The following is a 71,805-nucleotide window of genomic DNA, read 5'->3' as shown; positions in this document are numbered from 1 at the left end:
TTCTCTTTTTCTTTGCCTCCTGATTTCCATGTTGCCTTCCCCATTATTTGGGCCTTTTCATTTAAACAAGAGTATTTCCTTGGCCCATTGTAATCATGCTCTTCCCAGTGTTCCATATCACCCTAGTTTCGCTACTTCCTTCGTCTAAGAAAACCCATTTTAGGCCGGGCGGTGGTGGCACACGCCTTTAATCCTAGCACTTGGGAGGCAGAGGCAGGTGGATTTCTGAGTTTGAGGCCAGCCTGGTCTACAGAGTGAGTTCCAGGACAACAGCCAGGGCTACACAGAGAAACCCTGTCTCAGGGGAAAAAAGAAAGAAAGAAAGAAAGAAAGAAAGAAAGAGAGAGAGAGAGAGAGAGAGAGAGAGAGAGAGAGAGAGAGAGAGAGAGAGAGAGAAAACCTATTTCATTCATAATTTTAGCTGATAGAATCTCAACGCTAAGAATCTCAACGCTGTAAATGTTTCTAGAGGAAAGTTACTATTCAAGCTTACCACCATACTGTTCTGATTATCTTTATAAATAAGCTTCTATGCCCTCTTGAAGACTGCTGAGTTGCTAAGCCATACAAACTCAGCCCTTAGACAGCCAGACACTACAGTAAGCATAATAGTCATTTAATCACATAGCACCAAAGAATTCTTACTTCAGACTAGGATGCTTACTTGAAGGTCAACAACATGGATGAGTTATAATTGACCTATTATTCCAGTAAGTAAAATCCAAATATAAGCCTCCTATTTTCCAGGTTTAAACCACATTACTTAAAGGGGATTCCAAGAGCCTTTCTTCACTCTACCTTTATTCAAAAGAGAGGACTAGAGAACAATAGTAAATTGTTATTGGTGCCGTCTACAGCCCAGTCATCATGCTAAGCTTTCATACTCCATACAAAAGTGCACTCTCTAACGTTGGCATTTTATAGATGCAGAACACACAAAACTTCTAAGCTTCAGAAAATTATCCAAGGCTGAGGAGATAGTGCAGTCAAACTAGATCTTGCTCAAAAGCACGAGGACTCAAGTTTGATCCCAAGAACTCGAATAAGATGCTAAGTGCAGTGACACACTAGAAGGGCAGAAACAAGAATTTCTGAGGGTCACTAGACAGCCAATTGAGCTAACTGGTGAGTTTCAGGACTATGGGAGATGCTGTCTCACAGAAGGTAGTGTTCCTGAGGCTGACCTAGCCTTCACACACACACACACACACACACACACACACAAAGCTAGGAGTAAAACAGGATTATAAACTTAGCCGCGCCTCCAACCTCTGAAGGTGTAATTCCCTCAAGATCATTCCGTCCCTCCTCAGTTTTCCACACCTTCTCTTTCATCCCCCACCCCCCTGAAAAATTTAAAGTGAGCAAGAAATAAATTGAAGACATAAGAGGTAACTGAATGAGACAGTCACCCACACACTCATTTTAGGGAATGAGATGAGGCTACACAAGACTGGAGATGATGATTGCACTGTGGCAGAAGAAAGCTGGTGTGTGTTTTTGGTGGTGGTGATAATAATATAGTTTGTTTTCCCCAAGAGGTAAAGAAATGTGGTCTATTTGGGTTGTGAAAGACACTCTTCAAAGTGAGAATGCTCTGCTGGAGTCATCATGGGATTGGAATGCTGTTCCACAAGGACATGTATATTTAAGTGAATGAAACAGACAGAGATGACACTGGTTGCCAAGTGTTGCCTATAAACTGAAAACACCCCTCCAGGATTTGCAGCTTCCCAAGGAAGTTCTTCTTCAGAAGTCATTACCATAAGAAAATGACAAACCAACACGTTTATCCAGAAAAAAAAAAAATACATACTCTACTTGGCCGGGATCCAGACTTCTTGCCTTATTCTTTCTTGCTATTTTGTGGTATAGAGTATTTTGTCATCTCTCACTAATGTCACCTCCCATAGCTTCTTCAGTAGCAGAGGGTGAGGCAAGGATGATAGGTGCAGTGCACTATACATTTTTGAAAGATTTTCTAGAGTGCACAAAAAAGATAAATCAACTATGGTACTTAGATTCTTTTTTGATATATTTTTTATTTACATTTCAAGTGATTTCCCCTTTTCTGGCCCCCCCACTCCCCGAAAGTCACATAAGCCTCCTTCCCTCCCCCTGTTCTCCCACCCACCCCTTCCCACTTCCCTGTTCTGGTTTTGCCTTATACTGCTTCACTGAGTCTTTCCAGAACCAGGGACCACTCCTCCGCTCTTCTTGTACCTCATTTGATGTGTAATTATGTTTTGGGTATTCCAGTTTTCCAGGCTAATATCCACTTATTAGTGAGTGCATACCATGATTGATCTTTGAGACTGGGTTACCTCACTTAGTATAATGTTCTCCAGCTCCATCCATTTGCCTAAGAATTTCATGAATTCATTGTTTCTATTTGCTGAATAGTACTCCATTGTGTAAATATACCACATTTTTTGCATCCATTCTTCTGTTGAGGGATACCTGGGTTCTTTCCAGCTTCTGGCTATTATAAATAGGGTTGCTATGAACATAGTGGAGCATATATCCTTATTACATGCTGGGGAATCCTCTGGGTATATGCCCAGGAGTGGTATAGCAGGATCTTCCGGAAGTGAGGTGCCCAGTTTTCTGAGGAACCACCAGACTGATTTCCAGAGTGGTTGTACCAATTTGCAACCCCACCAGCAGTGGAGCAGTGTTCCTCTTTCTCCACATCCCTGCCAACACCTGAAGAAATTTGATATATTTTTTATTTACATTTCAAATGATTTCCCCTTTTCTGGTCCCCCACTCCCCGAAAGTCACATAAGCCCCCTTCCTTCCCCCTGTTCTCCCACCCACCCCTTCCTACTTCCCTGTTCTGGTTTTGCCTTATACTGCTACACTGAGTCTTTCCAGAACCAGGGGCCACTCCTCCATTCTTCTTGTACCTCATTTGATGTGTGGATTATGTTTTGGGTATTCCAGTTTTCCAGGCTAATATCCACTCATTAGTGAGTGCATACCATGATTGATCTTTTGAGACTGGGTTACCTCACTTAGTATGATGTTCTCCAGCTCCATCCATTTGTCTAAGAATTTCATAAATTCATTGTTTCTAATGGCTGAATAGTACTCCATTGTGTAGATATACCACATTTTTTTGCATCCACTCTTCTGTTGAGGGATACCTGGGTTCTTTCCAGCATCTGGCAATTATAAATAAGGCTGCTATGAACATAGAAGAGCATGTATCCTTATTACATGGTGGGGAATCCTCTGGGTATATGCCCAGGAGTGGTATAGCAGGATCTTCTGGAAGTGAGGTGCCCAGTTTTCTGAGGAACCGCCAGACTGATTTCCAGAGTTGTTGTACCAATTTGCAATCCCACCAGCAGTGGAGGAGTGTTCCTCTTTCTCCACATCCTCGCCAACACCTGCTGTCTCCTAAGTTTTTAATCTTAGCCATTCTGACTGGTGTAAGGTGAAATCTCAGGGTTGTTTTGATTTGCATTTCCCTGATGACTAATGAAGTTGAGCATTTTTTAAGATGCTTCTGCCATCCGAAGTTCTTCAGGTGAGAATTCTTTGTTTAACTCTGTACCCCATTTTTTAATAGGGTTATTTGGTTTTCTGGGGTCTAACTTCTTGAGTTCTTTGTATATATTGCATATTAGCCCTCTATCTGATGTAGGGTTGGTGAAGATCTTTTCCCAATTTGTTGGTTGCTGATTTGTCCTTTTGATGGTGTCCTTTGCCTTACAGAAACTTTGTAATTTTATGAGGTCCCATTTGTCAATTCTTGATCTTAGAGCATACGCTATTGGTGAGCTGTTCAGAAACTTTCCCCCTGTACCGATGTCCTCAAGGGTCTTCCCCAGTTTCTTTTCTATTAGCTTCAGGGTGTCTGGCTTTATGTGGAGGTCCTTGATCCATTTGGAGTTGAGCTTAGTACAAGGAGACAAGGATAGATCAATTCCCATTCTTCTGCATGTTGACCTCCAGTTGAACCAGAACCATTTGTTGAAAAGGCTATCTTTTTTTTCCATTGGATGTTTTCAGCCCCTTTGTCGAGGATCAAGTGGCCATAGGTGTGTGGGTCATTTCTGGATCTTCAATCCTGTTCCATTGATCCTCCTGCCTGTCACTGTACCAATACCATGCCGTTTTTAACACTATTGCTCTGTAGTATTGCTTGAGGTCAGGGATACTGATTCCCCCAGAATTTCTTTTGTTGTTGAGAATAATTCTTAATGTGTAACTTTCTCCTGGAGTACCCAGCTCTCATGCACTTTAACAATCCCTAGTTTACAAACTTGGTAAGTACAAATTGGTGAAATAAATGAGAATTTGGATAATAGCTGCAATTAGGAGGTATGAGAAATAGGATAGACACTAAGAAATGGGGTCATCCTGGAGCACAGAAGAAGAAGACTGGCAACTTTGTCTACTGAGCAGTCACTTGAATGCACTGAGGCTCCGTCTTGCATCTGCAAACCAGGAAGACTGACTTCTCAGAGCCACTTTCAGTATAATTAATTATGTTTCTAAGAATGTTTTATGAAGTGAAAATCAAAGTATGAAGTACCACCATGGTCTCTGCCTTTGCACTTTCCAGAAGTACACAGCTCCCATATGCAGTTCAAGGATAAAATGAGCTGTGCCATCACATAATGCCAGAGTCAAGGAGACCTGTACTCCACACAGGAGGAGAGAGTAGGGAGAATTCTAGATGGTGATGGAATAGTCAGCTTCTTTATGTGAATTGCGCCCTTACTGTTTACTCTCAGTTGCATGGTAAATATATCTAGCTCCTATTGAAATCTTCAGTTGCTGCCCAGTGAACTCTTCTTGTACGCTTCTCTTGCTTACTGAAGATTTCAGATAGGGATGAAGGAACAAGGACAGGGGCAGGCCAGGAGTAAAAATTCTCTGGAGACTGCTATCTGGACCAAATGGTAGAACAGTAAGAGAAATGGCATGGAAAGGAGCACTTTGTTTGGTTTCAGACAACCTTTTCCTGCAGATGTTTTGTCTTTTATAGTTGGAGTTTTTGAAAGGACTAGGTGGCTGGCATCTTAACTTTACCAGCCTGGCCTAGAGTTCACGGTGGCCTTTACTGATGAATAGGCCAGTCTCTATACACGCCTCTCAAATATCAGTATCTAACCACCCAACACATGGGCTTCTTTAGGGACACTATAACCAGTTTTTTTTTAATTATACATTTCAAAACACAGAGGATGCTTAAGGATGAAGTAATTAATTCAGATGATCCAGATAATAGGGGGCAGAGCCAAAACTCACATAAACACAACGTTCTTTCCCCTCTTTGCCATGCAATACTTATGTTATTAGTCAGGACATTGAATTCAGATACTGACGACAGCTAGCTTTTTACCTTCATTATGGCTGGTTCAGGAGCCATCATAGCCATCTTTGCCCAGTACCCTGCACTTGGTTGAGTTATCCTCTCCCTTCAAGGCCTCTACCATTGTCTGCTCTTCCCTTCGTTTGAATTTGCTTATATTTTGCCCCCTTTCCTATCAGCACCCAGTGTGAGTTTGAAATGACCCTTACTTTCTTTTCATTTCTTTATGTAGACTCCCAGGACTTGAAAGAGAAGTCCAAGTGCTCTCAAACAGGAGATGCTGAGTGGGCAGACTCAGGTGGTCTTTGTAGACAATTTGATAATTTTGGAGTCTGGTGTGTGCTAAACAAGCTCTCCACCACTGAAGCCCCAAGTAGTCCAGTCCCCAGAGTAGTCTTTTTGAAAATGTGATTTTTAGAGTTTTCCTAAAGGAAGGTGCACATGCTGTGCATCTTACTGTGTGATAGCACCTTCCTGGTCTTGCAAGGAAAACTAGCCATTTGTTGAGAATGCCTACAAATTTCTCAGTCTGAGCACAGAGATAGCCTCACAAACAGAACTCTATGCAGCTGCAAGATGTTCATCTGCTATCTGACACACTGACAATCACAGAAATGGTTCCTGAAACTGAAAATTATCATTGGCAACTATTGTCTCTATAAGCAAAAATCAAATCACCACGCCCCTCTCCTGTTTGAAGTAAGGCACACCATTCCTTGTCCTTCTTCTGAAAAACAGAAGGCAGAATGCGAAAGATCACATTTAGAGGTTCTTCACTGCCTGATTTCAGCAAATAATTGTATCCCCTAGCTCTGCAGCATAGAGTGGAAATGCCACGGTGCCGGTTTTCAGATGATGGGGAAGCACAATGAAACTGACTGGGGATGCCACAAAGGCTCAGAACATACCTGAGAACTGAGTCCAAGGAGACAGCAGAGTGGAGAACAGCGGAGTACAGACACAGGCTCAGAAAACAGGGTGTGCTTGATGCTGGTGAATGAAAATAGCAAGATGTCACTGTGTGGAAGGGATTTCAATAATTTCATGCCTCAAGCCTAAAATCTAAGGTCACTGAGCATGAGCTCTGGGTAACCTCCTCCAATCCCCTCCCTTCATGTTCCAGATCACAAGAGTATTGCAAACCACAGAAAGGGCATCAGCCTGATAGGGTAGGTAAGTCTGAGGGATTTTAAGTGAAATAATTTCTGCACTTTAGAAAGGTTCACCTGCTGCAGTGGAGAGAGAGAGAGAGAGAGAGAGAGAGAGAGAGAGAGAGAGAGAGAGAGAGAGAGAGAGAGAGAGAGAGAGAGAGAGAGAGAGAGAGAGAGGAGAGAGAGAGAGAGAGAGGAGAGAGAGAGAGAGGAGAGAGAGAGAGGGAGAGAGAGAGGAGAGAGAGGAGAGAGAGAAAGAGAGAGAGAGAGAGAGAGAGAGAGAGAGAGAGAGAGAGAGAGAGAGAGCTCAAAACAAAACAAAACAAAAGCAGCAGGATCAGTGTTGTAGAAGGGGTAAAGCCACTATGGGAATCTGGGGTCACTATAATAATATGTCTGCCTCAAGAATTATGCATTACATGCAAACTGCATTTGAATTTTTGTCTCAAAACACTGTCTAGCTTTCTCTTACATATAAAGCAAGCTATAGGCACCAAGCACAAGGCTCAATGTTAATCTGAATGCATGTTATCATTCTTGCTTGCGTGCTAATTCCGTTCACATGCTGTGGCTTCCATTAGTAAAGAATTCCCCCGAAATGACATCGACATGTGCTCCTCTGTGCAGACGGTTTTCCTCTTGGTTTTCTGTGCCTCCTACCACAATGCTATTTTTACCCTCCAGCCACACAGTGAAGGACCTCGAGAACTTGTTCATCCATATGCATGCTGCACACCGTAAGCACTTGGCAGATGTTGCAGAGGAAACTGAACTGATAGCAGTATTTGGACTTGTCATTTAGTATTTTTCCCCCTAAGACGGGGTTTCTCTGTGAAGCTTTGACTGTCCTGGAACTCGCTCTGTGGACCAGGCTGGCATCAAACTCACAGACATCTCCCTACCTCTGCCTTTGCCTTCTGAATGCTAGGATTAAAGATGTGCACTACCACTGCCTGGCAGTATTTTCAAACTTCAAAAATCGTAAGTAAAATGATCTATTTAATTACATGGCAACATAAAACACTGTACAGTAAATTATTTAAAATTCAAAAAACAAAAAGGTATACAAAATAATTATGATGAAGAGATAATTTCCTAAAGACAGCCAGAGATTTCTAATTCATTTTCAGTTAGGATCTTAAAAGAAAGGGACAAAAGAAACGTATTTATTTGTTCTGGGTTCACTCATATGATTGGCAAAGGTGAAAGAGTTTTAAAGTTGGGACTGAAGATGCCAGGAAAAGAAACAGTTTTGTTTTGTTTTTTATTTTAATATTATTTCTTTTTTTTTTAATTGAGTATCTTCTTCATTTACATTGCCAATGGTAAAACCTTTCCCAATTTCCCCCTCCCAAAAGCCCCCTCCCCAACGATTCCCTACCCCTCCTCCCTCCCCCTGCCTCCATGTATATGCCCCTCTACACAACACAGTCCCACCTTCCCCCAACTTCCCCTCCATCTGTTTCCCTTTGTTGTGGCCTCTATTGAGCCTTTACCTGAACAAAGACCACTCCTCCTACTGATGCCCAAAAAGGCATTCCTCTGCCACATTTTTGGCTGGAACCATGTATACCCCTTGGTTGATTTATTCAGTCCCTGGGAGTCTTGGGGTGTCTGGGTGTCCAAAGTCAGTTTTTCCCATGGGGCTATATACTCCTTCAGCTCCTTCAGACAACCCTTCAGATCCTCTGTTGGGGATCCCAAGCTCAGTCCAAGCTTGGTTGCTAGTTTCTGCTTCTGAATTCATAAGACTCTGGCGGGGCTCCTCTGGAGACAGCCATGGCATGCTCCTTTCGGTACATGCTTCTCATCGTAGTGTCCGGGTTTGCTGAATATTTATAGGAGGAATCCCCAGGTAGGGCACTTGCTGGGTGGCCTTTACTTCAGACTGTGCTCCACACATTGCCTCCCTTGTTGCTCCTGTGAGCATTTTGTTCCCTTTCTCAGAGGAACCATAGCTCCCTCACTTAAGTCATTCTTCTGCAGCTTCCTGTGCTGGGTGAATTGTAACTTGTTTATTTTGAGCTTTTGAACTAGCATCCGCTTATTAGTGAGTGCATACCATGTGCTTTCTTTTGTGACTGGGACACCTCGCTCAGGATGACACTTTCTAGTTCCATCCATTTGCCTAAGAATTTCATGAATTCATTGTTTTTAATAGCTGAATAGTACTCCATTGTGTATATACACCACATTTTCTGTATCCATTCCTCTGTTGAGAGACATCTAGAATCTTTCCAGCTTACGGCTATTATAAATAAGGCAGCTATGAAAATAGTGGAGCATGTGTCCTTATTACATGTAGGAGCACTTTCTGGGTATATGCCCAGGAGTGGTATAGCTGGGTCCACAGGTAGTACTATGTCTAATTTTCTGAGGAATCGCCAAACTGATTTCCAGAGTGGTTTTATAAGCTTGCAATCCCACCAACAATGGAGAAGTGTTCCTCTTTCCCCACATATTCTCCAGCATCTGCTGTCCCCTGAGTTTTTCATCTTAGCCATTCTGACAGGTGTAAGGTGGAATCTCAGTGTTGTTTTGATTTGCATTTCCCTGATAACTAAGGATGCTGAACATTTCTTTAGGTGCTTTAGAGCCATTTGAGTTTCCTCAGTTGAGAATTCCCTGTTTAAGGCAGTGGTGGCACATGTCTATAATCCCAGCACTTGGGAGGCAGAGGCAGGCGGATTTCTGAGTTCGAGGCCAGCCTAGTCTTTAGAGTGAGTTCCAGGACAGCCAAGGATACACAGAGAAACCCTGTCTCAAAACAAACAAACAAACAAAACAAAAAACAAAAAAAAATGAAAATAAAAAGAGAATTCCCTGTTTAGCTCTGTACCCCATTTTTAATAGGGTTATTTAATTCTCTAGACACCAACTTCTTGAGTTCTTTGTATACGTTGGATATTAGCCCTCTATTGGATGTAGGGTTAGTAAAGATCTTTTCCCAATTTGTTGGTTGCCATTTTGTCCTATTGACTATATCTTTTGCCTTACAGAAGCTTTGCAGTTTTATGAGGTCCCATTTGTCGATTCTTATTCTTAGAGCATAAGCCATTGGTGTTCTGTTCAGAAACTTTTCCCCTGTGCCCATGTGTTCAAGGTTTGTTCCCACTTTCTCCTCTATAAGCTTCAGAGTGTCTGATTTTATGTGTAAATCTTTGATCCACTTGGACTTGAGCTTTTACAAGGAGATAAGAATGGATCAATTTGCATTTTTCTGCATGCAGACCTCCAGTTGATCCAGCACCATTTGTTAAAAATGCTGTCTTTTTTTGCACTGGATTTTTTTTAGCTCCTTTGTCAAGTTACTGTACATGTGTGAGTTTTTTTCTGGGTCTTCAATTCTATTCCATTGATCTTCCTGCCTGTCTGCATACCAATACCAAACAGTTTTTATCACTATCGCTCTATAGTAGAGGTTTAGGTCAGGGATGGTAATTCCCCCAGAATATCTTTTGTTGTGGAGAATAGTTTTTGCTATCCTGGATTTTTTGTTATTCCAGATGAATTTGAGAATTGCTCTTTCTAGATCTATGAAGAATTGATTTGGGATTTTGATGGGGATTGCATTGAAGCTGTAGATTGCTTTCAGCAAGATGGCCATTTTTACTATATTGATCCTGCCAATCCATGAACATGGGTGATCTTTCCATCTTCCATCACTTCGATTTCTTTCTTCAGAGGCTTAAAGTTCATGTCATATAGACCCTTCACTTGCTTTGTCAGGGTCACGCCTAGGTATGAAATATTATTTGGGACTATTGTGAAGGGTGCCATTTCCCTAATTTCTTTCTCATTTTGTTTATCTTTTGAGTAGAGGAAGGCTACTGATTTGCTTGAGTTAATTTTATATCCAGCCACTTTGCTGAAGTTGTTTATCAGCTTTAGGAGTTATTTGGTGGAAGTCATGGGGTCGCTTAAGTATACTATCATAACATCTGCAAATAGTGATAGTTTGACTTCTTCCTTTCCAATTTTATACCTTTGACCTCTTTTTGCTGCCTGATTGCTCTGGCTAGGACTTCAAGTACTATATTGAATAGATAGGGAGAGAGTGGGCATCCTTGTCTGGTCCCCGATTTTAGTGGGAATGCCTCAAGTTTCTCTCCATTTAGTTTGATGTTGGCTACCAGTTTACAGTATATTGCTTTCACAATGTTTAGATATGGGCCTTGGATTCCCGATCTCTCCAAGACTTTTATCATGAAGGGATGCTGAATTTTGTCAAAAGCCTTTTCAGCATCTAATGAAATGACCATGTGTTTTTTTTCCTTTAGTTTATGTAGTGAATTACATTGACAATTTCCGTATGTTGAACCATCCCTACATCGCTGGGATGAAGCCTACCTGATCGTGGTGAATTATAGTTCTGATGCATTCTTGGATTCTGTTGGCCAGGATTTTGTTCAGTATTTTTGCATCAATGTTCATGAGGGAGATTGGTCTGAAGTTCTCCTTCCTTGTTTGGTCTTTGTTTGGTTTAGGTATAAGTGTGACTGTGGCTTCATAGAAGGAGTTGGGTAGTGTTCTTTGAGTTTCTATTTCATGGAAAAGTTTGAAGAGTATCGGTATTAACTCTTCTTTGAAGATCTGATAGAATTCCCCGCTAAACCCATCTGGTCCTGGGCTTTTTTTTTTTTGAAGGGAGACTATTAATGACTGCTTCTATTTCCTCGTGGCTTATGGGACTATTTAGATGGTTTATCTGATCATGTTTTAACATTGGCACCTGGTATGTATCTAGAAAGTTGTCCATTTCATCCAGGTTTTCCAACTTTGTTGAGTATAAACTCTTGTAGTAGGAACTGATGATTTTTGAATTTCCACAGTTTCTGTTGTCATGTCTCCCTTTTCATTTCTGATTTTATTAATTTGGATACTGTCTCTTTGCCCTCTGGTTAGTCTGGCTAAGGGTTTATCTGTCTTGTTGAGTTTTTCAAAGAACCAGCTCCTTGTTTTGTTGATTCTTTGCATAGCTCTTTTTGTTTCTGCTTGGTTGATTTCGGATCTAAGTTTGATTATTTCCTGCCATCTACTCCTCTTGGGGTTATTGGCTTCCTTTTGTTCTAGGGCCTTCAAGGGCACTGTCAAGCTGTTGGTGTAAGCTCTATCCATTCTCTTTTTGGAGGCACACAGACCTATGAGTGTTTCCTCTTAGCACTGCTTTCATTGTGTCCCATAAATTTTGGTATGATGTGTTTTCATTTTCATTGAATTCTAAAAAGTCTTTAATCTCTTTCTTTATTTCTTCCTTGACCAAGCTATCGTTGAGAAGAGCATTGTTCAAAGTCCATGTGTATGTGTGTTTTCCATTGCTTTTGTTTGAGCTTAAGACCAGCCTTAGGCTGTGGTGATCTGATAAGATACATGGAATAATTTCAATATTTTTATATCTGTTGAGGCCTGTCTTGTGACCTGTCAGTTTTGGAGAAGGTACCATGAGGTGCTGAGAAGAAGGTATATTCTCTTGTTTTAGGGTAGAATGTTCTATAAATATCTGTTAGATCCAGTTGGTCCATAACTTCAGTTAGTTTCACTCTATCACTGTTTAGTTTCTTGTTCCATGACTTGTCCATTTTTGACCGTGGGGTATTGAAGTCTCCCACTATTATTGTGTGGGGTGCAATGTGTGCTTTGAGCTTTAGTAAAGTTTCTTTTATGAATGTGGGTACCCTTGCGTTAGGAACATAGATGTTTAGAATTGAGAGTTCCTCTTGGTAGACTTTTCCTTTGACCAGTATGAAGTATCCCTCTTTATCCTTTTTGACAACTTTTGGTTGAAAGTCGATTTTATTCGATATAAGAATGGCCACTCCAGCTTGTTTCTTGGGACCATTTGCTTGGAAAATGGTTTTCCATCCTTTGACTCTTAAATAGTGCCCGTCTTTGTCACTAAGGTGGGTTTCTTGTATGCAGCAAAATGTTGGGTCCTGTTTACATATCCAGTCCATTAGTCTATGTCTCTTTATAGGGGAGTTGAGATCATTGATATTAAGAGATATTAAGGAAAAGTGATTGTTGCTTACTGTTATCTTCTTAGATAAAGTTGACATTCTGGTTGTGTAGCTATCTTCTATTGGGTTTGATGAAAGATTACCTTATTGATTTTTCTACAGTGTGGTTTGCTGTCTTGTTTTGGTATTTTCCACCCACTATCCTTTGCAGAGCTGGATTTGTGGAAAGATACTGTGTAAATTTACTTTTGTCATAGAATGTCTTGTTTTCACCATCTATAGTAACTGAAAGTTTTGCTGGGTATAGTAATCTGGGCTGACATTTATGTTCTCTTAGGGTCCATATGATATATGCCCAGGCTCTTCTGGCTTTCATAGTTTCTGGTGAGAAGTCTGGTGTAATTCTGATAGGTCTGCCTTTATATGTTACTTGATCTTTTTCTCTCACTGCTTTCAATATTCTTTCTTTGTTTAGTGCATTTGGTGTTTTGATTATTATGTGACGGGAGGAGTTTCTGCTCTGGTCCAATCTGTTTGGAGTTCTGTAGGCTTCCTGTATGGTCATGGGCATCTCTTTCTTTAGGTTAGGGAAGTTTTCTTCTATAATTTTGTTGAAGATATTTATTGGGCCTTTAAGATGTAAATCCTTGCTTTCTTCTATTCCTATAATCCTTAGGTTTGGTCTTCTCATTGTGTCCTGGAGTTCTTGGATGTTTTGGGTTACAAGCTTTTTGCATTTTGCATTTTCTTTGACTGTTGAGTCGATGATTTCTATGGAATCTTTAGCATCCGAGATTCTTTCTTCTATCTCTTGTATTCTGTTGTTGATGCTTGCATCTATGACTCCTGAATTCTTCCCAAGGTTTTCTATTTTTCAGAGATGACTCACTTTGTGATTTCTTTGTTGATTCTATTTCCAGATTTAGATCCTGGATATTTTTACTCAGTTCCTTCACTTGTTTGTTTGTTTTTTCCTGAAATTCTTTAAGGAATTTTTGTGTTACCTCTTTAAGGACTTCTACCTGTTGATCCATGTTCTCCTGTGTTTCTTTTAGGGTTTTTTATGATTCCTCTTTATGGGTTTCTGCATGTTGACCCATGTTCTCCCTTAATTCCTTGTGGGATTTTTGTATTGCCTCTTTAAGGGCTTCAACCTGTTGACCCATATTCTCCCATATTTCTTTAAGAACTTTTTGTGTTTCCTCTTTAAGGCCTTCTACCTTTTGATCAATATTCTCTTGTCTTTCTTTAAGGGATTTTTGTGCTTCTGCCTGTTGACCCATGTTCTCTTGTATTTCTTTAAGGGACTTATTTATGTCCTTCTTGAAGTCCTCCATCAGCGATATGAGATGTGATTTCAAATCTGGTTCCTGCTTTTCTGATGTTTTGGGGTATACAGGATTTGCTGTTGTGGGAGAGCTGGGTTCTGACGGTGCCATGTTGCCTTGGTTTCTGGTGGTAATGATCTTGCGTTTGCCTTTGGCCAGCTCGTTATTTCTAGTGTTAGCTGGTCTTGCTGACACTATCTTCTCTATCCTGTGGGTCTGTGTTTCTGTGCTCCTAGGATTCTCTTTCTTTCCAATGCCCCTGCTCCTGTCGGTTCTCTAGAGGGCCTTAGGAAGCAGTGCCCTCTCCGTGCCAGACATGGTGCAGGGCTCCCACATCCAATACCCTGCTCCTGTTGGTACTCTAGAGAGCCTCAGGAAGTGGTGTCCTCTCTGTACCAGATGTGGAGCAGGTCTCCCACTCCCGAAGGCAAGGGGCGGCAACAGGGGAGGAGGGAGGGGTAGCAGGGGCAGAAGGGGATAGGCGAACTAATACCCTACTCCTGTAGGTTCTCAAGAGGGCCTCAGGAAGCAGTGTCTTCTCCTTGCCAGACGTGGTACAGGGCTCCCACTTCCGATGGCAAGGGGCGTCGACAGGGGGAGGAGGGAGGGGTAGAAGGAACGGAAGGGGTTAGGTGAACTGTTGGTTGCTGGGTAATGAGTCCCTGAGCACAGGGGCTCCTTGACTCTCTGTGTTGGGCACTGATGCTTACCTAATACCCTGCTCCTGTCGGTTCTCTGGAGAGCCTCAGGAAGTGGTGTCCTCTCTGTACCAGATGTGGCATAGGTCTCCCACTCCTGAAGGCAAGGGGCAGCAACAGGGGAGGAAAGAGGGGTAGCAGGGGCAGATGGGGATAGGGGAACTAATACCCTGCTCCTGTTGGTACTCTAGAGGGCCTCAGGAAGCGATGTCCTCTTCTTGCCAGAGGTGGTGCAGGGCCAAGAAACAGTTTTTATTGTTAGAAGTAAATTGTTGTGCTTCTTTTCAGAAGGTAATCGAGTTATCAGTATCTACAAAATTTAGAATACAGAAACCTTCAATCTAAAAATTTAACTCTTAGGAATTATCTTACAAACAAAATATAACAAGCCCCAAAATGATTGCTATCACGTTATTTCAAATGATTCCAAACTATGCTTGTTGAAAGCAAAAACCAAACTACATATATACTATGATGGCCCTTTAGTGCAAAGAAAACATATTGATAATGCTTGTGTGTGAATAAGAAATCTTGACAAATCTTGACATTGGCTATTTCTGGAATGATATTGCATCGAGTTGTCAGCCCTTTGACATTGTTTGAATATGTACATTTCTCAATTCTAGAAACTAAAACCAACCCCAAACAGAAACATTTGCCAGTCATTTATTATACACTAGAAAATTATTAGACATTTGTGGCTTCCAGGATTTTGCCAACATGGTGGTTTTGCAAAAGAATTCTTATATAATACAGACACAGAATCTCATCCTTCCCACCCTACTGAGAACCTATAATATGATGCTGCTTTAGCAAATGAACTGGAATGTGATAAAATTACACACATACACACACACACACACATGCTCACACATAATCATACATACATACATCTTAATATATATTGCTTTGAACATTTGATAGCTTATATAAAACTTTCCTGAAGTACTAACATTCTGACACATTTATTTTTTTCTTTTTTTTTATTCGATATAATTTATTTACATTTCAAATGATTTCCCCTTTTCTAGCCCCCCACTCCCCGAAAGTCCCGTAAGCCCCCTTCTCTTCCCCTGTCCTCCCACCCACCCCTTCCCACTTCCCCATTCTGGTTTTGCCGAATACTGCTTCACTGAGGTTCTGACACATTTAAATTACCAACTGAACCAGTCCCATTTCTCACAAAGCGGAATCTTGGAGAAATGTAATAGTGGCAAACTCAATAGTGGTGATGGCACTCTTTCCCCATGTTTGTGAAACAGCATGAGGGGTGATGGCCTCTGCTCCTCTTGAGAAGTTTGGTACAACTTGATACAGTGTTATATGTGTCAGTTCTGGGCTGTTCTGCAATGAACCTTTTAAAGCACTGCTTTGCCCTCAGTCCTGGCTGTGGCTCTATTTAACCTGTTTATGTCTTTCTAAGTTTGATAGTCCCTATGTGTTTAGGAATATATTCATTTCTTCTAGACTTTCCAGCTAATTGGAAAAAGTTGTCCAAGGATTCCTAGTAGTTCTCCAGAATTTATTGGACTCTGATATATCATCTCTCATTTTATTTACTGAGGTCTTTTCTTAAATTTAGTAGAGGCTTGTCAATCTTGGTTGTCTTTCCAAAGACCCAACTGTTTGAGTGTATACATTGTTCTTCCAGTCTGTCATTAATCTTTGCCCTGACCTTTGTTGTTTCTTTCTGCCAACTGCTTTGGGTTTGAATCGTTGTTGTTTTTCTAAGACTTTGAGATGTAGCATCAGGTTATTCATGAGATGACTTTATTATCTTTTTAAAATGTAAGCACTCAGAGTTAGAAATTTTCCTCTTCCAACTAGCTTAGCTGTGGCACAAAGTTTCTGGTATGTCTTACTTTGACCTTCATTTGTCTAGGAATTCTAAATTCCTGTGTTCTGGCTATGATATCTCTCTGAATCTTATTTGGGGACTTTCTAATTGAGCATGTCAATATCTTGAGAGGTCAGTTCCTAGTTCCACTTACAAACAAGGGAAAAGCTGTAATAGCTGCAAGATGAAATTTTGCAAGCTATAATGACATTTAATCAATTAAAGCCCTCCAATATATAAACAATGAGCATGAAACTGGAAATGGCAAAAACTATTGCAGAATAAATTTAAAAGTTATATAGAACTAATATAAAAGTAGTAAATTAATAAAATTAAGGAATAAAAGAAAGGGAATAAATTAGAGGAAACAAGGCTAAGTAAGAGAAAGGAAAAATAAGAGGATAGAAGAACAGAAAAGATCAAGAAATTAGAAAAGAAAAAGAAAAACAACAATGAAAATATCTAATAATAAGAAAGTTTAAGATGCATAGTTAAATAAAGGAGGCTAAAAATGGAAGTATTAAAACAACTCCTAATTTTTCTTTATTGCTATCCACATAGGTCAGATCATCTCTTAACCATTATCAAGAACAGCTTCCATCTTCAAAATTTTAACCCAGAATTGTTCCTGTCTAAAGGAAATACAGGGAGAAAGTATGGAGCAGAGACTGAAGGAAAGGCCATCCAGAGACTGCCCCACCTGGGGATCCATTCCACATACAGCCATCAAACACAGACACTATTGCTGATGCCAAGAAGTGCTTGCTGACAGGAGCCTGATACAGCTGTCTCCTGAGAGGCCCTACCAGATCCTGACCAATACAGATGTGGATGCTCGCAGCCAACCATCTGACTGAGCACAGGGACCCCAATGGAGGAGTTGCAGGAAGGACGGAGGAGATGGAGATGAAGGGGCCTTATCTGGCATCAATGGGAGGTGAGGTGCTTGGTGCGTGGAGGCTTGATGCCCCAGTGTAGAGGAATACTAGGGCAGGGAGGCAGGAGTGGTAGGGTGGGGAAGCACACTCATAGAATCAGGATAAGAGGGAATGGGATAGGGAGTTTGCAGATGGGAATCTGGGAAAGGGGATACCATTTTAACATTTAAAATATAAATAAATAAAATATCCAATTAAAAAAAAAAAGAACAGCTTCCTTTGCAGAGATGTCAATTAACACAGAAACCCTAACCTGGGCAATGATAGTTGAGTACTTAGCCCCAAATTAGCCACCCATACCTCATCCCTAGGCTCAGGGATCTTTCTAGAAAAGAAGGCAAAAAGACTGTAAGAACTAGAGGTAGTAGATAACGCTAAGGAAAACTGTTTTTCAGACACAAACGGCAGACACACATATGAACTCACAGCAATTGGGCCCACATGCACAAAGCCTGCAGAAACTCAACCAGATATAGACCAAGTATTAAAAAGAAAGGTGGATATGTAATCCCATCACTAACTGAGAAATGTATTAGCAATGATGGTTTCTGGGAAATAGGAAGTCACTTCTTTTAAATGATGCTACCTATTAGTGGACTGATAACCCACCAGAGCAGGCCAAGACTGTGCAACAAAAACTAGACTACCCAATCTACTAGACTATTGAAAGATTTCAATAAATCTAAAAGTTGGGTAGGAAGAAGAGATGGGATGGCTGAAAGGGTGGTAAGAATGTTAAGGGCAGAGAGAATGTGTTCAAAATACATGGTATGAAATCCTCAAAGGATTAAGAAAAAGTATTTTAAGAATGAAAACATGAGATTTAAAAGAAAATAATATAAAGTTAATATGCTACCAAAAATAGAGAAAAGAAGGACAAATATGAGAGGAAGAGGGGGCAATAATAAAATAAATACGTAAAATATTTCCCAGTTACAATAAAATAAAACTATTACAAACAGTGGTGACAAAATATTCTAGAAAGCCTATAATACTCAGTTGGTTCTGGGAAGCCTGATAGGGTTGTACATGTCTGTGATCCGAGCGCTCAAGATGCTGAGGTAGAAGAATCAGTTCAAGGCCAGCTGGAGCTGTCACAACCTGTCTCAATGTAAAATTAATAAGCAGTACAATATGAACTTGAACAACTCTACTTCAATTATCAGTTCATTTATAGAACAGCAAGGAAGGAAGTAGGGAATTACTGAAGACAAATGTTGAATTGAACAGTTTTGCCTGGGTGTAACCACTTGGTTCAAATATATATACATACATACATATATACATACATATTCACACACATAAACATATATATGTGTGTGTGTGTGTGTGTGTGTGTGTGTGTGTGTGTGTATTTGGTGCTCCAAACATACAAATAGAGGATCTAAGGAGATGTTTGAATTGGTAACATGTTTATCATACAAGGGGTTATCCCCCCAGTACTTTTGCTTAAGAAAATCAGGTATATCACTTGCTTTTCTGTTGCTGTCATGAAATACCATGACCAAAAGTGACTTATGGAAAGGTTGATTGGGGCTTATGGTTCCAGGAGAGTCCACAGTGATGAGGGAGGACATGACTGTGGGCAGTTGGAATAAGAAACTGAGAGATCACATATTCAAAATGAAACAAAGAGAAAACTGAAAGTAGAGTGAAGCTATATATTCTCAAAGCCCTTCCCCAAAGATGTACTTCTTCATCTGCCTCTGCATTTACAGGTTTTATAATCTCCCATCAACCAGGGACCAAGTGTTCATATACATGAGCCCTTTTTGACACATTCCTCACTCAAACCACTATAGCAGGCTGTGATGGCACGTACGTGTAACACCAGCACTGAAGATACAGAAACTGGGATCCCTGGAGCCCACTGTGCAGCAAGCTTAGTCTAAATAAGAAATCCCAGATCCCAGTGAAATATCCTGTCTCAGCAAGGTGGAGAACAACTGAAGAAGATGTCATTTTAGACCTCTGGCCTGCACATACATACACAAGTATACACATGTATTCACAACGCCCATGTAAGTTTGTCATCAAAGTGCTTCATAGAAAATACACTTAACAGACACAAGTCATCACAGAATAATGCCACTGATACAAAACTAAAATAACCAAGATAAATGTGTTGGCCCAAGGATAGATGTATATGCCTTCCCCAGGATAGATTGCATACTATGACCACTTACACACATGTATAATCAATGATTCGCAACTAAGATGCTAAATCAATGGGACAAAGAATAGTCTTTTTCAATAGTTTGAGAAAACCAGATAGCCACAGGCAAAAGATAAAAGTAGACACTTCCCTGAGACCTTACATCAAAGGTAATTCAAAGCAGAATGATGCTTTAATGTTACAGCCCTAGAACTCTTAGAAGAAAACATGTGTACATTACATGTAAGTCTTCATGACCTTCCATTTGGCAATGCTTTCTTAGATAAGGTACCAAAAGGGGGAAAGGCACTTTATAGATTAATATTCTAACATAAAGTTAATATTGTTTAGCTTACACTCACCAAAAACAAAACTGAAAAAGTATGATTCATAATGATACCTTAAGTGGAAATCAACCCACAGATGAGGAAAGTATTCAAACCCTTTTATCTAGTAGCTTACATCTAATGTATGTAAAGAACTCTGACAAGAGTACCCTGGGCTCTTGTGGAACTGTATCTTGCCTTGATAACATTTCTTTGAGGCAATCTTTAGGACTCCTTACTCTAACTTCTAATCTCCCTCCAGCAATAACCTCTGGGACCTTTCCCTAGCAGCTTTGATTTCCAGAACCAGCCAATACTGGTTTGTTGTTGTTGGGTTGGGTTGCATTTTGGTTTTTTGTCTTGTGGGTTGTTTTGCAATTAGGTCCATACTAATCAGCCATAATTTGTCAAAATTCTTTCACCAACATAGAGCTCTCTGGTCAATTTGTACTTAGAAGCATCCTACCACTTTTCCCTGGACTGTGCCAAGAAGAACTGGACAATGTGGTTCATTAAGTTGTGGACGACATCTGCGAGTTGACTGAGTGATGCCCGAGTGCCATGCTCAGGAAGATGCAATGGCAGCTGTCATGGTCATAGCTCATGCCTGAAATACCACTTGGGAAGTAGAGGCAAGAGAATCAGAGGCTCAAGATCATGCTTGGATACATCAGTTCAAGGCCAGCCTAGCTTCATGAGACCTGTGAGAGCTGCGGGGAGGCAGGGCACAAAGCAGGAACCACGCCCTCTCCCAAGTCAAGAAGTCTTTCAAGATGACAAGGCAAATAGGATAAAGTTCTGGAGGCCATAGGCACGATCAAGGCTCTGGAAAACTCAACAGCTGTGACGAGATCCTTTCTGATCTTCATGGTGGTTCTGCTTGCACAGCCTTCTATCTCTGTGCGCTCATAAAGCACTACTTTCCAGATGAGGTGAAGCTCATCAAGATGTGTCATCACCTGACCTCACGGGCTGGTGAGCTCCTAGGCTACATGGGGCATGTATCTCTTCCAACAAGAGCTCATCACCCTTTAGCACCACTAGAGGCCCCAGAGCCCAGCAGCCTATCTGCGTCTGGACCCTCCTCTGAGACTCTTGCATCAGACACCAGACAGTCTTGTACCTACACTGGAGCTCCTCCAAAGTCTTGGGTATAGTCAGTTTCTGTAGGAGAAGGCATGTAAGAAGTGTTTACCATCAAAGAAATGCAAACCACTCACAGCCATTAGGATGGTTGCCATCAAAGTCAAAGATGTTGAAGATGTGACTGATGCTCAGACTGAAAAGCCCATCAGAGACTTTAAAAGTTAACAGCCACAGCATAACTCAGCTTGGTACCAGGGAGAAACTCAGATGGGGGCACTGGTGGTTAAGAGGTAATAAAGGTAGTTATAAAGCAGAAATTGTAAACATAAATGAGAAACCATAAAGGATTATATCGACAAATAGCAACTAAAATGATTACACTAGTATTCAATGAAAAAAAGAAATAAAAAGGAAAGGCAAGAGGACTCCTGGGTATGGTGGAGGAGAGAGTTTATTGGAGATAAAAGGGAGAGCACTGCCTGAGGCAGACATGTGAGAGAGTACAGAGTGAACATGACTAGACTGGGCCAGGCCCTGTGAGGAGAGGTGGGGGTGGGGGAGGAGCCAGACCCAGGGGGTAGGGCCAGGTAACCAAAAAATGATAGGAAGAGCAGCTGGGGTGAGGAAATGCCAGGCCCTTACCGTATCAAAGCTGGAGAAGTTTGAAGTAGTGGGCAGGATAGGGAGTGAGGGATACTAGAAGAAGCCGGCAGCCAGGTCTGCTTTGACAATGTAGACACCATGGCTGACTTTGTCCCTGTTTTAAGACCTATCAAATATGTAAACTTGGGTTTCCCAGATTCAAAAGAAGGAAGCCAATGAAGAACTTCAATTTAGATTCTCTCCACAAGTCTGGCTGTGCGTCTCTGTACCTGCTCCCTTCTGCTTTCATCCCAGGAAGCCTCTATGAGGACGACCGGACAAGGCACCAATTCTAGGTCTCAAATCTATCCAGTCTCTGGTTCTCCGTCATCCAGACAATGTAGGGTAGGTCTTCCTTTCCGAGCCTCAATTAAACAAAACTTGGCCACTCCCACAAGTTCCAAACCAAAAAATATTCTCAATCCATTTTTTACTCAGAATCACATCCAACAATCAAGGTCAAGCCAGACGTGGTGGCTCACATGTTATCCCGGTATTAGGGAGGCTGAGGCGTGAAGGAGCACTAAGGTCCGGGCCACGATGGACTCCATAGAAAGACTTTGTCTCAAAAATAAAATATCATCTGGTTTTAGAACTTCTGAGCTAGGTTTCACACTGGACAGTTGATTGTTAACATCTATTAATATGATGTCCTAATTCAGTCCCAAGTGATGGAAAGAGACACAATCATTTGCTCTTTCTAGAATAAAATGCTTTTTTTTTTTTTGGATTTGCTTTTTTTGAGACAGGGTTTCTCTGTGTAGCCCTGGCTGTCCAAGAACTCACTCTGTAGACCAGGCTGGCCTCAAACTCAGAAATCCACCTGCCTCTGCCTCTGCCTCTGCCTCCCAAGTGCAGGGATTACAGGCGTGTGCCACCACCACCTGGCTTGGAATATTATTAAATACACAAGAATCTATGAAAAAGCAGTGGGAATAAAGAGAGCTCCTGTGCTATCCAATCAACACAGGGCACACTCATTGTTATCATTAACTGAAGGTAAACTCTAATCTCACCCACACTGATTCATGCAATAAACTCCATGCCTCCTGTGCTCTCCTTCTGAAACTAGAAATCCTACTACTAGGAGTCTGTTTCTTTTTATCTTTTTTATTTCTGCTTATGACTGCTGTCCATGAACTGCTGCTGTGGCCTTAGGTGATCCAAACATTTATGGAGTTTAAGCCAGAATTCTGGAACCAACCCTGTCCTCCTTAAAGTAGTAACATTGTCTTGTGTGGTCATTCACTCGGCAGCCTTCCTTCGCCCATGTACGTCCTAGTGAATATACTAACCTTAAAGGTGGTGGATGATCCCCAGGCCTGTGGCCCACCATGCATCTACCTACAACCCACCCTGCCAATCACCTCTCTACCTCATCACTCATTTTAAACACGGGATATTCTTTCCTCCCATCATTGTGTTGCTTGCAATCATTTCCTTTCCTGAGGGCCACCACCTTTGTAACAGCCCCAGAAGCCTGTTCTCATGCTGAATCTCTTTCCAGGCCTAAGAGAGCCTAAATCCTACAGCCCTTCCTCATGGTCCTGTCCTTCTATGAGTGACAGTGTGGCAATAATATATTCTTGTCACAGCACTGAAAGCAAACACCAAAGACTTCAGACTAACTGAACTCTTGTCTCACCATGTACAACTCAAAATTGCCTGGGAAGAAACCAGTAAGTCTTAAGATTTCAGCAATCATTGATTTAAAAAACAAAAAAACAAAAACACATCTGCTTCAAGTTATAGAAACAGTTTTAATGCAAATATTCAGTAGGGCATCTTTTGCATTCCTCCCAAAATCTCATCTCTTTCTGCTGCTGTAGGCATAGATGGCTGCACTCCATTTTGTCTTCTTTGGATCATGACAGAATTCTATACATAGGCATAAAAGAAAACACCAAAATCAGTCACATATTAAATGGCAATAATCTGATGGTAATTTTCAGTTGCTTCCTCAAAAAGAAAATACTAACACCTAAGTTTTAAAAGTCCAAAACCTACATTAGAAACTCCAGATGTTTCAATCTATTAACATTTACACTGAAGTGATTATCCACCCAGAAAGCATTGCTAGTGAGAGTTAGGTTAGGAAAATGCCATAAAGTATATATATATGAGTATATACAGCCCACTTACAAAAGCTATGCATAATTATTAAATGAAACTATCAGAAAAGAAAAAGGAAGAACCTGGATTCAGTAATCAGGGATATTTTATAACTAAAGATACTTTACTGAGTAAGACTTATTTACATTAAAGCTTGAGTCTTTTTTTTTTTGTTTTGGTATTTTTCGAGACAGGGTTTCTCTGTGTAGCCCTGGCTGTCCTGGAACTCACTCTGTAGACCAGGCTGGCCTTGAACTCAAAAATCCGCCTGCCTCTGCCTCCCAAGTGCTGGGATTAAAGGCATGCACCACCACCGCCCGGCTAAAGCTTGAGTCTTAAACCTTGTAAAAGAATGAAACAAGCTCTCAAGGATGCCATAGAGCTAATATACCACTCAGAAGATAAGGTCAGTGGTTAAGTGTACCTACAGCCATCACTGGGAAGACTGTGGATTATTGATTATTATCAGCTAAGCCTGAGAGCAGAATTTTACAAGAAGCTTGAGAAGCCGGCCTTACCCAGAATCGCCGGCAGTTTTTGTATTTCAAGAAGTAACTGGAACACCGTTCCCTGTCATAGTTATTTTCATCCATACATCTGGTAGAAGCATCAGATTCCTTAAATATGTAAGAGAGTCATCGTTTAACATGTAGAATGTGATCTACCCAAGCACAAAGACTTCTGAAGCAGTTTCCCCCGAGCAGATTACCAAATGGCTCATTTTTGATCACTGTAGTGGGTAGACTTACAAAATCCAAATAATAGCCAGAAATCACTCGACTTGAAAAGACATCTTTTTTTCCTAGCCTGGGCCTGTTTTCTAAGCACCTGAGCACCTGATCACATGAGTTTGAGTCAAAGCACTGATCGTGGTCATTTGTCCCAGGAGCTGAAGCTCTGAGCACTGCTACAGATGCAGCAGAAGCCAGCCTCCCACCACTCAGTGTAGCTCTCCTGGCTTTCCCCAGGTCTCGGTTTGACTTGATGTTTTGATCTTAAGGCTTGGTTTGAGATTCCAAGTAAATTACACAAGCAAATGATCTACATCAAGGCAACCTAAATTAACAGCACCCATCTTGATGCACTTTTGGCTATCATTCACTCCGTTATGCAAGCACACTATTACATAGGCAGCTTTAATAGTTATCATTAATGTGACTTCAAAAAGAAAGCAACACAGGCCTAATGGGCCATGAGTTTAAAATGAAGTAGGTACTAACAGTAATTAAGCTTAAGCTGCCTGAACTAGAAGCAGATTGGACAACAAGCTTCAAAGTGAAAGGTAGGACTATGAGAAGTTATCTAAAATAAAGTTCCGAATAGGCAGGGAATCTGCTTCACAGAGCTATTAAAAAAAAAAAAAAAAAAAAAAAAACAAAACTTGTCTAAACAATACTGAAATACTGAATACTGTTGGAAACAGACTATATAGACCAATGGATGCATAGTGTATAATGTGCATTTTTGAAAACCCCATAAAGGATGGTGGATTAGTGTTCCTCATAGCAACAATACAGCATTTACATTATATTTCTCAGGAATGGCAAGGCCACAACAAAGTGTTGCAAGCTATACCCAATTAATGTCAATAAAAACTTATTTTTGCAACACAATGATGTTTATAAGATCCCTTTGTGAAAACCATTAAGCTTAAAATAAGCTAATCCTACTGTGAACCCATGACTAAAGCCAGGTTGTCTCAAAGGCAGATTAAATAATTGCTGTGATTAAAACCATTGGTTTTAAATTTGCTGTACTGCCCCATGTTTAGACTAAAGACTTTCCTTAATGTTACATGTGCTTGTCAAATTTTACAGGACAACTAAACACTGTATATTTCACAATTAAGCAAAATTGAAGAAAGGAGTCTTTGTTAGCCACATTTTGGTCATTTTTAAATGTTATAGTGAAATAAAATACACTGGTCAGGAATATCTTTTTCACAGAAAAATATTTTATTCAATAACTGCGTAAGACAGATACCCACACAATTAAGATTGGTTTTCCCAAGTTAACACTCACAACAATGAAAAGCAAACCACCCTACCGACAAGCAAGGATTTATGTCAGGATCTCTCAGCCGCCGTGTGACCACAGGCATCTTGTCTTCTTACCTAAGGTAGGAGGGAGAAAAACATGTCAGAAGGAAACGACCAGAAAATGTCATCAGCCCAAGTACTTTTAATTTAATTTATCCACAAAATTTAATTCTCAAAGTAGAAGGTTCTCTGTAGGAAATAATAAAACACAATGGGTATATCAAAAAGCCAAGTCACCGCTTACTTAACATTCTAAAAAGCCATAGCTTAAAAAACAATTAGTAAATTATTTTAGTTCCAGGACTACCTTCTATTAAAATTAATACTTTCCATGGGTTGAAGGAGATCAGGGAATGCTACTGTGGCTCAGTAATTTTCCAATTTGGGTCTAAAAAATACATCTTTGGAAAGGTTTTATCCATTAAAGACATCACATTACAGCCAGTTAGCTATTCCAAGTCAAGTCATACACTTCATGAAGTCAACCAGTCAGTCATGGTCAAGGACAACTAACTGCTCATCAAACTCCAGTTCCTGTGAGACTGTACAATTCTCTTGCAGGGGAAGGGGTAAAAAACAAGTCACAATTATTTGAGAATGGGCTTCATTTGTCTCAATATATTGATATGGCATTGATGAGCCACCCACCATCTTTGAAAAATTCCTCTGCTAAGTTTATGGGGCTGATCTGGCTTACACAGCCAAATGCTGCTCTAGTTTAATCATTTTTCTACCAAAAAAGTGGAAAGTGGATTCCAGAGAAATAAGATAGTATAAAGTACACAACTCTACCGAATTTAAAAAAAAAAAAAAAAGGCATGGGCCTTTTCAGAAGTCCAAATTTTTGTATAAAATATCACAAAATATGTTTAACGAAATAATGTATATTCTGGAAAATTAATTCAAGCCCACAAACTCCCAATAAGTGAATGTATTCAGAACTAATGGCCATCCAGTCCAATTTCTTCTATTCTTATAAAGATCTGGATGTTTAAACTAAAAGAGCCCAACTTTTCCATGGGATAGAAAGGGTCTGATTATTCTGCAGTCCTTTAACTTAGCAATCACCAAATCATCACTTATTTCATGAGCTTCATTGAAAATATCCAACCAACAGAAGCATCTCGACAGGAAGGACACTCAGTAGAGTCCAAGTACATCTAGAAGCCTTTCCTCTTCCGAAGATAGGTGTTTACAAGACTGCCTCTTCCTGAGAGAATACTAGAACTAAGAAAATCTACAATCTTCTCCTTCTTATCTGTCCTGTCATGTCTCCACAGAGCTCCACTTGATTGTTCATACACCATGCATATAATAATCTCAACAATCTGATACAAACTGAAGTCACGATGCGTTCTGATCATGAAATTCTGTTCTGTTTCATTATCAGCAGCCAGAAATTCTTTAAAAAGTATCTACACAACACGGGCATCAAATTTGCTGCTTCAGCAAATTTCCCATTTCACTTCTTTTATTGTGGATCCTAAATACACTCTATACATGGATTTCTGAATGTCACCTCCTTCGTATGAATTCCTGTGTTAACAGTACAGGAAGAGGAAATGTCAATTTATATGGAGGAGTGTGGCTGAAGTGCAAGATGGAGTGCCCTGCTAAAGAGGCCTTATCTGCTTTCTTTTTGAAGGTGCAGGAATGAACAAGTGTTACAAGGCTCTACTCCTTCCAAGATGACATTCAGAAAGAAAACCAGTGTGAGGGAAGGCTGCAAACCCACAGCACATCCGAGAAGTAGTACTAACAGCTACTCTAAAGGGTAAACTGCTTACCAAAGAAGTTCCTGATTTCCCTCTCTCCTCGTAGTTTTGATCCGTAGTGGGGGAAGGGCACGATACTGAACAAGTCCAGGCCCCCAGGCTTCTCGGAGTCTGGCCTGTGAGTGGTTAAATCCGGAAACAGAAATACACAGCCGTAAACCTGGGTACAGAGAACCAGAGGCAAAAAGTCAAAGTACACACCACAGGGATCTGAGAGGTCGCAAAGGATGCGACTCCGGGACCGCACCGCCTTCCGAGGTGACGCTCCGCAGAACTGGACGGTGGAGAGCGGGCCCAGGTAAACAGCACAAAGGGGCTGGAAAGGAAGGGGGCAGCGGAGAGCGAGGACCTGGGGAGGGCGGGAGGGGAGTGACACCATCCGGGCTGCCCAGACCTGCATGGGGTCACCTTTCGCTGCCCGGGCCGGACGAATCGCGTGGTGTGAGCAGCCGCAGGAGCATGCCGCGGAGGGTTTGGCGCCACGAACTAGGGTCTGCCCTCGGCGGAGTGCTGTCGCGGGCCTGCCGTTCAGGGAGGGAGGGGCCGGAGACCACTCACCACAGGCCACCACACGGCCAGCACCCGAGCCGGCTGCAGCTCCAAACACGTCAGTGGCTCACGCAGCAGGACCTTAAGTAGCGCGCACCCCAACGTGCTGCCCCCGCGCCCCCCGTTTCAGCCTGTCCAATCCGCGCGCGCTGCTGCCGGATTGACAGGCGCGCGGAACTCTGCGAGGTTGGGGCGGGCTCAGTTCGCTCCGCCCCCGGGCAGCGGGAGGAGGGCTCAGGCAGGAGGAGAGGGTGGGGCGGCGTGAGACCCCGCCCTCTCCCCGCCCCGCCGCGCCCCCCTCCCTGCCGCCTCGCTCTTAACACTTTGGCCTGACGGGCAGCCTTATCAACCAATGAGCTCGTCGGAACCGGCGGCGGCCGCTCGGACTGGCCGGGCCCTGAGCAGAGCGTGAGGAGGGCGGGCACCTCGGCGGGCGGGGGCCAGGGCGGGCCGGCGGGCGGGCGCGGGGCGGGGGCGGCGGCCGAGCGGGCGGGGGGGAGGCGGCGGTGGGCGCGACGTCGGCGGCTGCGGCGGCGGCGGCGGCGGCAGCTGCAAGTTGAGCTGCAGGGGCAGCGCATACACTACAATGGCTGCTGGAAAGAGGCGTAAGGAAACAATTTCCAGGCCCGCCGCGTCCAGCCCGAAATATGAGAAAAAAATTATTAGAAATTCCGCGGGCGGTGTAAAGGCGGCGGACGGGCCGGAGGGAGGATGTTAAAGCCCCGCGGTGAGTTCTCCCGGGGTCCGGGGCGGCGGGGAGGCGTTTAGCGGGAGGAATATCAGGGTTATTTAAATTATGGGACTAGCCGAGGGGGCAGAGGAGCCGCGGCGGCGGCAGGAGGAGGAAAAGTTTGTGCTACTCCCAGCCCCTGCTCAGGACCCCAGAGAGAAAAATAATAATAAAAAATCAAATAAAATCGTGCGGCGGGGCTGCGAGGACTCCCGAGGTCGCTGCTGACAGGGCAGGGGGCGACGCGGCTGGGGACCCGAAGGTGAGGTCGGTGGGAAAAAAAAAAACCTTTTATTCGGGGTCTGGAAAGTTTGAAAAGTTTTCCTCCTCCTCCTCCTCCTCCTCTCTGGTGCTGTGAATATTGTGACAGCGGCAGCGGCAGCAGCGAGAGCGGAAGACATTAGAGACCCGAAAAATAAGGGAAAAATTAATATAAATTCAGTTTTGAGAGGAAACTCTCCGCGTTTTCCACCAAAACGTCCCGGGGGAAGGTCGCTTCCCAAAGGGCCTGGCGGAGACCCGCGGTCGGCAATATTTGGGGGGCACTGGGAGTGACTTGGGGTAACTTTGCCCCCTTTTCCGAAGAGGTTTTTCTTTTCGGGAGAAATGCATTTGTTTTTGCCCTCCTGCCCAGGTGGGAGAGCCGAGTCGGGGTGCGGGGTCCGCGGGGCGCCGGACCCAGCCGGGTGGCGGCGGGGGCGTAGGGGGAGGGGGTGCTAAATGAAAGCAGGAGATCGGGACGGAGCAGGGACAGCTTGTTGTCAGTATCATAAACAACCAAAATGGAGGGAGAACTCAGGCATATAACCAAATAAAAATTGTTAAAAAATCGCAAAAAATCCCTAAAAATCCGGGATGCTCCCCCCTTTCTCGCCAAAGGTAAAAGTGTGAACCGCCTTTCCCCTGAAGTCCATTTGGACTTTGCAGGGACCAAGGAGTTAATATTTATTTATTTTTTTAAAACTTTCGAAGGGCAAAAGCCTTTTATAACTCCACCGACAATGAGAAAACGTGAAAATCCAATGCAAGAGAAGCAGGGGGGAGGGAGGGGGAGGTGGTAGTTCAGAAACTACTAAACTTATTGGTAATGTGGACTGATCTGAGATAAGATAAACACTATATTTGCTATTTTATAACTCCCTTTTAATGATCTTTGAGGGGTTTGCTTTTTGGGGTAGGGAAAAAAAGTGATGCCATTTTCTTAATAGAGTTAATATGTGTGATTGGAAGAATAAACCTTTCCGGCTTTAGATTGCATTTTCGTCGCATTTATGCCTCGGGTTTTGTTAGTGGCTCCCTCCTTTCTTAACCGGGCTCTCCAGAGGAGGGGTAGAAAGGTGCTGTTGCCCAGAGAGACTGGAGGGCAAGACTGGCAAACCTTCTGGGGAGGGGTGGGGAGTTGTTTGGTTTCTCCCTTCCTGACACGTTTACTTCACCTGTTCGCCCTCACTAAGGAATGCTGGACTGAAGTTTTCTGGTTTTATGTATATAAAAGGATGGTGCCTCTTGCATCACATTGATGTTAGTGGGAAAGTGCTGCTGATGTTGGTTCCACGTGGGATCTGGGACAGAGCAGGGCATTTTAAAGGGACAGCTTCTCTTTTCTTAGGGTTTTCATCACCTATGCAGACTTACTGTCTGAGGACCAAAGGCAGAGGTGCTGGAAATGTGTGGTGATGGAAGAGCCTTCTCTTTCCATTACTCAAGTGCACCCACGTTTAGGAGTGATGGAGGGAGAGGAGGGATAAACAAGGCAGCAGAAGATGGAGATGTGTGTGGCTTAGTATTCATCCACGCTGTTCTTTTATGTAACAAGCCCTCCCAGAAACTTTTCATGTTACATTGCTTTGCTCTGGAAGCTGATTTTGGAAGGAATTGTGGAAAAATGGAAAAAGTTGAAGGTGTGTGGTGTAATGGTATAGCATTATTGAACACTTAAGAATTCTGTGCAGTGAGATCAAAGAGCCATGTAGCCTATAATGGGGGTTTACAGCCATTTTGTAAAATACCTAATATTCAGTTTGGCTTCAGGTATACTGGGGACTTCTGGTTAAAAGTTACAGGCAAAGTGGTGAAGATTCCTTAACCTTGTAAGCAGTAGACATTTCTGGGGAGGCGGGAGTGGCTGTCATGAAGACCATGGAAAAGTTTACATATACATTCAATCTTAAAGTCCATCCTATGCATATGTTATAACTTTGCACTTGGAAAATGAAAATGCTTGGATATCCTGAAACCTATGGATTTTCATCTTTTCAGCTGAAATGATTGTGTTTAACAGGAAATGTTTACTAATCATTAGCTCCTATCTGCTCTTGTGTCTTAGATGTCCACAGTATTTTCAAAAGGTAAAATGTGTACATTGTTAACTGTGTACTATTTAAGATTATGACTAATCTGGAATGGAAACTACTTATATTCAGTTTCCACAGGCATATGGAGTTTGGGAAATAAATCTCTATTTTGCTTTGTTTTTACAATTTATAGAAATGGACCGAAGTTAGAACTGAGTTTTTAGGCTTCTTAGGCAGTGTTCTCTTTTGCCATACTGCATAAAAATTATTTTGTGAAAGTCCATTGTGTGTTAGTTCCTGTTTCCAACTGAACCTTTCTCAGCACCTCTCTGTAAATATCTCCATGAAAACACTACCAGTGACCAGTGAGCACACCAACTTGTGGTTTCCCACTTTGGAAACAACTACATCTTTCTAAGAAGTCACTAAAGAAAGCACAGTGTCACAGATCACTGTTAAATCAGAATGACTTGGAAAGAGATTAAAAGAGTATCAGTGAAGAAGATAGCCCCTCCCCACTATAATCTTGCGTCCAAAGATTTCAGAATTCCACCATTACTTATAAAACCCTCTGAAGTTTATTTTGCATATTCATTTTGTTGCTGGCTCAAGATAGTTACTTTGACTATAAGTAGTCAGGATAATGCTTTGAGCTTAAAATACATAAGACTTTCAGATACTGAGCAGTTGCCACTTTGACAAACCAAATACTATTACTAATAAATTCAGTGACAGTAAAAGTCAAGGCGAATTTTGCTTTTGGTTCTGTGAGCTCATTGAGCTGTTTAAGGTGTTTGGGCACTTAAAAATAGAATCCCATTCTTGATTGTGAACCTCAACAGAAGTTCGCCCATTAAAATAGAGGTTATTCTTTCTCATATAGAGTGATATACACTTTGTTAGGGTTTGGTAAAACCAGCTCCTTTTTGAAATAAATTAAAAATATATATATACTCATAATGTCCAGATGAAAACCTGTAACTCTTAGAGTCGTGCTTAGGTAGGGAATGCCACAAACGCTGATTTGAATTGATTGTATTAAGGCTTTTTTGATGCCTTAGAAACCCTGCCTGTTCAACTTGCTTTGCTGGAAGTCCTATTAAGTTATACCAATTTGCAGAAATAATATAAGGATATCTCATGCTCCACATTCTTACTTCACTTAAAGGTAGAGAAACCCCACAGAGTAAGATTCTTATCTGAGACTTAGATGCCCAGTGTCACTACTCAAAATTCTGAAAAGAATATTTCTGCTGGGGTGGATGATTTAGTGGGTGTGGGCTAATACTGATAAAACCTCATATCTGTGTATTTATTTATGATAATCAAAATAGTTCAATAAGCAGACATTTTGTAGTTAAAGTAGGTAAATTTGCCTTTATCAATATAATTTGAAATTTTAAGAATGCTTTTTTCTGTTTTAGTATCAATTCAAAACTGGGAGATTTCCTTCATTATTATAATACTCCTGGTTGTTATTATGTAGATTTTCATATGATAGTCTAGAAATTTACCTAGTTAACTATTGTTTTCTAAATTAAGTGTGATGTTCCTATCGTAACTGGGATTTTAAAAACATGCAGCTGAAGCATGTGCCATGCCTGCCTTTGAAGTTTACTTCAGTAATCATGTTCCTCAAGTTGTAGAATCAAAATGTTCATCCTTCTAGGAATGCTTTAATATCATTTATTTGTAATTTTGTTCTTTCAGAATTTAAAATGTAAAAAAATTAGCTTGTTACTCATGAGATCACAGTTTCAGAAGGAGGAAAGTGTGTTGTCAAGCAAAAGCTAAGCAAGTAGATCTGTTCAGGGTTATAGGGGAAAACTGTCCCTTAAGCCATCATTTAAAGTGTTTTAAGAACCTGATAAACATTTTTTTTTTCTGAAACACAGACTATGTTGAAAGCATGTCAGTCATTGCTTGAAAACAAAGGTGGACCTTTATTTCTTTAGTTTGAACAGGAATTAATGTAAGCATATTTAAGCAATTAGTAAGTGTTTAGGTACCCTTAGAACAGTATTTACAAATAAGTTTGATTCGAGGGCAAGGTACATTGGATTGATGAACTGTAAGATTCACTATGGTTTCAGAGCTCATGAAGAAGAGCTCTTTTCCATCCTAACACAAGGACACAGTAGAAGTGCTGTTTTGTGGGTTTTTTGTAATCACTTCACTGCTAACCTTTTTAGAAACTCTCAAATCTGAAATCCACTGGTTTACTCCTTTTCCTTCACATCAAGGCAACTTTTATATCTCATGTGTAAATTTAATTTCAGGCTTAATTTGAGAAAGTAAATGAGTATTTCTAGGTTAAAATTTTTATGAAAAATTAGTGTGTAATTATTAAAATTTGACATTGTAAGAAATATATCTGTATAAAAGCTTAATAGAAATTATTACAGAGGCATAGTTTGATTTTTACTTTTAAATTCATTGACCTATCTATCTCCCTGAGGTTTGCATTCTATCTAGTGTGCCCCTCCTGTCTGTCTACTCCTTACAGGGGAGAGTTGACCAGGATATGATGTTCACATATCAAAGATATTTGAATGTTTTTGTATTCTGATTTTGTATATACATATATATATATATATATATATGTATTGGTGTTTGTCATTGATGGTGTCTTAAGGATTTTACTTTTTTAAAATGTACATCAAGTACAACAAATGTTACAAAACAAATAGTATCTCATTTTAAAGAAGTGAAGTAGTATGATATTGCACTAAAATTGTAAGTATTTAAAAGTCCCTGAATGTCTTGTAAACAGAGTTACTACAGGATCTTGATATTAAAACTAACCCCAGTATGTGCTGGGGATTTGAGATGACTGCCTATGAAAGTGTGCATGTGAGTGAGCTTCTGCACTTACGTCCTAGGTTCATAGGGAACGCAGTCTGCTAAAAATAGTCCTTTGACTTGTTTTTAAGTGCAATCTTTTCCTAATTTAAAATCATAGAAAACCTAGAAATGTGAAGATACCAAAGAACAAAAATATGGTTTTGATGCCTTTTAAATGTTAATACTTTTGAACAATGGAAATAGTTTACAACATCAGTGTAAACTAAAATGTTCAAAAATAATGCTGAGAAACCAGAAAACTAAGAATTTCAGACTAAAATAGTAATTATGGTAAATTTAAAATTCAACTTAGGTGAATAAAGAACAACCAACTACAACGCAAACCCACAAGTTTGCGAAAGAAAGAAAGAAAGAAAGAAAGAAAGAAAGAAAGAAAGAAAGAAAGAAAGAAAGAGAAAAGAAAGAAAGAAAAGAAAAGAAAAAGAGAAAAGGAAAGAAAAGAATCAGAGTGGTAATTTAGGGAATTTTATCAAAGAATATTTTTAGTACAAATTGCTGGATCTGTAATCACCTTTTGAAACAAGATTTCCAAAGCCTTTGCTCCTTCTCCTGTGGATGTGGATTAAACTGAATCCTAATAATGATTTCTAGTGATGATTTTAAATTCATTTTTAACAAAACAAAAAGGAAAAAGTCATTTTCTGCTGTTTTAAAAGAGATTTTAAAGAGCTATTAAATATGTAGCAATGTGAAATGGTCTGAGAGCCTTAGGAATCATTGAAAAGTACTTTCCTTGTTATTATCAGAAAGCTTAAAACTTTTTTAGGTTAGTAAAATAAATTTTAAAGCCTCAGTCTAAGAATAGTTTTGCTCTGTGGATTTTTTAAGGGCAATTTGAATAATTTCTTACAGCCTTAATACCACTTTAAAAACTTTGACAAGATAAAGAGAAGAGTATTTCATCAAAAAGATTGTTAATTTTTAGAATATTTTAAGGTGTAAGCTGCTGATTAAATGCATTTCTCTTTCTCATTCACTAGTTAGCAATTGGTTTTCTAAAGGAGAATTGAAACCTATTGTGATATCTGAAGTAGAATTTACCTCTAGCTCTGGAAACTGCTCAGAGAATGCAGGAGCTCTTTGCAGTGGTGGGCGAGAGAGAATTGTGGGGACTTGAAATCTATCTTTGAGCAGGAGGGTCTCATTTTAAGGTTTTTCAGTTGTTAATACTTAAATTATGGTCTCATACTAGTGTTGGTGTATTGCATGTAAGCTGTTTACAATCTTCTATGATATAGTTTCTGAGTATGAAAATATTAATTCTCAGAGTATATGCTACAATTAAAAGGCTGCCATCTGACTTTTGAAAAATATTCCATGTCTGATCAGTAGGCATTAGACTCTTTAAGAGACATTTTTTTTCAAACTAAAAATCAGTTTTTAAGTGAGTACTATAAATCTCTTGTGTAAAAGGCAGAATCAGATAATGTTCCAATCAGTTGTTTCTCTGAAGACACATCAGTCGATTGTTCTTAAGAAAGAGAATTTTAAAAAAAAACCAAAGCTGGAAGCTTAAGGTTGTTTGACTTTGCAGGTTCAAAACATCACCAATTGATTTTACTCTGCTAAGTTTTCTCAGTAAATCAGTTTTATTTCCTTGTATTGTCTTAATGCTATAATTACAGAACCCAAATTAATTCCGATCATGCCCAAAGAAGTTATAATAAAAATGTTCTAGTGTCTTGTCTTAAGGCAGTAAAATAGAACAGCACTTATATAAGAATGTGTTCTCTTTCTTAGGTTGCCTTTTGCATTTTTTACATATAATTTCTAGGAGTGTACCTTCTGAAGAAGAGAGATTAGCTGTATTACTTTGACATGAAATTTGTCATAATTTTTTTAAGTTCATGGAAAAAATGTTACTTTACATATTTGGGGAAGACATATCATATCTTTAAATCAGCACTGGTGCATCCAGTGTACCCGATTGCAAGCTCAGCCTTAAATATAAATTTGCTCTCCTAGTGCCTTTAAAATTGCTTAAGTAAATGTTAGAAAACATTCTTCCTGTGTTTTGGTGATTTGTTATTGTCTGGGATAATTTAATTTAGTAAATTTCTATCTCGGTTGTCTTTCTCTTCTAATATTAGTATTTTATTTGAAAATTGTTGGTAAATACGTGTGATTTCAGCATTAAGATAGAATCGGACGTACAGTAAAATAGGCTATCCCACGAGTGGTGAAAACAGCCTGCTGCTCCTTACTTGGAAGTCCCGGTGAGTACAGTGTGCATCTGTAGGACCGAGTGACAGTGGGTGCTCTGCTTCCTCTTAAAGCCTCTGCATCCGCAGACCTGATGCTGTGCAGATAGCTGATTTTATTCTCTCGCGCATTACAGCACTGTATGTGAAGATGTGTTGGCCATAATTGTTTACCCAAACTGAGATGAAAACAAACTATCAAATAATAAACTTAATTGGACAAAGAAGAGATTTAAATATTTATCTGAATAAATTGGTTTACTGGTGAAATGACAGAATTTTAATCAAAAGAATTGAGTTTTGTTCTTGAATCTGTTTTTCAGTCCCACAAGTTGTAAATAAAGTAATTGTTAAAAGTAATAATAATAATAACAATAATAAATCAAAAAGTATGGAAGTCTGCAAAAGGTCTTAAACATTTGTCCTTTGATAGTAAACATATTTTAAATGGCCAAAATGACGTCAAAGAACTTAGTATCTTCAATCATTTTGGTTATTTTTCTAAGAAAAGTAGTAATAGCCTAGTACCAAACTACACATGTGTTGTATTTAGGAGCTTTAATTATTACGTTTTTACTAGGACAGTGCTATTTCATTGTTTTTTAAAAGTACTATTATCAGTGTTTTCCTCAAAAGTCCTCTCTGTGGATATTAAGACTTAATTCAGTTTTATTAAAGCTTTTCGTACTACTTTTATTTCTTAAGAATGCCCTGTTCTCATAGCATGCTGTTCTTAAAAGAAAGTGCTGTCCTGAAGCACTTTAAACCATAGCTCAGGTTAGCTCAACATAGGCACTGCAGGTTTAGCTGTTCTGCTCAACATTGGCCCAGCGTCATACTTCAATGAAATTATACTCAGTTCACCCATTATGGTCACTGCGTGAATAGAAGGAAAAAGCAGCTGAGAAGAGAAGAAAGAATCCCGTTCCGAGGCTGACTCATGATAGCCTTCCTGCAGTCCATGAGTCCCTTGCCAGAATTAAAAGGAACTTGTTAATTAGAACCAAAATGCCCATGTGTCTCCGAACTTTCTTCTCCTCAGGATTCAGACACACTGGTGTGTTCCTTCCATTGGCATCCAAGTGTGCCTGCTGCTTGGCTCTGCTCTCTTCTCAGTGCTGCCACCCTGTGTATGGCAGTGCCGCTGCGGCAGGCACACATTGGCTGTGTTATCTATCCAGTGGAGAAGAAGCATGCAGGCTGAGCTGAGCGCAGACCCTGCTGTGTGCGCTCTGCCTCTGTGTGTGCTGCTGTACTCCAGCTAGGTTTTTAAAAGTTGTGCAGCTCAGAAGTACGGTACTCAGCTGCCAAAAAAGGGAGACTTTGGAAAAGCCTTAAAGGTAAATGCTGTTGTTTGTCTAATCTGCCGTTTCCCTAAAATAAAGCAGAGTTAGACTCGTGCTTCAAATGTGGCTTAGAACTAGTCAAGTGAGAACGCAGAGGTTCAGAGTGTAAAGATGAGAAACGTCATGAGATTTCTAATGTTGGCCAAGTTATAATTACAAGTTCTTCCTAGTAAAAGCAAAACCAAAACAAAACAAAAAAACAACAAAAAAAAAAGGTCTCGGTCTCTCTCTCTCTCTCTCTCTCTCTCTCTCTCACACACACACACACACACACACACACACACACACACACACACAGGATGGGGGACTGTTTCTGCTTGAAAGGAAACCTAACTTGATTGGTTACATTATTCTCTAAATCACTGACCAGCATGGCTTAAATGACGTCACCATCATTTTTAAGCGTCTATGCTGCGCTGCAGCCGTACAGCACTAGGGCTGGCTCACAGGGTTATTCACTTGCGTTTACCTGTCTCAGCTCATTTCGCTTTCAAAGCAGTCTGTGAGTACACAAGTGTGTGAACTGCAAGCACTAAGCAAGCCTCATAGACAGATTGCAGACGCTAATTATAAAGTGATTTCTTAGTGTAACCCTAAGTTATGTCAATACCAAGATCAGCATATGTACAGTTGTAAATAAGTTTCAAAAATTAAAATTTTAGACTTAAAGTTTGCAGAGTAGCTCAAGTTAGGAAGTGTTGTAAGAATACTTATTAAGAAATAAGGGATCGGTGAAAAAATGTATCTGTTTTGTAAGTTAAAGGAGATTTTAAAATGTTCTAAATCTAAGCTTTGTTTTACAGTATGGATGTCAGACACAGTTTCTTTCAGACAGATTTATGGCCAAACCACCTGATTTCAGAATGGTCACTGTTTCTTTCAGAAATTTTGAATGGTTTTGCTCTAGTAAACAATGTAATTCTGTATGGAAGCAGAAGAAAGTATTGGTTAGGTTGGATAATTTTAGATATTATGCTCCTAAAACCAAAATATATGGATAGGCTTAAAAGGAATCATTACAGTGTGTGTGCTGTCCCCTGACTAAAAGACCAAGTTCAAGTGCTTCAATTTGTCCTATTCCTCCTATTTAAGGGTTGGAAATCTCTTTCATCTCCATAAATACCATCTTATATTTTTAAAAAAATATTGCCATGAAAATGTGATTAGATTTTAAATCCGTACTAAAGTGTTACCACTTTAAAAGAAACTTAAAAAAAAAAAAAAACTATTTGCTTCATCTTGTTCCTCTTCATAGAAATCTCAGATAAGACTGGATCAGCTGGCCTTGTTTTAACTGCAATGTAAACAGTTGTGCAGATTTATCTAAAATCACACGATTTTACAGTGTTTTAAATGCAGAGTGTAACTTTCTCACCTTCACTCAGCTGCAGAGCACACTGCCACTGCTTAGAAAGATAATAGGTAGCTGACAGTGATCCCTTCTGTTGTGAGACAGAGTTAGCACTGCTTTTATTCTGCATGCTGAGGTTATACACTTTACTCTTGTGCTAAGGGGGAGACAAGGTAGGAAGGGTACCAAGGCCACTCTTTTGGGGTACCTGTATTATTGCGTACTTTTTTTGCTTGCTTTTAAAATTGCCATTTAGATGGTGGATAGAGATACCAAAAGAACACAAAGTTCGTGCGTGTTTAAATGTCCAGTGAATAATAGAGTTATCAAACACTATAGTGTTCTTGGGAGGGAGAAGGGAAACTCGAGATGGGCCTTGGGAAAGGCACGAGTTAGAAATAGGCAGAGAGAGAGAGAGAGAGAGAGAGAGAGAGAGAGAGAGAGAGAGAGAATGACATCTAGGTGAAAGAAATGGTTTCAACGGGAGCAGGAGGCAGAAAGATGTGCTGTTTGGCTGGCACCCCAAGACAGTCGGACCAAAGAGGGTGTTTCTGAGGTGATGCGTGTGCTGAGGTCTGACCAGAGCAAGCCCTCACAGCCAGCCTCTGAGTTTGCTCTGTGTACAGCAGAAAACTTTGAGCTGTTGGAGCAGAGGATTTGGGGTTAGGAAGTTTAAGGTGCCTCTTAATGCAGGAAGATGTGAGACGTATCTCCCACTTTGACATAGGAGCCTCTGCTCTGATATTTCCCATTAGGTCCATGCTCACCAGAAAGATCTGAACATTTATTTTCTTTCTTTTTTTTTTTTTTTTTTTTTTTTGGTTTTGGTTTTGGTTTTGGTTTTGGTTTGGTTTGGTTTTTGGTTTTGCTTTTGGTTTTTCGAGACAGGGTTTCTCTGTGTAGCCCTGGCTGTCCAGGAGCTCACTATGTAGACCAGGCTGGCCTTGAACTCAGAAATCCGCCTGCCTCTGCCTCCCAAGTGCTGGGATTAAAGGCGTGTGCCACCACCGCCCGGCTGAACATTTATTTTCAATAATGCCTGGCTCTCAGCACCCCTACAGCTTGCAGCTTAGACATCAGTAATGACCCTAGGACTCATGCTTCTGATCATAAAACTACCCATGATCACTCACTTGGGACTGGAGTTGCACTTCTCTTATAGGGGAATAATCACAGTAGACAGGTGGGGGAAGAACAGCAGAGCCAGGCTCACAGCGGAGTAGCCCCGGTACACAGGTACACAGCTCCATGGAACTCTGTCCTGTGGCTAAGTATCCGGAAGACAGTGGGCAGACACTTAGCAAGGGAGGCTAGCCATTGAGACCAGGTCTGAGCTCTATCAGGTCTTCAGCAGCACCTTGTGGGTTTTTATCCTGATTGGGAAAGAGACTCACTGAGTTTCAAGCCGGGCCTCTGGTAATGCAGTGATACTCAGTACTGTGCTCAGTCCTCTCCCTGCAGTCTCCACCCTTAATTTCTGCTGACCACTTCTCCAGAGTCCTGCCTCCACTCCAAAGCAGACTGCCTTCTACATAGTCTCTACTTGGCAGTTCTTTGCTTCTGGATTTCTGTAGTGTTGCCTAACACTTCTTCAGAGCCCCAGGGAGAAGATATGTAGCTGTCTAGCTATCTGGCTGTGGTGGCTGTACCCTATGCTATGCATGGCATGTAGGGGCTGTCGCAGACAACCTGTTATGCCAGCCCAACTTAGGCTGCTCTTCCCGGGCTGGAATTTCCTACTTGTCCTCTCTCCCTACATCCCAACCCCGGTATCTTTTTCCTCAACAGAGCCAACCTCATGAGAAAAGTTTGTGTTTTGTATGTGGTCTCTTTCCTTTATCTCCCCATTTTTGCCATCCAGCCTACCATGAAAGAAACAGTACACCCCCAAGCCCCAGGAGTCAAATCCAGGGACATCTTTATGATCCCTGTGGGTCTGGTTTGTAGTATCATCACTATGCACATTCTAGCCTCTTGCTTTCCTGACTCCGTCTGTCACCCCCTTTGTACTTGGGTGGCACATTCTTCCACCTGTCCTAGCTCACTAGCATGTGGGCATTTCCTGGGACTTGCCAGGCTCCTTGACCATCTCCCTGTCTGTGCATGCTATCCCTGGGCACTGGTTCCCTTCCATGGTCCTGTTTATGTAATGCTTTATGCTACTGAAGCCACTAGCTCTCATTCTTTTGTGGGCCTCCATACTTCTTTCTATATAAGTCAACTCCCTACATCTCAGGGTTTTCCTCCTGTGTTTTATGCATACTGCAGACCGTGCAGTACCTCCTTTGAGTTAGATTCTAAGATGTATCCTATCAGATTATAAACAGGGCTTCCTCAGACTGGCAGGGGATAGGAAGGCAGTAAGAAGGAATCCAAGGATGAGTAGTTCTGACGGGCTAGATGAACAAGGACCACTGGAGACAGCAGCAAAAACAAAAGAACATTTGTATAGGAGCCTTAACAATGAGAAACAGCCTGGAAAAACCTGGGTCAGATAACCAGACACTTCCCCCCTGCTCTAGTTAGGGGGAACTTTACACACTGGACACAAAGGGAACAAGTTAGAAGACCAGCCTGAGAGCTACCTTCACATATGCCTTGGGGACTATTTCAGATGTCTTTGAGGACTACTAGCCCAAAGGTGAGTAGACCTCCTGAACCATTTGGAGATTGCCCTTTGTAAGGTGACTGTGACTACTGTCCTCTTACTTGTCTTGTGATCATCTTCTGCTCTGTGGCTAGAGGTCAGGGGCACTTGTAGGTATAACACCCTGAAAGCACAACTCCTTCAAACAAGAGAGCCCTCTCCTCTGTATCCCCCATCTGCATTTTGAGATGTAGTGATACTTCCTCATATACAGCCACCTTGTTAACCTGCTAGGAGCTCAGTCCCATCCTGTGTGTATCTAGTCTTCCTACTGAACTGGCATTGGGGGGCAAGGACCATAGACCACCAGCTTTGTCTTTACTCTAAGGATAAGGCATATAGTAAATGGCTGGTACAGCCTATAAGATCAGTTGTGGTGAAGTGTCTGAACAAACATTGTACAGCAGTTATGAGTTATTGTGATAAAACATCATCTTCCTGGAAAGCTTCCTAAGAGTAACTACTCCACCCATCCCCTTACCACCACCACCTCGACCTCCAACCCCTGCAAAAGCTACATTTGGAGGAAGGCTGTGACTACTGAAATTGTGTATTACATGTTACTTGTATATCCATCTCATGCTAAGAAATTAAGTATTTAATTTCTTAGCCTCAGTAATACCAGCCTCAGTAATACCAGCATCATAATAGAATAACAGGTGACTAGTCTGAGATCTTCACAGCAGAGTCAACATCTCAAAACCAGTTGTGTGCATTTCTTAGTTCCTGAGAGCTTTGAGAACCATACATTATACATAAGGTGTTTGTCTTTGACATGATCCATTATCTTTCGTGACAGAACGAAATGTTTTTAGCATGCAGACAACACTAAAGGGAGTGCTGCCTTTACAGGTCATTTGAACTCTTTATTGTTGGCCAATACAAGATAGACAACAGCTGACAGAGGAGTAGAATTAATTCATGTATCATAACCAGTTCTGACAACAGCAGAGCTGTGAGACTTCAGCCACTGCCCCCCATCCAAATACAGCCTCTCCTGGAGACTGTTTGATACAAAACTGATTCATGTTATGTGTATATTGTTTTAGGTCTTTCCAAAAAGTACAGACTCTAAAAGTGTGATAACAATGTACCTATTACATCCTGGAAAAACAAGTTTCTAAGTCTTACCGGATACCTTGGTGTTCTCATGTTCGCGGCTATCCCTTAATCCTTTTAGCAATTGCATGGCCCGTATCTCATAAGGCCTGTGTCTCCATGCCTGCAGTTAGCTGCTGCCGGGTTTGGCCCACATTCCTCCTTCCCCATTTTTACCCTTAAAAATCATTGACATTATGTTTCTGTTTTTGCCCTGAGGCATTGCCAACACTTAGGGATTTTATGGTGTTTTTGGTTTTTTTTTTTTTTTCTTGACACATTGTAATGGTTCCCTCTATGTTAGGAAAACTCAGAGTTTGCTTTGTGCTTCCCAGTAATCTTTTACAGGGAGGGAGTTTAAAAGAATAAATTGAGAGAGGTAACATTTAATTAAATGTGATAGACATCAGGATATCTTAAATATGAACAGAGAACGATACCTTATTCCTCGTACAACATTAGGGGTCCCACCACTGCATAGAAGATATGAATGGATTTTTCCTTTGCATTTTTTAGAAGTTTATAATAGTTAATAAAACTGAATTGGGTCCTCCTGTTATAAAATACACTTTAAATAAACAAAAACAAAGCTCACATTGAATAGTTAGCTTCCTGTGTTCTCCTGTGCTGCTTCTTTTGTTTCTAAAAAGCTGGGTCTTTATGAAAAAACATCAGACTTTGTGAACAAGCATCAGACTGTAGAGCTTTCTCGCAGTTGGCCAAGTAGGGTTATAGTTTTAAGTGGCCTTTTGCAGATAGCATTGTTTACCTCCCTAGTAATTCTCTTTAACTTCATTCTTAGGTATAAAATGAGTCCACAGAATAATGCCTGTTTTTTTTCCCTGGCATGTCAGTCACATGGTCATTTGGACATCTAGGAAATATCCACGGTAACCAGGTAGTCCAGGAGAACATCTACATCTGAACTCTAACGTGATCCCATTGTTCACGCCTTTGCTTGCTTGCCTGTATCTGGCACTGCTTCCCTTTAGCAGTCACCTGGGTGTCATCCTTACATTTGCCATTGATCTAGGATTGCTAATCGTCCCTGTACTCCAAATCCCATCATCCAACCTACTAGTGTACCCAAAAGACTGATTCAGAACCCACGTTTCTCCACCATATTCAGAATCATCACCATCATTGTTTTATATTGAAATTACAGGTTCATGTTAAGGTAGAAAGGGACTCCTGTCAAACAATTAGAATTCACAAAGCAGGTAAACTGAAGTGAGATTGTGCACATTACCAACAACAACAAAAAAAATCATTTAAAAATAATCATTCGAATTAGAACTTTAGCTTTCTGAAAGATTTCAGTTGAGGAATCTGAAGTATCAGGACTATTTACAAGTCATGATCATGGTTTTTTTGTTTGTTTGTTTCTTTTATTTTTTTTGAGACGGGGTTTCTCTGTGTAGCCCTGGCTGTCCTGGAACTCACTCTGTAGACTAGGCTGGCCTCGAACTCAAAAATCTGCCTGCCTCTGCCTTCCAAGTGCTGGGATTAAAGGTGTGCACCAACTGCCGGATCATGGTCCTTTTAAGTTAAAGTCCTGCAAACATTCCACACCGCCCAGGATGCTCTGCAGCCCTCACCGGGTGCCACCTGGAAGCCTGCCCCCTGCTTTGCTCTCTTGGCCACCATGATGACTACGGGCAGTGACATTACCAGGTGACATGGAAGCAGCAAGTGCAAAGGGACAGGGAGTTCCGCGCCTGTCGGGATCTGAGCACCTCCCCGTCCTGGGTCACCTCCCCATCCTGCCCCCAAATATTCCCCCCCTTTCCTCAACTGTGGACGCTGCTGTTCCCTAAAGACAACTCTTTCCGGATTGCTCAGAGCTCGGGAGAGACAAGAGCAGCAAGGCGGGAGAGAGGAGTCCTCTGAGTAGGGAGAGGTAAGGAAGGCTGCTTCCAGAAAGGAGCATCTCTGGAAGAGTAGCCAGAGCCAGCTTGGTGGCAAGGAGGGGACGAGCACTGAGGGGTGAGGGGGAGCACCTTGGACGGTTTCTTCCTGGCAGGGCCCCGCCCCGTTTTCCTCAGGCCATTCAGCTTCTTGAATTTTCACCCTGCGTAGCAAGCGTCCTTACAGCTCCTTGCTTGTCTGTCCTAGCATCGGGTTCCTTCCCACAAAATGTCACCGTGCTCCTCTCTCCTCACGTGTGCTGAGCTTTGTTTAGTTGGATTATTTGATGTGTATTTTTGCAGCGCCGGCTATTGAGTACTGGCCATCCATGCAAGGCGAGCATCCCACCACTAAGCCGCATCCCAGTCCTCACCCAGCTCTTTGCATCTCTGATGACAGTATGGCCTCAGCCTCGGACCCAGCCTCCACACATGCCATCCGGCTACCCCAAGCCCTCTGCTGGGACAGGGCCTAGGCCAGGGCTGCCTCCCTCTCATGGGGCTTTACCTCTTCTGAGGTCCCAAGAAGAGGAGCCTCCCTCATAGCCCCCCAAGAGGAGGAAGAAGAGACAACCCCCTATACCTTGTTGGCTATGATCACTTTGGAAATGCAGGCTGTAGCCTTCCTTCTTCTGGCTGAAGCTGGCCCAGATCATCCATCAGGTCCAGGTGGTGGTCCCCTTCAGGGACAGCTGTGAGAGCTGGAAGGACTTCATGCACCGCAACCTTTCCTCTGTCCCTATTTCTTAAGGTGCCCGAGGAGCGTGTGAAGCCCCAAGCCACGGGCAACTTCTGGGCAAGGGTCTGAGTCTGATCCCCGCATAGCTATCTTGCCTTCAGGACACTGCCCTGTGCCAGTGATGGCAGACCTGGGGCATGTATACAGCTTTTGCCGAGGACCTGAGCCCCTTTGTGCTCCATGGCCTTCCCGACAAACCACCCAGGATCCCACAACCGTCCAGGGAAGGTTTCCGCATCAGATCTCTGCTCCGGGACCCTGGGAAAAGATCAACATTCCTCACCAGCCTGCACATGCAGACAGAGCAGCCCAGCTGAGGCCTTCTCCCCTACCCCAGAGCAAAGCCCCAGGTCCCTTCACTTACTTAGGAGGTCCCCAGATGCCGTGGCAGTGTCCAACAGTGAGTGCAGGGCCTCCCTGTGGGGGCAGCTACTTCCCTCTTACTTATCTACATTCTCCTTGTAGTAATGCCCTCGGCCGCACTACTTCCTACCTCTTGTCCCTACTGCTAGACTTCGTCTTCAAGCACTCCGGCCTACTAGACTGGAGGCACTGAATTCTAAGGGTTCCAGGGTCCCTCTGCCATCTCGAATCTTTCTTTAAGGGAATACCATCCAATAAGAGTATCTGTGATGTGTGGGTCAATCACCGTTGGGTCCTGGCTGCCCTGGTTCAGGCTGGCTGCTCTCCTCAAATAGCCTGGCACAGGCTGCGTATTCCTCCCACCATGGATACAAACTTGATGGAGAACCAGACCTAGGAGCACGTCTGCAGCAACAGCTTTAAAACACCAGGCACAGCCAGGCTAAAAGTCCACAACTTTAATCTGTCTACTCCAGAAAGGGTTGTGGCCCTGCTAGGTATTACAGGTCTGGCCAATCATGCCTTCACCTTTCCCACACACAGGGACCAGGTCTGGAGAAGCAGGGCCAAGCCTAGAGCAGTGCTTCTTTTCTTGATCTTCTCCTTCTCTAGCGCTCATGCTGGCCATCTGCCCATCCCTCTATGTCCATACCTTCCTGGTTCTACTTAGAGAGGGAGAGCCAAAAAGTGACCCTAGCCTGAAGTCTTGTGCTCACTCAACTGCCTAGGAAGGCACAGCACTGTTTTGGAAAGGGTTAAGAGATGAAAGACTGGATTTTGAGGTTGATACAGGTTAGGGGGAAATAACAGTAAAGGAATTGACATTAATACAACAAAATAACTGCTCATTGTCCAGGAGCTATTGAATAAGCTGCAATTCAGTGATTTCACTTTTGCTCAACTTATATAACGTTCTACTGACTGCTACACATTATAGAGTGTGTCCTACTCCCTGTGCTTACTTATTGCCCACAGCAGACCAGTAGGGTTTGCTCTCTCTCGCTTTATAGCTGAGGAGCCTGAAGCTGCAAAAAGCTGAGTCCTCTGCAGACTACATTGTCCTGCTTCCCCAGATGAGATTACTTACACTCACACACTCACACACTCCACACTCCACACTCTAGCTGCTGCTCTTGCTTTGGTCTTTACAGCCTCCTTTGACACTCCTTTCCTAAGACCCCTTGGCTCCCGTCAAAGGAAACCTAGTTCCTTCATGCTTTGCCTACCCCAGCTCCAGTCCTGTCCTCTGTACCTCCACTCTGAAACACGCCCTTCCCCAGATCTGCTCGCTCTCTGGATTTTCTTTGCACCTAACCTGTATTTATTTTGTGGAGTTTCTACTTTCTGTTTTTGTTTGTCAGTAATGACAAAGTTTCCACACTCCTTTGGCACACATCCCACTATAGACCATGGATCTTTGTGTTTCCAGTGACACTTCACGTGGGATGATTGACATTTGCTTGTCTAAGTGTCTTCTAATGCATTCCTGGGGCCTTTGTGCAGGTGAGGGGGAGGGGACTATCTGTTCCATTAAGGAAAATGAACTTTCTAGTCATGACCACAAGGTGGCACAAGGACTACAGCTTCCTGGTATCCATTGTGAATGGGCCAAGTCAAGAAAAGGGCCTTAGCTCCTTAAATGCTAAATATGCAGAGGAATATGCAGAGAGTTTTCAAATCTGTCCAGCCTCACTCATTTGTGGAGACAACTCTCTTCATCATCCGTTGGCCAACAGAGGGGAAAGGGCCCTCTTCTTCCCCTTCCTTCCTCTTCCTCTTTTCTATTCAGCAAATACACGATCACATTCCTCCTATGAGTTCCAGATTCTAAATGCTGAGATGAAGACATGGGTAGTAGAAGCAAGACCATGGCTCTTGTGCAGTCTAAATCCTGTGCTTGGGAGCATCTCTGCTGTTCCTTGTCACCTCTGAAGCCATCATTAACTGTCTTCCCCAAGCTGAATCAAACCATAGGTTTATATCATATGAATCCATTTTTGTTCAGCATGCAAAAGAACTACCAATCAGCATCTAACAGTGATTAATTTTGGTTTATTTGTGATTATCTGTGACTTTTTCTACTTCCCATTTACTCATTTAGTTAAGAATTGGTAGCATGTTCCTTGCAACATGCAAAGTTACATTCAGCATTGCACAGATATAAATATATGTAAATGTACACATTGAAGTCCACATGTCATTGAAGGTCAGAGGACAGTTTAGTGGAATTGATTCTCTGCTTTTAGCTTTTACTTAGGTTCCAGGGACTGATCACAGGTCACTAAGCTTTCTCCGCAAGCATCTTTTCCCACTGAGCATCTTCCCAGCCCTAGTCCTATACATTGTAGAGCAGCCCTCTGCTGACTAGCCCACTGCATGCAAGAGATGAGTGTATTAAGCCCTTAGGACTATACTAAAGACTATATGTGTTACTCTGTTTAGCCAACACAACATCGTAGATTTAAGTATTCACTCCCATCCTTCTAAGGAAAATGTTGAAGAAAAATAAGCTTCCCATGGCTACCACCAGTCCTATTGGCCTGAGTCAATCTCCAGGACCCACATGGTGAAAGGGTGGAACCAATTCCCACAAGTTGTCCCCTGACTTCTATAAGTGCCACATGCATACATACATATATACATTACATACATGCATGCATACAATTTTTAAGAGAGAATAAACTCTACAAAGTTATTTGTCAGTTCGGTCAGGCAGTTAAGGTCAGGCAGGATTTGGACCAGCCCTTATGCTCAGAAGTAGTACATCTTTGTGGTTGTCTCCTGCAGTGCTTTAGCCTGAGTCAGATTGAGAATTTTTGTTTTCCAAGAAAACTTTTAAAGGAACAGTGTGCAAGGGTAAATGCCAGAAGATTGCTGTCCTCTAGTCACACTGTCTAAGAGTGTGAAATGACTCTTCAGCGTGTCAGAGTAGGAAAAGGGCCCAGAGGTGTGGAGCAATCGGAAGAGTTGGGGTGGCAGGAAGGAGCTGCCACCGCTGCTGGGCCCTACACTGCTTCCTGGAGAATTTTTGTTATCCCTCTTGGTTATCACCTGTTAGCAAGCACAACAAAGTGAGTTTACAGTTTTATAATTGAAGAAGTTCTTTGTTTTTTTTTTAATGCTAAGCTAGCTATAAACCAGAAGGTAATGACCACTCCAATCTGTTTTGGAAAGCAGGGGCACATATAGGTTGACTCCCACCCTACAGTCTTGAGAATGGGGCCAGCATGCAAATTTCAAGAGGAAACAGGCCAGGCACCTATGTTTGGGATACTTTGTAATTGATCAGGATAATTTTCAGTTTTTCATTGTCTGGTAACATGATTCCTTCACTCATCTAAACACATAGCTCCAGTCTCCACCTGTTGTATTTTGTTTGAAATATAACGTATCTCCTGCAGTTACTGAGCCATGTTTCTATCTCCTTCTACCTGGAATTCCTGCCCACGTGGGGCTCCCACTAGTCCTTTGGGTCACGCTTGTATTGGCTCCGGTGTTTAAAGAATAACAGAAGCATAATTCATAAACATTAAATGTCACATATTGCTTGTCCTAAAACTAGATGAAGATGTTCCTGGTGGAACATGTCTACCAGTCACCACTGACGTCTTGAGCACACTTTAGGTTCTGCAATAAATGGACCACAGTCGATTACTGTAAGCTTAAAGTCCGTCAGTGCTGCAGGTGGAAAATTTAATTTTCAAGTTTGTTTTCTAAACTAGCATACAAAGTAATGTGCTTTATTGTGGCAGAAAATGTATTTATTATGCCTTATCAAGCAAGCATCATGTTAGCCTATATTGAGCGAAATCACCAAACACAAAGGCAGTTTTATAATGAGATGTTGAACATCTCATGTCATTGGCCAAATGCTGAAAGTAAAGTCAAAAGGATTGTCTAGGTGCATAGATCTTTGTAGAATGTAACGTTAAAAAAGAAATCAAATTAAATAGTCGTTGGAAGTCCAGGTCTAACACCCAGTCACTGCAGCAGATACTTCCTTGGTATTTAATAAATGAAATGTATCCTAGAACTATTTATTATCCACAGGTCTCAGTTCCATGAGAGTATATTCCTGGAGCCTGTGAATCATGTGGTATGATATGCCAGTTCCTCAGCAACAGGTGAGCCGCACTGGCTCCTCCAAGCAGAACAGCTGAGAATGCGGCTCCAAAGCCTCTCAGATGTGTGTCCTTGGGACTCAGGACTCAAGGCCTCGAGCTTCACTCGGCTTTCTCACAGTTGTCCCCCCTCTGAATGGGAAGGAGAGATTTCAGTCATTTAGAGACATTGTCCTTAGAACGATCACGGCTTGTCTGTTCTTAGAGTATTTTCTCTTGAGAGTTCAGTAAATTCATCTGGAGATTTGGTTTTTTTCCTGTCCAATGATATTTTCAATACAGAAACTGCCATCTTGTTTTCGCATTGCTTTGTTTAGGTATGGTTGGTGTTTATAGAGTAGACAGATGTGAATCATACCGTGTACCATTTGGAGCACCGTGAGGCCATCAGGGCATCACATACTAAGTTTACCTACATTGCTGCTGGCCTAGGAACAGCCTTCCTGGTCACTGCTCCCTGTCTGCCTCCGGTCCTCTACTTGTAGTGTATTTCTCATTCCTACACAATATGTATCTTTTCTTGCCTGACTTGTTTCAACAAGCATAATTAACTATTTTGAGATTTATTTGTTTCTGCAAATAGCCATCGGTCATTCCTATTGCTACTCACTAGTGAATTGTGTCCACATCGATAGGCAGTTGGGTTATGTCTCATTTTGACTATTAAAGCAAAGCCGCTTTGGATGCTCATGCACAAGCCTTTGTAGAGATGCATGTTTTCATCTCTTACATACGTAGATAGAAATGAAATCAATGGTTGTCACATGGCAGGCCCATGTTTGACTTTCGAAGAAGCCAGGACTGTTCTCAAAGTGAGTTGCATCATTGTTACCTTCTCATTGATAGGTGTGCCCACTGGGCAATACAGTTTCAGAGAGGTCCATTGCACAATATCTGCCAGGTCCAGTCAGCCACTTATGACCCATGGAGTGATCTCACTGCTATTAATTTGTATTTCCCCAATACCCGTGATGCCAAACATCTATTCATGTAGAGTTGGGTTTTGCCATTTGTGTATTTTATGTTTTTTTAAAATATATATATATATATATATATATCCGTGTAAGTATGGGCATATGAGTGCAAGTGCCTACAGAGGTCAGAAGAGGGCATCAGATCCCCAGGAGTTATAGGCAATTCTGAGCCACCCGATAGTGGTGCTAGGAACAAGACGAGGATTCTCTGCAAAAGCAACAAGAACTCTTTAATGACTGAGACATCTCCCCAGACTCTATTTATTTATTTATTTATTTTCATGATGAAATGCCTGTTCATGTCTTTTTTTTTATTAATTTTGAATTGAATTAGTATGATCTTGTTGAATTTTGGAAGTTCTTTTTCTAGGTAAGTTCTTTATCATACCGAGCCCCTAAAAAGGTTCTGTTCATCCTCTAGCACCCCAGATTTCCATTATTTGGTGATATCTTTTGAACATTATTTGTAAGTTTTACTGAAATCCACTATATCAATTTGTTCTAGTAAGGGTTGTGGCTTTGTGGTTGTAAACAACTTTCTTACTGTTCACAGATATGTTTCTTTCTAATATTTTCTTCTAAAAGTTTTAGAAATTAGATTTTACACCGACTAGATCTTATATTTAAGTCTCTGATCCATCCCAAAGTAAAGTTCTCTATGTGGTTTAATTTCTTATGTGGGCTCATTTCTTGGTATATGAACATCAAACTTTCCAGGGCATTTGCTATAAACATTCTTTTTGGTAAAAATAAAATTTTCTAATTATAAAAATAAGACATTATATAATATGAATGAGTGTTCACTCTTTATGTTACCAATCATTTAAATGTTGTGATGAAAGTGAATTTAAATGCACAGTTTACAAAGCTACAATTATATATTATACATTAATTCCATGTACCCGTGGTTAAATCTTTTCACGTTGTGGCTGGAGAGAAGCCTTACTGGTATTGCTTTTACAGACGACCTGAATTAAATCCCCAGCACCCACATTAGGCAGCTGACAACTACCAGTAGTAACTCTGGCTTAGTGGAGAGATAAGGTGCCCACTAGGTCTAGCCTCTGAGGATGTCTGCACATATGCACACACAATTTAAAATAATAAAATTAGTGTTAAAATTAACATTGTATATTTTCCCATGGGACCTAATATATTCAATTCTTTAATTGTTCTTTTTCGTGTAATTTCATGATCTTAAACTGGGTAATTTTTTGGTTGGTTGGTTGATTTTGGTTTTTGAGACAGGGTTTCTCTGTGTAGCTCTGGCTCCCTTGGAACTTACTCTGTAGACCAGGCTAGCCCCAAACTTACAGAGATCTGCTTGAGATAGAAAATGCCTCATGAGTTCTGGGGATTAAAGGCATGTGCCACCACCACCAGGCAAAACTTGGTATGTTTTAATAGCTGTATACTATCCTGTCACGTGTACACTGACTTCCATCCATTTTATGAAACACCAATTCTATTCTTAAAATGTCAAATTTTGACTTTATGCTTAAGTTCGTTCCCTCTCTCTCTCCTCCTCCTCCCTCCCCTCACTCTCTCTTTCTCTTTAACTTTCAAAAGTAAATTATCAAGTCAATGTATTTGGATTTTAAAGAACTTAATGTATTTCCACAATGTATTCCAGGAAAGATTCAACACTTTAATTTTCCACCAGCAGTAACTGAGATTGAGTTCTTTGTAGCAAATTGTTGTTTTATAAAACTGGAGGATGTTCTGGTTCCCCATGTTCTTTCTTGGTCTGCTATCTTGCTCTTTATTCTTAAGCTACAAACAAAACCCTCTGTTCAGCCCTGGCCAATGTGAGAAAACAAAATTTCTTCATTCTGGAACACGAAAGGGTCAGTGGGTGAACAGACATACCGCCATGTTAGCTAGAGAAGTGGGTCTCACACTCCACACTGACAGCTGACTGGTCTCTCTGGCTCCCATTCTGATTTGTGACTCTAGAAGGCCTCCCTGCTTTCCAGGACTCCTTCCCTACATCTGGCCACACCCAAGACACACATCCAGCCTCCCGGTCCTCTTGCTGACTCTGTCCTCATCCTTCCCTCCATCTTTCTGGAACGGTTAGTGCTAGTTAAGAAGACCTGAAAACCCTAGGACACAGCTTCTGGGCACACTTGTGAGGGGTTATCACTAACCCCTCACACCTCTGGCTGTGCCTGTGAGGCATCGCATTGCCCAGGTGGGAAGTATATCCTCAAACTGGATGGCACACCTTTCCCAGCCGTTCATTCCTGGGCTTGGGTCTGAGAGTCTATAAGGAGGAGGACTACAGACATCCCCAGCTGTCTCCCCCCTGACTATGGACGCAGAGGACTGCTTCCAGCTCCTGCTACCATGGTTTCCCTGTGTGATGATGGACTGCACGCTCAAACTGCGACCCAAAATAAACCACCCTTAAGTTTCCCCTCCTGCCCTCCCCCTCCCTCTTCCTCTCCCTTCTGTTAAATGCTTTGAAAGAAAGTATTCTCTTACAGGAAGCCCTTCACCTCTAGGCAGCCAGGCCTCTTTAATCTCCTTGCTGTTCCTCCTGTCATTCTTAAAACACACACACACACACACACACACACACACACATTGTTTTTAATCACTAAATGTACTGTTTTTCTGCCCAAATAGCTACTGCTCAGCAGTGTTAGTGGATGGTTCTGTGGCTTAGTAGCTTGTTTTTTAAGGTTTGCCACCTTTTCCTTCCTTCCTTGAGAAATTGTTGTCTTATCCTAGTGGCAGCCTTGGTTGTGTCTAAGTGTACCTCACTACCTTTGGTTCCCCTCCTCCTACTGCTCTGAGAATACTAACGTAGGCGGTCTTTCTTCTGGGAAATGTTCCTGTTGCTGGTTGTCACTTTGTCTTTGGACTGTCACTCTAGTTACCTTTCACTCGAGGACACACTCTTCTCTCCTTCTGCCTCCCCTAGTTTTGTTGTTCTCAGCACTTTCATTGTGTATCTATTTTCCCAGGCCCTGATCCTTCTGGTAGTACATGCATGTGGGCCTGTCCACACCATTGGAGTGCACTGTCCTTGTTTCAACTCTTGGAAAATGTGTGACCAACATTAAACAAAATCAGCAAAATCAGCAGGCATCTTAGACTCCAGTGCTGGTGCTTCTAACCCATTGGTCTCCACATGCACATACTTTTGGGGGGCTAGGGAGTTTTTTAATGGAACATTCTTCTAGGCAAGTCATGAGAAACGAGTACTATTTCCCTCCTGGGATGTACAATAGCACTTGTACTGAATAATACAGTTTCTCACTGATCTCACCAGCACCCCCTCATGGCAGTGTTTATTAACTGGACCGAAGATAGACACTAGTTTGCACACTCCTAGAGAGCAGAGATCTACCTGTCAGTACCCATGGTGATTCAGATCAGTACTGTGTATAATAGATGCTGGTGATATTTATTACATCCGTGTCAGATACTCATCTTAAAAGAGTGGTATAGAACTGGACATTGGCTCTTGTCTCTAGATAAAGCAGGTGATTTTCTATGTAGAACTTGGGGCCTCCCTTTTCTGTCTTGATTATGCTCCAATATGTCTTCATATTGTGTCTGTAGGATCCAGGACACCTTTTGTTTTCCTTCCTATATTGTCGATGGTGGATTGGCCCAAGGAACTCTCATAAGACTTGTAACGGGATGAGCTGAGGAAGAGTTCATGCCCCTGCTCCGCTCCACTCTCCGCCATCTACAATTTGCACTCTTTCTGAGACCACTCATGGGGCACAGTTTTTCCTTACTCTTTGCTTAGAACAAGAAGGATATGACAGAAGACTTTTTTGAAAATGTTCTGGAGAAAACTGGATGTGTTTAGAGTATGTAAAAAAGAAGAAAATGATCAATTTGAAAAATAACCGCAAACTTAAGAATAGCCAAATTAAATACAAATAATCTAGATAACTGTGATTCAGAGGGAAAAATATAGAAGTTGTAAATATTCACATGTTGGCTTTTTACTTTCTAATACATTATAAATATTTTGTTTTACATTTGCTTCTAACAGGATTTAAGATTAATCCACTCCCTAATAAAGTACAAGCAATAAGTGATAATGAACGAAAAATAATCTGGTTGATATGGTAATAATAATCATTAACCAGATTTACCCTGACTTTTGGAATCTCAAACTGATTCTTCTTTTCTTCCTAGGTTGCCTCTCAGTGCTGCCTTGGTGGTATTGGGCACCCAGAATGCTTCAGTCTGTGATGGTCTTTTAGTAAGGTGGTCTTACTAGAGTTTGGAACAAGGCCTCAGGTAGGTGGTTTTTATCATTATATGGCATGATTTTCAAAGTGATCAGCTATTCCAGATCCCTAATTACGTATGCTACAATAGTAAAAGCTTTGAAAAGTGTGCCACATAATAAGCATGCCCCTGAAGATCTTAGGGCTTGACAGTACGCACTGATCCTTGGGACTTCAGTAAAATCTGTGGCTTGTAAACGGCCCAGAGCAGCCGTCTTGCTCAGAATATGAAGCTTCTGGAAAGCTTGGGTTTTTTCTCCTCACGGAGACCGCAGATGAGCATCTAGATTGCCAACGTAGTGGCACAGAATCAAGGTATAGCGGTACTTGGAAACCCAAGCACACATGGATTTAAGCCAGGTAAGTCTATCAGTGCAACCTCCAGCACAAGGCTGGAATTTAGAGACCGGGACTCCATACTCCAGGATAAGGAGGTTGGAAACAGCAGAAGTGATTACGTTTGATTAAGGCTCAAACTCCTAAGCTGGTCATCTCTTGTAGACAGCCCCTCCCCTCAGGAAACTAGGCTTTGGGCTGAGAACCAAACAGGGCCTCAGAAACATGAAGAAAACTTAACAACTAAATTAAAGGGGCATAGACTAATCCTAATAAGTACAACATTCTATAGAGAATTCAAGTTAGCATAAAATTTTAGCCACCTGTATACTGCAAATATTTTTAATGAAATTGCTAGTAATAATTTCAGTTTTATGGGTTATCTTGTAAACTGTATTAATGAAGTATTTTAGGTTTTTGAAAATGTCATACATGTACACAATGTATCATATCTACCTATACCCCCCAATTCCAGTTCACCCCAGGACTGCCTCCCCATGTCATGTCTTCCATTTAGAATTATTTGTCATTTTAGCCCACTGAGTCTAATTAGTGTGACGCTATCTTTAGTAACTAGAAAAAGGAAAAACGCTAACTCTTTCTGAACCATGCACTGTTTCTACAAATGTTACCTTTTTTGACTTCCCTGTATTGTAATCAGTTATTTTTTTTTTATTCCAATACTTTCAGTGCCATCCTCATATCTTAATCGTGTATGAAGGATATTCTCTGTAAAGGATTTGGAATTGTGCTTTGTATGATTTTTTCCCCACAAACTGAATTTGTATGCTTATGGAGTTGCTAGGACAGAACATCTGCCCACCAGTTAGTTTTCAAGCCTGTCTAGTCTGAGTATCATGTGCCTGAGTCCCCTGCTTTCATGATGCCTAGTCAGAGCTGCTTATAGGGTATAGAAGCAGCGTTGCGGTCAGATGGCCATACTGTGCATCTCGGTTCCTACCCCTCTGCCAAAGCACAAGAACCATTTATCGGTGCTGGGCTTTTTTCTGGTCTTGTTTTATAACCCATTGGGATTTCCAGAGCTCACAACATAGTTCCCCTTATCACATTGATTCCTGAAGCCCTATCACAGTTGTTCTCAACAAGTATTTGTCAGCTAAAGCCAGGTATAGTGGCACACATCTTTAATCCCAGCATTCAGAAAGCAGAGGTAGGCAGATGGATCTCTGTAAGTTCAAGGCCAGCTTGGTCTACAGTCAAATTCCAGGACAGCCAGAGATGTTACACAGAGAAACCCTGTCTCGATAGATAGATAGATAGATAGATAGATAGATAGATAGATAGATAGATAGATAGATAGATAGATAGATAGATAGATAGAGAGATAGAGAGAGAGATAGACAGATAGATAGACAGATAGATAGACAGATAGATAGATAGATAGATGATAGATAGATAGAGAGAGAGAGAGAGACAGATAGATAGATAGATAGATAGATAGATAGATAGATGATAGATAGATAGATAGATAGATAGATAGATAGATAGATAGAAAGAAAGAAAGAAAGAAAATAAATTTATCAGATCACTGCTACTATATGGCAGGGCAACAAAGATCACTATTAGCTTTGGGGGTAAAGGATTCAGTCACTGAGAGATGGTTTTCAAATGATTGGTCAAGGAGTAGAACTGTCATGTTTCTTGATATTGCCCAAAACAAATCCTATTTACCTCAGTGATGTGGTAATAAAGAGTAGTCTTGTTTCTAGATGTGACTTTATCCTTGACAGCCACACAGTGTAGCACAGGGTGGACAGGCTGGTGGCAGGTGCAGAGCCTTCCCTGAGGACTGGACTCTGTGTCTATGCATTCCCTGTTCCTTGAGCACTAGCACACAGCCTGCACAGTGTTTATACCTCTTCATACCACACAGCCTGCATTTATGGGTGCACACTACTTTAAGACAGCTTGACACTGATTTTTCACATGAATGTTTCTAACAAAGTGAGCTGGTACTTAGTCCTTTTCTCACAGTCCATATGCTCTCTGCCTTTTCCTGAACTCATCCAGGGATTTGGTGTGAGTGCCTGAGAGATCAGATATGAAACCCGGATTCTGCTTCTGTGATTTAAATTGTGTGCTAATTACTCATTCTAGAAGGCATACCCTAAATGTTTAAGGACTTCATAATAGTTGATGTCAGAAGCCCTTGTGGTATCCCAGCAACTCACTCGGTCAATGGCAGTAACGTTGAGCTCATTACAAGTTGAGAATGTGACCTATGGGCTTCCTCCTTTCTAATGTAGCTGCATGGAAAATGTGGAAATGTTTTGTGCATTTTTAGAAGCCCAGAAAATTCTGTAAAGATAGTTAGTTACCAGTGTTGGTGAGACACTGTCACTCTGCACTGTTACAGTCGCAGTTATCTGCTCCTCTGCCTGCCACCATCACTTCCGCTTTCACAATTCCTCTCTTGCTTCCTGTTTGCAAGGACTGCTTTCCCTACATGAAGAGAAAGATGCCTAGTATACTCCATGTGCCTTGGTTTTCATTTTCATAATGACGTACAATCATAGAATATCTCCCATACACATAAGACATAAATGCTGAGCCGGGCGATGGTGGCGCATGCCTGTAATCCCAGCACTCTGGGAGGCAGAGGCAGGTGGATTTCTGAGTTCGAGGCCAGCCTGGTCTACAGAGTGAGTTCCAGGACAGCCAGGGCTACATAGAGAAACCCTGTCTTGGGGAAAAACAAAACAAAACAAAAAAATTTTTTTTAATTAAAAAATTAAAAAACTAAATGCTGACTCCTGAGTTGTACCTCTTTAATGCTCTTTACCTCACTGGCCTTTTTCCTCCATAATATGAATAACCAAGGGAAGTATTTGAGTTGGAAAATCTCATTTGTTTGCTTTGTCCATGTTCTTGTGTGGCTAGTGTTCATGTGGGCCCTTTACAGCACGCATGACCAGAATGTGACCATTGAAGACTAGGAAGAGAATTTCTGGGAACTTTGTTGGGCCAACTTTGAAATCTGTTGACATTTCCCTACCTGTCCTTAAAAAACAAAGGTGATGAGCTATTTCCTTCACTTTTCTTTAGTTTTTGATCTATATTAAATACAAGATGCTTCTAGACATAATTAGGGCAAATTTTATGGTAAAGTTTAAAAAGATTATCCTAGGACTATATTTTACCAAATTATTCAAAAACGAATACAAAAAAAGTAAAATGTAGAAAATATTTAAAAGGCATCCTCAATTTTACTGGTTAATTAACTACATCTAATGTAGGAAAGTAAGTACTGTGGTCTTGCTCAAGTCTCAGGACTGAGTTCTTGAGGACCCATAATTCAGGTGAGTTGAGTTTACATCTTGGCTGCGCCTGCCTCCTGCTTCTCCGTGAGCTTTCTGCTCCTCTCTTCTCTGTAGATACCACTAACTCCACCCAAGAGGCTCGCCATCTTTATCCGCTTCAGCCCAGGCAGCCCAAGTACCAGGCATGTTTTCACTGTAAGAACTTTTTATTAAGAGTGGGGATGAATTGATACTGTCTACTCATGCCAGTCAATTTTGTAAGAATACCGTCAGTGAGAGCATGCTAGCAAAATGGATATTTTGCATAGCTTTTAAATTATTATAAGCGCTAGTGTTTCTCTTGGACATGAATATGTATTGTCTTCTGTCTGCTATGCTGATGAGTAAGCTTCTAGGTGGTTATGGTAGCGGTGAGCACTTACTCTGTTCTTAATCTTTCTTGTTCATTCAACAGTGACTTTACTGTCATTTATGGGAAACAGCAGTGAATAGAACTGGCCTGAGCCTGCCCTGAGCTGCCTACAGCTGACTGCTCATTCTCTGAAGGTCTTTTTTTTTTTGTTTGCTTGATTTTTCATTTGTTTTCAATTTTTTGACAGTCTAATATATGTATTCAATGCATTTTGAACATACCCCATTACCCTTTCTTAAGTTTTTGTAAATGCAAGATAGTTAATTTTTTTTCTTCATTAGCAAGGAACTCTATAGAATGAGAGCTAACTGATAAGAATGTCCAAGTTCGGATCAGTGATGTTTTAAAGCAATGTTCCTAATATGGTGGTATGTCTCCTTCAAAGTTGTATTTAGTTACATAATCTCCTTCATATAATTCAAGATTCTATTAGTGTTTCATACATAAAAGCATTATCACTACTAAGTTTCCTTCTGTGATCTGCCCTGTTGGAAAATGTTTTAAGCAAACATTGATATTTTTCTGAATTGTGAGCTAATGGTATGTTATGATTAGTATAAGGAAGAGTAAAGCCTTGGTGATTGATAACATTTGCTCTAAGCAAAATCTGACTTTTAAAAGTGAAAACACTATTAATGCTGGTAAGTATTGTTCAAAATTCACAACTGTTAACAGTGCAACTCTCAAAACCATGGGATATCCAACTAAAAAAAAACAAAACAAGCAAAACTTGTTTTAATATATACTCATTCTTTGGCTGACATCTCCTAGAAGTTGGTTTCAGTAGACCCCCTGATGTACAGTGTGTTTACTTGTTATTTTCCCTCATGAGCCACTATTTCCCAAGAATAAAATAGAGCACAAGAAGATGAACCTTTGTGCTCAAGCATATAACCTTCCCCCTTCTCCAGCTTCTAGTGGATGTAGAATCGCCTTTGGAGTCGAGGGTAGAGGCAGTGTGTCTGCTTGGGTATCATCAGAAGCTAGAGTGTAGCATTCTGAAACACTTCACTGTAGAGCAGTGTAGAGCGGGTGTGTGTAGTCTGCCTTGCATTACAGTCTCACAGACAACAGCAAAGTGGAATTTCCATCACTAATGGAGCCAGTCTTTGATAAATTAGTTTAACTAGAAAAAACATGAATTAAGGTTTTTTTCCTCTTTAGTTATACACTTTTTAGAGCAGAAATAAGATTTCTTCCCCTACTGCCCCTTTGGCTGCATAAAGAGGATACACATAGACTTTAGTTACCATGTTAGCTAGGATTATATGAATATAAACTATTTAATTTTTATGTTTATTCTGTTAAACAAATAATTCTAATCAACTTGATGTCCTGTGTCTTGGGAAAAATGAAAAGTTCTTTGAAATTATTTGGCAACTAATAAAAAATTCAAAGTAAGGTAAAATTGAGAGAAATTAATCATAATTTGGGAGTTCTGTTTTAAGATAAATTAATGTGATGGCTTTATTTACAATTTTATATGTGACTATAAGATATACACTGGAGGTGATTTGTAGACAGCTGTATTTGTGCATTGTTTGAAATACTTAGTTTCTAAAGTGTTTCTTTTGATAAAATGCCATGGTACAAATCGGCAGAGATAGAATTTTATGAATACACAAGTCTATTATTTGCTTGTCAGCTTTAGTTTTAGATTTAATTCTGCTTAAATCATCCTCTCGAATTGCTGATTATTTTAATGCTTAATTAAAATATTTAAAAATTTACCTAGGAAATTGTCTTTTAAACTCTTTAAAAATTCTTTCTTTTTGGATATTTTATTTGGAAGTTCTCATAGAAAAATAACACAGACCCTTCTTCTGTTCTTTAAGTGTAGTGACAGCATTTATCTACACACCGGTTGGTTTGCTAATCTGCCCTTGTCATAGATTACAATACAATCTAAAAGAAGTGGAAGTCTAAGACAGAAGTCTCATCTTGACCACACAGATGCCATCACATAGCTCAGAATCTTGGGTCATTGACTTCAGGGATGAGAAAAATATGAAAATACTCTATTTGTGAAGTATTTATATTATTCAGATAACAGTATATAAAATGATCTTTCATATTCATAATTACCATACCAAATATTCAGTGTATGTCCTGGGCAAGTAAGTATTTACAAAGCTGACTTTGCTATTTTGCAATTTTGATGTTCTTCCACTTATGCATGTCCTGCGCTGTATAAGAATGGGGCTTTTGCTTGAACGTTTAAAGATATTTTTTTATCTAAAATTTTATTTTTCTTTTAAACAATAAGAATAATACTGGTTTCTTATGTACACTCAATAATTTTGTAATGATGCTTGAATGTCCTCTATTAAATATTTTTGCTGCATATCATCTTTACATATCAAATTCTGAAAGTATGTAAAGATTTTATTTAAAATAATTCTGTTAGATTGTTATACATTAGAAGTTTTTTAGCCTAATCTGTCATTGACATATCCTTTTATTACTGATTTTTAAGTATTTGATTTGTATTATCTCACTCAAGTTCTTCTAATTAATACTTCTGAATACTTAATTAAAATAATCATAAGTTACTAACCACTGTTTGCCTTACATTCTTTGTAATAATTGTGGGTCTTTTTTACCTTATACCATTCTTATTCTTGCTTTTTCTTTCCTTTATAAATATTAACACAGTTTATATGTGTGCTGTCAATCTGCTAAAGACCTTGCTACTAACAGGCATCTTTAAGCTATCTTTAAGATTTCTCAACAATGGTCTCATGCAACAAATACTGCTTTTTCCTGATACCTGCCTCCTGTAGCAAACCTATACTTAACCTCCCTCACGTGGGCCTGGCATCTGAACAGCAGAGTGGTTGCTGCACTCCAGCCGTCCTTACAGCATTCTTCAGTCTAAATTGGCAGTTCTGCAAGTAGTGGAAGGGTGGCTCTAAGAAGCCCCAGTCACAAGTGTGGCAGTGTGGGAGGCAGTGATGAGGAGGAAACTCAGTTCCACTGCATTAAACTCAATGAATTTTTATCAGTTTCCCTTACCATCATTAACTCTTGCTTAGATTTCTATTTTATTAACAAATGGGGAGGCATTCAGCATCACAAATTGACATTTTTTTCCAGGTAATACTATTTTTTTTCTATGTATGCATTTATTTGGTCATGGAAAGTGTGCTTTCAACTAATCACAACAAGCAGTTGGTGGGAATTAATGCACGACTCTCAGCAAGGCGGAATGTGAGCATGCGCTATGAAATGCAGTTTGCTCGTGCTTTTTTCCGGTCATCTACAGTCTAGTTTCATTTATATTATAGTCCATTCCTTTTTTTACTTCTTCATAGATTGGCCAAAATGGGAAGGACTGGATTCTGCTCTCTTCCACGAAGAGTTAATGGGACTGGCTAAGATCAAAGTCTGAGCTTTTTCCATCACTAATCAGGTATTTATTGAATGAAAATCACCAACTGTGCATGTGCCTTTCAAGTATTTGGTTGATAAACATATTATGAATACAATTTTTATTAGACATTAAGTTTACAACATTATATTGATCCTAAAATTGTAAATGTACCTATGATATATAATTTGAATTTTGTAATGGATTAAAATATAAAAGCATTATCAGCCATGAAAATTTTCAGCTGGTCTTAGAAAAGTGTAATATTTGGTATCAGTGCAATTCCTCATTGCTCAGTATGTACATCCAGATACATTCCATTTGTTACATCATATTGAATATCACCACGTTAATATGATCAAAAGCTTGTGTGTTGTTTCATGGTGCCCTTGTAATATTTTGGTGGAGAGTAGTCACATTAAAGTTGCTTTTGTCTTCTGGAATTCTCAACATCACAACTGTGTTTTTACAGTGGTGATTATGACCAATTTTCAGACCTAGTTATTAGGCACCTTGCATTCTCTTTTGATTTGGCAATTGGAAAATGATTGACTTCTGCACAGTCTAAATACCTATGAAAGCATCAAGTGAGGAAATCACAATGAAAATTAAAGCTCTATACTAATTTACTGTCATTACTTGTCTGGAGAGTGGCTAATTAGCCCTGAAACAGGAGGGAGGCAAAGCATCTGTCTCTTGAATGAACTCACAGAAGGAAAAGCTGAGCTTCAGAAAACCTACAGCCAGAGCTAACAGTAGCATTAGTGCTGTAACATCATGGCTCACAACTGCATTAGTACTATGACATCATAGCTAACAACTGCATCAATGCTGTGATATCAAAGCTAATAACTGCATCCGTGCTATAACATCATAGCTAACAGCTGAATCAGTGCTGTGACATCATAGCTAATAACTACATCAGTGCTGTGATATCACAGCTAACAACTGCATCAGTGCTGTGACATCAGAGCCAACAGCTGCATCATTGCTGTGACATCAGAGCCAATAGCTGTATCATTGCTGTGACATCATAGCTAACAACTGCATCAGTGCTGTGATAGCATAACTAACAACTGCATCAGTGCTGTGACATCATAGCTAACAACTGCATCAGTGCTGTGACATCATAGCTAACAACTGCATTAGTGCTGTGGCATCATAGCTAACAACTGCCTCTGTGCTATGATATCATAGCTAACAACTGCATTAGTACAGTGATAATAGCTAACAGCTGCATCAGTCCTATGATATCAGAGCTAACAGCTGCATCAGTGTTGTGATATCAGAGCTAACAGCTGCATCAGTGCTGTGACATCATAGCTAACAGCTAAAACAGTACCATGACATAAGAGCTAATAGCTGCATCAGTTCTATATCAGAGCTAACAGCTGCATCAGTGTTGTGACATCAGAGCTAACAGCTGTAACAGTACTGTGACATCAGAGCTAACAGCTGCATCAGTGCTGTGACATCAGAGCTAACAGCTGTAACAGGACTGTGACATCAGAGCTAACAGCTGCATTAGTGCTGTGACATCAGAGCTAACAGCTGTAACAGTACTCTGACATGAGAGCTAACAGCTGTAATAGGACTGTGACATCAAAGCTAACAATTGCATCAGTGCTGTGACATCAGAGCTAACAGCTACATCAGTGCTGTGACATCAGAGCTAACAGCTATAACAGAACTGTGACATCAGAGCTAACAACTGCATCAGTGCTGTGATATCAGAACTAATGCATCAGTTCTATATCAGAGTTAACAGCTGCATTGGTGCTGTAACATCAGAGCTAACACCTGAATCTGTGCTGTGATGCTGGTTGCATCATATTAATTTTATTTGTAAACTGCAAGAAGAACATCCTGATATTTAGAACAGTGTAAAGGCCTGCATCTGTCTTACAGAGAAGAAACTATGTCTTCACTTTACCTGAATGCTGTACTGCTTTAATCAGAATAATGGCTTACTGTTGTTTTGTTTGCTTAGGAATGGCTGCTGTGCTAAAGTACAAAAAGATGTAACATACAATTAAGTGTTACCAAATTGCAGGTATTTAGAATTCCTGAAAAAATTTAATTAAAATTGGGAAAGTAAGTGTAACAAACCTAATTGTGTAAAGGCATGTGTCAATCTAACACCAGAACACAGGCAAGATAAGGAAGTTTGTTCTTTTCTTTAAAATGCATATAAATATTTTAAAATATAATAAATAAAATAAATAAATAAAATATAGTTTAAAATATTTATAGGATAGCAGATTTTTCCTCTCTGGGCTGTAGCTTCTTCCTTGGACTCATTAATTGATAAGTTACTTAATTCTATTTAATAATTAGATCCTTTTAAAAGAGGTTAATGGGTGCTATCATTTCTGTGATTTATTAGACGAACCCCTTTAAATTACCTTAAGAAACATATAACTCAGTGGTTCTCAACCTGTGGGTCTAGACCTCCACCAGAATCACAGATCAGATATTTACACCATGATTCATAAGAGTAGCAAAATTACAGTTATTAAGTAGCAAGGAAAATAATTTTATGGTTGGGAAATGTGAGGAACTGTATTAAAGAGTCACAGCATTAGGAAAGTTGAGAACCACTAATTTAAGTTATACCGCAGTAGAATCTTCAAGGAGTTGATTTTCCTACTCTGGGTTATATTTACTATTTCATATCTGAGGAGGTTTCTATGTCGTTTTATTTCGTTTTAACAATATACCCTTCATTACACAAGTGCACATTTCATTCTTTCTCACAGCATTGATCATGAATTAAAACTCCAACACATCTTTGACCAACCCGCAACACCTTTGTGAGGTTACATTCTAGAACAGGCGCTGTGCAGTAAGAGAAAGAAATCTCCACAGCTCTGCCACACTTAGGTTCAGGTGTGGCAAAGGCCGAGCCCTTCTCCTGGGGAGGCCTGATGGCTCTGGCCAATTAACCTTAGAGCACCTGGTAAGAATAATCTTGTGTCTGGTGTAAAAGCAGCTGAGGGAGACTGGCAAGCCTCCACAAATGACAAGGATCTTCATCCTTCACCTCACAGTGTGCAAAGGCTTTACCATTTCAAGAATATCTGTTATGAAGAGATGTCGTTCTGCTTCTGATCAGAGATCCTTGGAGTGTTGTAGTGCTGCTTTAAAAGGTCAGGCCTCACTTAGGGTAGTGAACCCTCTCTAACCTACAGTGTCTGGGCTCCAGCTTCTTCCATGGACACAGTGATTGCAAAATGTCAAGTGCTCTAAGCGCCTATAGTTCATATGATCCGTGTGCACAGAGTGATGTGTGCAGATTGAAGTGGGTGTTCAACTGTAAGATGTGTCTTCTAATCGCTGCTGAAAACTCAAGTTTCTGGTACCACCTTTAGAACAATGCTTTGGGAGTTCCTGAATTCAGTACTGTTATGCCTAAGTACATTTGTCAGGTGGAATTTCGGGGGTATGTATAAACTGTTCATTCTGAGCAATGCATTTATATCTGTTTTGGAAAATACCAAGAAACCTACAGATATTACATTGGACCAGCTGAATCCATTTTATGGTTTCTTTTTTTAATTCAAAAGCATCACAAAGCAAGTAATTTTTTTAAAAATTTGAGTTTAGTTACAAACTAGTTGTTTCTTATTTTTTTTTCCAGTCCCTTTTTGCTTTCTTTTACGACCACATGAAACTTGAGAAGCCACCTAAAGCTATATCACTTAGTGGAGCTGGGCAGTTCCCAGGTGTCCAACGAGAAGGCCTGGTTTAGGCTGCGATGGCCACTGTCATTCCTGGTGATTTGTCAGAAGTAAGAGATACCCAGAAAGCCCCTTCAGGGAAACGTAAGCGTGGTGAAAGCAAACCAAGAAAAAACTTTCCTTGCCAACTGTGTGACAAGGCCTTTAACAGTGTTGAGAAATTAAAGGTTCACTCCTTCTCTCACACGGGAGAGAGGCCCTACAAGTGCACACACCAAGACTGCACCAAGGCCTTTGTTTCTAAGTACAAATTACAAAGGTACTACACTCTATTTGTCTTTCAGATTATTCTTTCTCTTGTGTTGGCCCTCTGAAGCCATTGTAAGTGTGTGTGTATCTGAATACACATTTCTCAGCTGATTTGCAGAGAGGAAATGTTAAGTAGATTAGATATTGGCTAGCTTGCAGTATTTTAAATCACATACATTTGTGTTAGTGTCTTTGAATTTTTTTAAGTAAAATGCTTAACTCGAGTAGAATTTCCATTTATAGAGCGAAGTTTCTACATGAAAAGGGTGTGGACAGTTCATGAGAATGCTCAGGCTTGCTTGCTTACTTTCGTAATGAGCTAACAACCAGTCAACACTGAAGTGGCAATTAGATGGCTCAAGTTTTGCAGTGTGTTAACTATCCTGTGGTGTGTGTTAGTTAGGTAGATCCTTTACTGAGAGAGCTCTGTCTTAGCATTAGTAGATTATCTGCCCGCTTTAAAAGTGAATACATACCTCTGCTAAGATAATCACTCACAGAATATATCTATGTTTAAAGGCACATGGCTACTCACTCTCCTGAGAAAACCCACAAGTGTAATTATTGTGAGAAAATGTTTCACCGGAAAGACCATCTGAAGAACCACCTCCATACACACGACCCCAACAAAGAGACCTTTAAATGCGAAGAGTGTGGCAAGAGCTACAATACCAAGCTTGGCTTTAAGCGACACTTGGCCTTGCACGCTGCCACCAGTGGTGACCTCACCTGCAAGGTGTGTTTGCAGACTTTTGAGAGCACAGGTGTGCTCCTGGAGCACCTGAAATCTCACGCAGGCAAGTCATCTGGGGGTGTGAAAGAGAAAAAGCACCAGTGTGAGCACTGCGAACGCAGGTTCTACACCCGGAAGGATGTCCGGAGACACATGGTGGTGCACACGGGAAGAAAGGACTTCCTCTGCCAGTACTGTGCACAGAGATTTGGACGAAAGGATCACCTCACTCGACACATGAAGAAGAGTCACAATCAGGAGCTTCTAAAGGTCAAAACTGAACCAGTAGATTTCCTGGACCCATTTACCTGCAACATGTCTGTGCCTATAAAAGATGAACTCCTGCCGGTCATGTCCTTACCTTCCAGTGAACTCTTGTCAAAGCCATTCACAAACACTTTGCAGTTAAACCTCTATAACACTCCATTTCAGTCCATGCAGAGCTCTGGGTCTGCTCACCAAATGATAACAACGTTACCTTTGGGAATGACATGCCCCATAGACATGGACGCTGTTCACCCCTCTCATCATCTTGCTTTCAAATGTCCATTCAGTTCTACCTCATACGCCATCTCTATTCCTGAAAAAGAACAGCCACTAAAGGGGGAGATCGAGAGTTACCTGATGGAGCTACAAGGTGGGGCACCATCTTCATCCCAGGATTCTCAAGCATCGTCATCTAAGATAGGCTTAGATGCTCAGAGTGGGTCCCCAGATGATAGTGCTGGGGACCTCTCCCTGTCAAAGAGCGCTCTCTCTATCAGTGACCCCCTCAACACACCAGCATTGGATTTCTCTCAGTTGTTCAATTTCATACCATTAAATGGTCCCCCTTATAATCCGCTTTCAGTGGGAAGCCTTGGGATGAGCTATTCCCAGGATGAAGCGCATCCTTCTGTTTCTCAGCTGCCCACACAAGCACAGGACCTTCAGGATCCTGCCAGCACGGTGGGTCTTGGTCCTCTGCACTCGCTGTCAGCAGCTCTCAGCGGCAGCCTGAGCTCAAGCACTACCCTGCCCCGTTTCCACCAGGCCTTCCAGTAGAGGCTGGGCCTAGGGATTTACCCGAGGTGGAGCACCTAGGGAGGTGCTTGTGTAGCCCCACCTGCGATGACCATTTATATTCTAGTGCCTACTTCAACACAATACAAAAACTTCTGCTTTTGTATAATATCAGGTTTTATGAAGCCAGTAAATAATAGGAACTAGCCTCTTTGATAAGCTTTGAAATCGTTCGTGTTTAACTACATTTGCTATTTCTCCTGATTTCCTGCCAGTTGTCTTAGTCTCAGAGTTTTATTTCATATAGGAGCACCATTATTATCACTAAATTTTACAAGTCCTATGTTCAAATTACTGTTAGACCTTAAATTTTTCATTTTTGTCTAATAGCAATGGGCATTGGACTTTTTTTTTTTTTGCAAATATGCAGTACAATGTAAATCTTATGAAATGTGTGTGAAGTGTTTCACATTTTTTTTACTAGCCACTAAATGGATTCATAATCAAGTGTGTTTTAAATGAGTTAAGAATCCAGTTTGAGGAGAGTATAGTGGTTTCTTAAATATACCATCATTTCAGATCAATATATTTTGAAGACTGCTATTGTCTGGGCTAAAATATTATAAGAAGTTTCAGTATCTATCTAAAAGAAACCTAGAGAGGCCGCAGAGTGTCTGTGTTAGCACTAGCCCTCAACTAGTTTGCTGCATTTCAACATTAGCAGTGTGTGGCCTCAGAGTCGTCAGGATCAGTGTAGAAATGCTTTATTGTATGCCCTTCACCTTTCATACCCCAGGATGGCTTCAGTATACCAGCGTTTTTACTTTGCATATTGGTCCACAGTCAGTCCAGAGTCTTAGAGCCATTGTGGGACAATAGACAGTAAATATGTGAAACCCAGACTGGCTGGGATATCTCAATCGTCGGGGTGATAGACTCCTCAACAGGAAGATGGATGTAAAACATACAGCCAAACCCCAGAACGTGTCTAGAGAATTTCCACTGTGGCCAGAGCTGAAAACTGGACTCCTTGGGTGCAGAGTAAAGTCTGTTGCAACTCTTCTAAGACAGCAGTCTTGCCCTGGTACGCTCTTGCTCAGTGCATATCCATCTTTCCCTGCTGTGTTTGGATGGACAACTTAAGAATTAGACACATCAGAAAGCAACTTGAGGAGTTCCGCAGTTTTACACAACCAGAAGTTGTAAGACCCCACTTTTACACATCTCTGGGAAACAGGAGGAACATTAGAAATAAGTTGAAGTTATAGAGGAAACAGGAAATAAAGCAAACACCAAATGAATAAGAGTGGGCCAAGGATGCGGCGCTCACTGAGCAAGGTAGCGGGGGCTTCCTCTTGTCAGACAGCCAGCAGCAATGTGATCAGTAGTTCCGTGTATATTTTTCTAAGGGTTACTTGTGGCATCAACCTACAAGACTTACCTATTAAGCACTTGTTAACACCTTATTTTTGGACCCCTTCTGTTGGGGCAGGGGTAAGGGGAGATTTATAGAAGAGTATGTATCTCTTTAAAAAAAAAAAAGAAGAAGAAGAAGAAATAATTTTTTAATTTCTGAGCACTCGTTAGCCCTGTTTGGGGAAGCGCCTTCCCTTCGGTAAGGGCCAGTTATCACTGCATATTGCATTGTTTACCCATCATCCTAAGCGTAATTACAGATTACTGACTATAATGCATTATTTACAATGCCTGGGAGTAGTCTAAATTGAGGAGGTGTGAACTGTCATGTGAATGGGGCTTTCACTCACTCTGTCATACACACGCCTAGTGCACTTCATAGAATCAGAGTTGCTCTCCAGAGGGCTCACGCTCTTGGTTCTAACCCTAGAGCAGTAGTGTTTAGACTTATGTATTTAAATTTTATTGTGAAAAATACATTTTATTAAAAGTGTTCCAAAGGCATTAAAATTATATATGTTAATAAGGAAATACATGTTTAACTCTCCAAGCTGCTCCTGAGCTGTGAGTGGGAGCACACTCACTCTGATCGTGGGCTCTTAGCGCTGCTTTGTGACTGCTTCCTTAGTTTCTATGAAACAGATCACTTCCCTAATGTTCTAGTTGGATGGTTAGTGTTCAACATTGCTTTAATCACCACTTAAAAAGGAGGGGACATTTGGTGACAGAGCACAAGTAAATAAAAAACAAAAAAACTATTTTTTATGTAGAGTTCACAAGCACCACATATGAAAGCACTAGTTTATTCTATCTAAAATTTGCTTAAGAAGTTACATTAAGGACCTGAGACGTTGGCCTTCATAGGCTGTATGTATTTCACTGCTAATTGAAAAAAGGGAGTACCAGGATATATGAAATAACGCATTTTGAAATGGGAATGGCGCCATATATATGTATGTATATATATATATATATAATAATAATTATATTTTTATCCTAACTCTTGCCCTGCATCGAACTCTAGTATACATCTTCCAGGGTACCAGTGTTAAAATGTAGTCTTAATTTTCTTTGTATGTACACCTCCTTGCCTGTTGCTGCCCCCACAGACTTGAATAACACTTCAAAGTAAGAGGGAAATAAGCAAATTTGTTTTTGTTTTTGTTTTTTGACTGCAGTGGTCACTAAACCCTTTTTTGATAGATTGTCTGTAAGATCAGGCAGCTTTTTTAATTGCACAATGTTTTAACAAGGACGTAACACAGAATTGGCTACCCCTCCCCTCCCCATAGAAAATACTGTCACTTGTTTTATTTGAAGTAGGACTGCTTAGCAATAGGTCTTGCCAATGCCCTTTTCATTCTCCATGGACCTTGGAATTTCTGATAGTGCCTTAGCATGGCTGAACGAAAAGGGATTAACATTGACTAAAACAGTTTAGCATGGAGTTTGGACCTCAGCCGAGATGCTGAGCCCCATTCAGTTTGACTTCCGCACGTGCGTGCAAACGACGTGTAGCTGCAGGAGCATGAGCGTGGAAAGGCCTGGCACTGTAAGCAGTGTAATCCATTGATAGTTACCAATACTGCCTTTGTAGTTATTGTCTCTTAAGCGTTCAATTAAAATCCTATTACTTGTTCAGTTTTCTACAATTTAAGTTACCTTGGCGGATCATGCGCCAGCCTATATGCAGCTTTTTTTAAATTTCAATCAGCATTTCTTTCAAACTGTGTGATTTTTTTTGTTTTTTTTTGTTTTTGTTTTTGTTTTGCCTATTTGTTGCTTGTTGCTTTAGTTTTCTAGTCATTTGTGGAATATAGTGATATATTGTGTTAATTTGGACAGTGACGGTTTTTTGAAACCATATACTGACTGAAACATGAGCCAGAGCTGATTGCTTTATTAAGCTAATAATGAATGTTATAGAGTACATATTTCAGGATCATTCAGTACACATATAGGCCAATTTAAAAAAAATAGAGCTTGGTCAACCTCTATACTTCACATACTACAAGATATAGCACTTTCAAAATGAACCTAAATTTCTACAGAAACTTTCCTCTATGTTATGCCTTTTATTTTTAAGACTTATATTCATTTCAAGTGCCATTAGATGATATATATGTAGGCCTTTGATATATAATGCTTGTGTACAAAAAAATGGTAGATGATATTTTAAACAGGTACATTTTTACAGTGTTTTCTTATCGATTTGCTATATTGCACAGAATCAGTGTGTGTCTTTTCATAAGGTTTTACAATGGTTTATTTTTTTACAAGGTTTACGTATCTCAAAGCACACTGTCTTCCCAGTCCATATGTAAGTTAAAAGATACCAGTTCACCCAAGTTGCTTCTAGCCTACTGAGATCCATGTGACATTGAAGGAGATCTTTTCAATGTTGAGTATTCGCCCTTAATGAAGGCAGACTGTTTTTTTCTGTCAAATG

At 40.9% G+C, this 71,805-nt stretch overlaps 2 protein-coding genes across 6 annotated transcripts; one reads left to right on the top strand and one right to left on the bottom strand.

Annotated features, from left to right (window-relative positions):
• Positions 1-23,187: 23,187 nt before the first annotated feature.
• On the bottom strand, positions 23,188-28,038 carry Chchd7 (coiled-coil-helix-coiled-coil-helix domain containing 7). Of its 3 annotated transcripts, none has more exons than XM_052176028.1 (5): positions 27,768-28,038; positions 27,386-27,533; positions 25,607-25,673; positions 24,078-24,176; positions 23,188-23,325 (listed from the first exon to the last, which is right to left on the bottom strand). In XM_052176028.1, the coding sequence occupies exons 3-5, from the start codon at positions 25,658-25,660 to the stop codon at positions 23,221-23,223; spliced, it is 258 nt and encodes an 85-aa protein (XP_052031988.1). In that variant the 5' UTR covers positions 25,661-25,673; positions 27,386-27,533; positions 27,768-28,038; the 3' UTR covers positions 23,188-23,220. The 3 variants fall into 3 exon arrangements, with proteins under 3 accessions (XP_052031988.1, XP_052031990.1, XP_052031989.1); XM_052176030.1 differs by having other exon boundaries at positions 27,782-28,038; XM_052176029.1 differs by having other exon boundaries at positions 27,932-28,038.
• A 420-nt stretch (positions 28,039-28,458) lies between these two features.
• Plag1 (PLAG1 zinc finger) lies at positions 28,459-68,262 on the top strand. Of its 3 annotated transcripts, XM_052175419.1 has the most exons (5): positions 28,459-28,649; positions 54,723-54,827; positions 62,161-62,258; positions 65,857-66,215; positions 66,725-68,262. In XM_052175419.1, exons 4-5 carry the CDS (start codon positions 65,974-65,976, stop codon positions 67,980-67,982), a joined length of 1,500 nt encoding a protein of 499 aa, XP_052031379.1. In that variant the 5' UTR covers positions 28,459-28,649; positions 54,723-54,827; positions 62,161-62,258; positions 65,857-65,973; the 3' UTR covers positions 67,983-68,262. The 3 variants fall into 3 exon arrangements, with proteins under 3 accessions (XP_052031379.1, XP_052031381.1, XP_052031380.1); XM_052175421.1 differs by lacking the exon at positions 65,857-66,215; XM_052175420.1 differs by lacking the exons at positions 28,459-28,649; positions 54,723-54,827 and having other exon boundaries at positions 62,070-62,258.
• The last annotated feature ends 3,543 nt before the right edge of the window (positions 68,263-71,805 follow it).

The sequence above is a fragment of the Apodemus sylvaticus genome, chromosome 3 (assembly GCF_947179515.1).
Source record: "Apodemus sylvaticus chromosome 3, mApoSyl1.1, whole genome shotgun sequence".
NCBI lineage: Eukaryota > Metazoa > Chordata > Mammalia > Rodentia > Muridae > Apodemus > Apodemus sylvaticus.
Note: the sequence above shows the minus strand (reverse complement) of the source record. Positions and strands in the feature narration are given on the sequence as shown.

Bases quoted from the DNA above. Each gene is read 5' to 3' on its own strand.
- Plag1 (XM_052175419.1), top strand. From the start codon at position 65,974: ATGGCCACTGTCATTCCTGGTGATTTGTCAGAAGTAAGAGATACCCAG. The intron at 66,216-66,724 runs GTACTACACTCT...CTATGTTTAAAG, and splicing joins TCTAAGTACAAATTACAAAG to GCACATGGCTACTCACTCTC.
- Chchd7 (XM_052176028.1), bottom strand. From the start codon at position 25,660: ATGCCTGTGGTCACACGGCGGCTGAGAGATCCTGACATAAATCCTTGC. The intron at 24,177-25,606 runs GTAGGGTGGTTT...TACATATTTAAG, and splicing joins ACATAAATCCTTGCTTGTCG to GAATCTGATGCTTCTACCAG. The intron at 23,326-24,077 runs GTAAGGCCGGCT...GCCTATGTATAG, and splicing joins AAAACTGCCGGCGATTCTGG to AATTCTGTCATGATCCAAAG.